The following is a 72089-nucleotide window of genomic DNA, read 5'->3' as shown; positions in this document are numbered from 1 at the left end:
GTTGAGCTTGGTCATGCCTTGGAAGATATGTATGCCATATGTTGCAGTTAAAAATGCTACGGTTGATATAACTATCAAATGTAGTACCCTTACCAAAGCACATATAGTTCTTCATGAGATTTCTGTATAAAAATGCCATAGTAGATATTAAAGAACAATGAGCAAGAAGAGGAGCACGGGAAGACAAAGAAGAAGGTTAGTACATAAACAAAGGGGAAGAGCAAGGCGGTAAGAGGATGTGGACGCCCTCTCTCATGCTCTCAATTGTCAAAGGCATCACTTCTCTTTCTTTCACTCCCAATGTAGAAAAAAAAAAAAAACAAAGCCGAGTTTGCAATTAAATTTTCATTTGATTTCAAAATTCATTAGAAATATGTATGTTGGTTCTAAAGTGTTATTAGTACATAGTTTTCTTGTGTTGTGCATCTTTCTCTCAGTTTTTTCCCAATAGCAAGCAGCTCGGTGCCGACTTTTGGCTCATATCATGAATACAAATCCCTTGACAACGTAGCTCTCCAAACATGTCTATCTGCTCACAATGCATACATATATTCTTGAATCTTAATGGCATGTGCTATTATGCAAGAAGTTAACACAACAAACCAACTCATGATGGTCAAGGGATCTTGAAAAATGACGATTTGCTTTGTAGTGCTCTGGTCAACATGCATGCCAAACATACTATAATTGAGAAAATTTCTAATGTGCTTCCTTGCCAACATGTAATCTCGTGGAATGCACTGATTGTTAGAGGGGAGGTCTAGAAGGAGTATGCCAAGAGAAATACATTGTTTTGAGTGAATGAGGGAAGATGTGCTTTCTCCATACATAGTCATTTGGATTATACTAATAGGAGGTTACCTTTGCAAGGACTGGCCATGAAAGCCTTTGGAATGGTTTTGATGGATGCATAAGGAAGGTGACTCTCTAGATGCAGTCACTTTTGTAACGTTCTCAATGCTTGAAGGTATTGTGTGTGGAATGCATTGATTGTTAGAGTGGAGGTCTAGAAGGAGTAGGCCAAGAGAAATACATTGGTTTGAGTGAATGAGGGGAGAGGTGCTTTCTCCATACGTAGTCATTTGGATTATACTAATAGGAGGTTACCTTTGCAAGGACTAGCCATGGAAGCCTTTGGAATGGTTTTGATGGATGCATAAGAAAGGTGACTCTCTAGATGCAGTCACTTTTGTAACGTGCTCAATGCTTGAAGGTATTTTGTGTGATTTCCCTTCTGAGATGCAATCATGAATGCTTTCATCTTGAAGAGCATTTAGCATTATGCAAGAAGTATAGATTTGTTAACTTATTCATGATGAGGATCATTAGTCATGGACTCTTGAAAAGAGAAGTGGGTTGCAATGCTTAGGTTCACATGTATGCCAAATGTGGTGTACTTTTGAAGGCCCAAAGAGTCTTGAATGAGCTTTGTGCCTCCTAGGCAATCTTATGCAATGCATTTATTGTTGCAGCAAACATCTAGAGCAAATAGTTTTGGGAAGCAATGGAGCAAATGCAAAGTGAGGGTTTGTCTGAAGATAAATTCTTCTGGGCTACTTATATAGGAGAATAGACTTTAAATTGTTTTCAATGAACATAAAATGAGGGCATCTCTACACATGAAATCACTTTTGCAATGGGATCAATGCATTTGTGTGAATTTTGTGATGCATGACATTAATGAAACTAAATGTTCAGTGGATCTATTTGATGTTCCTTCATCCCTCTTCCATTAGGAAAAATATGAACCCTCTAGGGGCCCTTTGGGATTAAGGTTAATTAGAGGCCAGTCAAATAGGAAGAGGGTGGTGGACACTCTATACCCTCAAAAAAGTAGGCGGACAAGGTAGTCTCACACCTCTTAAATGGCCTCTTACCTAGTGAGAAGGTAAGGGAGGTGGCTAGGGGAAAGGGGGGGGGGGGGGGGGGGGGGGGGGGGGGGGGGGGGAATTTGACGTCTTTTCCCTCACTTTTTGGCTCAGATTACAAAATACACAAAAAAATTTGAAACTTTCAAAATTTTCAAAACTCGTATTTTCCCTCATTAAAAGCCCCCCAAACCTATTTTATGGTCAAAGATGCATTTTTTGACTTTTAAAAGTAAAAAAGTGCACTCAAAAACCCAAAAAATAGTTTTTTTTTTTTAAGTTCAAAACGTCACTTTCCATCCTCCAAATTCCCCCCAAACCTATCGTATAGCTAAAAAGTGATTTTCTCTCTCTGCAAACCTTTTCCCAAGCTCTCCATTAATGTAACAACCACATGCACCCTATTGTTACACATTCTCTCTCTACTAGCTTTCTTCCCCCTCCATTGTAGCACCAAGCAAGCTCCTCCCCCTTCTCTTCCCCCTGTCCACCACATATTTTCACACCAAGCTAGCTCCTCCCTCTTCTCTCACCTCCATTGCAACATGAAACAAGATCCTCTCCTACTTTCATTCACTCACACTACATGCAAATCTCTCCTCTTGAAGGCAACAAAAAGATGGGCTCAAAGGACCTGTACGCCACAACAGCAGGAGGTGTAAGTGGTGAGTGGGTGTTTCAAGGGTTCACCTCCAGCATAAGGATAAAATGGTATTGAAACTGTCCTTGTAGCCTACATTCAGAGTTTGATAGCATCTCCATCTCTAACTTTATCATGCTAGAGACAAATAACCTCTTTATGGCTTTAAACACCTGGGGCTTCACACCTATATCAACAAAAGTAAGAAAAGTTCATCATACCGTTAGGTTGTGATATTTTGTTGGTGGCTTTGGTGCACTATCTAGTGTTGCATGACATGTGATCGAGTCTTATAGTGCAAGTAAGACTCATTATGTATGGAGAGTTGTGCAAGCTTATCCTTCTAGTCTCTTCTTTATATAATTGTCACTAGATTATTAGAATGATATCATTTTATACTTTATCCATTTGTGCTCACAAAATTTGGTGTTTACTACAGAGTCAACTTTTTTTGAGGGGAGAGATGCAAGCAACCATGTGCAGAGTTGCAAAACACTCTATTCTTGGTTCATGAGGAACCTTACAATCCCTCCATTGCAATACCAAGCAGTCGCATCCCCTTATTCCATCTCCATTGCAATACCAAGTAGCCGCATCCCCTTATTCCATCTCCATTGCAATACCAAGCAACCGCATCCCCCTTATTCCACCAACATTGTAGTACCCTCAATGCCACAATAGTAAAGGCGTAGATAGTGAGTGGCTACCATAAGAGTACCTTAAAGGTGCTTCAGTTTTCAAGGTGGAGGATGAACAAAACTTTCCAAGAATATCATTTCAATTTTCCTTGTATAACTATCCTTACCTTGCTATCAAACAAGTACCACATGCCTCTAAAGAATGCCTTGTTACTCCTAATGTCCCCCAACCTCTTTAATTGAAGATTTTACATCATGTTGATGATGATCCTATGTAAAATGTGTAGCACTATAATCAATTTCTTATTTCTAAGCCCTTCTTGTCTTTATTGTGAAGATCAATTCTATGTTTGACACTTTATTTGGTTTGTAACAAGGTATCATACACTATTGGTCTAGATCTTTTCAAATACAAAATGCTTCCTTGCTTCAACTTTCAACAATAGACTTTTGGTGGCCAAATTAGAGACATTACAATCATCAGCACTATCTTGGATAATTTTACTTAATACTATAGTATCTTCACTAAGTTCATTAGTGCTTAATAGTTGGGTGTAGCAAACTATACCATTATGGTAGGAAATGGAGCATGGTTCCTTTTCTATCACATGTTTACCTTGTATCCCATCTCTTTACTACTATCGCCCTTGAGGCTAGAAATAGATGCATTTTGGGATATGGTTTGTATGTACTTTTAGTCAAATTGGCTGATATTCACCATATGATTAGGAGTGTCTTGATACTCACTTTTGTATGAAGGATTGACACACATTGAGTCTGTGGTAAAAAATAAGCACTCTACTTTAGCAAGATTTCTCCATGAGCATAGCTTTCTTCTTTAGCACGAAGGATTCTTCTAAAACCACCATGGATCAATTCCAAAACCATTTACTAACTTGTAAGAGATTATAGTATAGCAATAAAAAGAAAATATTCTTTCACACAATAAATTCATGATGGATATGGGAGCCAATTCCATGGATTTAAAAAAAGGGACCTAGGAACATGTTAGGGCGCTAGGAACCCTAAAAAAGAGTGGCCACAAGGGGCACAAAACTGCCAAACAGGGGGTCTTGATTGACAGTTTCACATGCCCTTGTGGAATTACAATATTTTGAAGTCTTTTGGAGGGCCATTAAGTGGAGAGAGAAAAACGTGCATCCAATGAGAACACTTCATCTCTCTCTCTCTCTCTCTCTCTCTCTCTCTCTCTCTCTCTCTCTCTCTCTCTCTCTCTCTCTCTCTCTCTCTCTCTCTCTCTCTCTCTCTTTGAGTCTCTCATGGGATGCATTACACTTGCTACATGATGCGTCAATTGACTCCCAAGTGAATGAAGCTTTTCTACAATGCCAATGTATTACGGCTTGGGAGAAATCCGGTGGGTCACACTTCATGCATTACACCACCCATATTGCCCCCAACTACAAAACCATGTTCTTCATGAAAGAGGAAACCGTACTCACAGTTACATGCTTGATCCTATTCCCTTGTCAGCGATATGCACTATCAGAGAAGCCATTCGGCATAGCTCCCATTCCCTTCGATGTGAGACAGGGCATTGGGGCAATGGAGAAGAGTCAAATTGACTGTGCACATTATGCTCACTGCAAATTCGAGAGTCTTGGTACCACACACTACTAGAGTGCTCAGCTTTTGGTCACATCCGAACTTGCTAGTCTCACATTTTCAGCCATGACTTAGACCTACACACTTTCCTCTCCCAACCACGGTGTGGACTCTCCATTGCAACTCTCATCACCACAATGTTGGAGCACCGAGAGTCACTCATCAGCCATACACATACTACATCACATGTAGCTTTGGTCCCATAGGTCACATTTGACCTCCGAGGACGATAATAAAATCTCTCTCTCTCTCTCTCTCTCTCTCTCTCTCTCTCTCTCTCTCTCTCTCTCTCTCTCTCTCTCTCTCTCTCTCTCCCCACACACACACACACACACACACACATACTTTCCTAAGAAGTAGCACTATGGCATGCGGGCAGCTTCCTGCCATCAATAGTGTTTCCCCGCATGCCATAGTGCTACTTCCCCCCCTTCCCCTAGATTATCCACATCTCTCTCTCTCTCTCGATGAAGGATAGCCTATGTCTCCCTCTTTGATGTGGTACACTAAGCATGCCACCCAAATGTAGTACATGCATTAAAGTAAAAAATTAATTTATCTATTGAAATCGTAAGGCACATTAAATGCCCACTATGCATAATTAGACTTTTCACATGTGTGAAAACCGTATTCATTAGAATACCGTGCATGATGGCAACGGTTACATGATTGTTTATATTATGAGAGAGAGGGAGAGAGAGAGAGAGAGATGCTTATTGGTGGTACTTCCTGCAGGGAAGATATTCAAATACCAGGCTAGAAGTATGCTCCATGTACCATTGAAGTGGTCATCTTTGCAAGATAGCCATGCCTAGCCCACAAAAAGGTAACAAAAACCTATGCTGCACAATTTTGCATGAGGATTATTGCTTATGTGATATATATATATATATATGAGCTTTCTATTTTGTCGCACAGTGCGTGTGGGACCACAATGTCGCTATATTCTCCTACGCGCGCCATGGGACAAAATATTGAGAGAAAGAGGAAGTTCATTTTTTCTTGTCATGGCACGCGTCGATGCGTTTACAAACCTTCGGTTGTCTTGCGCATGCAGTAGAGCATAGTAGAGGGAGAGAAAGAGGTAGAGAGTGACTTAGAAGCTACAAACACACACACACACACACACACACACACACAGAGAGAGATTATGTTTTTGTCAAGATTAAGAACTCACAGAAGGAAGATGCAAAGAAAAGATCCAAAGACTGTGTTTGCCCAACAAGAAACACAAGAGAGATCACCTCTGCTGATCAGTTCCTTAAAGAGAAATATGGACCAATGCTACCACAAAATGCAAACGAGAGAGAGAGAGAGAGAGAGAGAGAGAGAGAGAGAGAGAGAGAGAGATTGTGTTTTTTTCAGGATTAAGAACTCACAGAAGGAAGCGGCAAAGAAAAGATCCAGAGACTTTGTTTGGCCAACAAGAAGCACAAGAGAGACCACCTTAGTTGCTGAGAGGTTCCTTAAAGAGAAATGTAGACCAATGCTACCACAAAATGCAGACAAAAAAAGAAGAAGTCCTAAGACCATACTAGGGCCCAATGCACCCTAAAAAAGAGTGGCCACAAGGGTGCACAAAACTGCCAAACAGGGAGTCATGTTTGGCAGTTTTGCGTCGTCGTGTTGTGACACGTACATAGTGCAAACAAATGCTACAAGATCTATCTTGTGACTTTTTAAATACATAAGTATATTTTCTATAATGTACATATGCATATCTAAGTATAATAATAAGCTTTCTATCTTATCCTATTATTTATCTCAAGGGTAACATATTCTTACTTTACTGTCAAAAAGTACTATGGGAAAAGCGTCAATAGCTCCGCCTCTTTAACTAGGGGCAAAAAGCATTGGTTCTTTCTTTCTACTATCTCATTATCATCTTACATCCTAGCTAGATCCTATATCTAGGGTAACTTCCAATATAAATACATTCTATGTACTTTTCATATATTTCTTGTTAATAGCTACTAGGAAGGAATCATATCCTAGTGGGACGCTAGTGGGTATGATTCTCAAAGATACACCTATTTTAATGCATTATTGCACGCATGATTACAAAACTTTGTCAAGGAGAAATGTCATGCTTTCATGAGGTGTCCACTGGAATCAAATAAAAGTCTAGGCTAAGGGGACCACAATAAGACTTTTGTTGCCAAAACTGTACCCTATTTTGATGATTTTTTTTACACAAGGTTCCAATTCGAATTGGAAAAAGTATATAAAATGGGAGTCGTCGCTAATGAGCTGAATTTTCTGCTCCTATTTTGTTTTCTTTATTTGGAGCCACGGTTGAGGAGATATGATCAAAATACTGGACCCCAGTCTTCCCACATCATGCAGGGACAACTCATTTCAAACTTTGACAGTTCCTGTTCACACTGGCTCTTCTCTTTCTTGTGTAACCCTTGGGGGTTCCCTTCACCTATAAAAGGGGACCTCTTCTTCTTTGAAAACCATTCAAGCCATTCATGAGATGAATTTATGAGGGAGTGAGAGTAGTAACGCCTAATTGTACTTAGCCATAAACATAAGCCTAAACCTACACTTACTCCTCGAGGAAGACTAGCCAATCTTGTAAGCTATCCTTTGAGTATAAGCTCTAATCAAAGAAGAACTTGAACTTGGTGCATCAATCAAGGCTTTCCCCCTTCTTCTGTCTCCATCAAAAACGGTGAATAACTCCCGAAGGGTTTGTCAAGTAAGATGTGTTCCACTTTGATATTTTGTTGATTTCTTGTTGTTTTCTTTTTCATCTCTAATCCAACATATATCTTTAATTTCATCTCCCTCTCTAACTAAACCTATCTCTCTCACTCTAAAAATTCATTCTCTTTACAAATTCTAGGTTCTCCTTGATACAGGTACATCTCTCCCCGCAGTATCTACGGGCAAGAATAAGGCTTGGGAGGAAAAAGTCTCATCTCTTCACTTCTCTCATATCTACATTTCTCACATACTATCCTAGATGAATAATCCAAATGATGTGAATTTTTATTGCTTCCACTTTGTTCGATCTATTAGAATTAATGTATGGATTAGTCGTAAAATACACTTTCAACAACGTATAGTGTTTCTCTTTGGCCCAGAAAGGCTCAATGAAATACTTCTTTCACCGGATCCCATCATACTATCCCTTATAGACTATAACTTTTCTTTTGACGTAAGTGTAGTTATCTTGCTATGAACCAAGAGGATTTTTACACACAATTAATCCCAATCACTAGACAAAACATATATATTATGGTAAGCACAAAATTACAATTCCAAAGAGCAATTCGTAGCCTGTTTGGTCGACAAAGATTGAACGCCATTAGCTCATCTATTAACCCTTTCATATTACCCATGATATGATATGACCATAGCCTTGATGTTTCGATTTTTGTGTTGTTTTGATAATCTCTTTTGTGTTCTTTCTTTGTGTGTGTGAGTAGCTTTTGGATGTGCCTTAATTACGTACTTCGAGTTTGTTTAATGGAGGCTCCCCTCACAACTCCAAATTGTACCCCTTCACTTCCCTTGAAGAGGACCCCATCACCAATGATTTTCCTTCATACTCTTTGATGTTCTAGCTTCCCAAAGCATCCTTCTCTCTACTGCCAACATATCCAATATGCTCACAGGGGAGATTCTTGCAATCTTGGGAGAGAAATGCAAAATACATAAGATTGGGATACTTCAAGTCACCCCTAAGGTCTTTGGAACACCCAAGAATGATAAATTTAGGCATTACTTATCAAAATATTGAATTTTACTTATCATAGCACAAAGTTGTTGCTTCTTGTTTTCAAAGAGTACATAAGTGGGTAGAGCTTCACCTCAAGGTTACTTTTGAGAAGATTAGTTCATTAAAGCTTCTAACTCATTCTATCTTCCTATGTGCCAAATATCAATCCTATTAGAGTCCACCAACTTGTAAGAGGCTACAATATAGACCAGCTTGTAGATCTCTCTCTGAATCTCTAAGAAGGAATCAAGTACTTAGGACCATGCTAGGGCCCTAGGGACCCTAAAAAAATGTGTTGTTATATTCTCCTACACGCGTCGTGGGACAAAATATTGAGAGATAGAGGAAGTTCGTTTTTCCTTGTCATGGCGGGTCTCGATGCGTTTACAAAACTTCAGTTGTCTTGCATGCACCGTAGAGCATAGTAGAGGGAGATAAAGAGGTAGAGAGTGACTACAAAGCTACACACACACACACACAACAAGAGAGATTATGTTTTTGTCAGGATTAAGATCTCACAAAAGGAAGAGGCAAAGAAAAGATCCAGAGAATGTGTTTGGCCAACAAGAAGCACAAGAGAGACCACCTTAGTTGCTGAGAGGTTCCTTAAAGAAAAATGTGGACCAATGCTACCACAAAATGCAGGAAAAAAAAAGAGTCAAAAGACTATACTAGGGCCCTAGGGACCCTCAAAAAAGAGTGGCCACAAGGGCGCGCTGTCATGCAGCTCCGCTACCAAGATGGAAAAAAGAGTGAAAGGATTCAGATAAGGCTTAGTTGAAGACTTTATGTTTATTGAGAAATGATAAGGGCTTGATAACAAGCTAGCTTAATGCTAAATGTATGTCAGATGTGGCTTTAAAGGGCTGAAATTCACATTTCTAATGCTAAAAGTGAGTATTTGTTAAGTGGCCACTAAGGGCATATTATGAAGTAGCATTGCAGTGCTCAAATTTCCCTACACCCCTGTCTTTACAGATCATCAATTGGAGCTACGGTGAGAAAGTTATGGCAATTTGAAGCTGGGATAGTTTGCACATCCATGCCGGATTGGACAGCTGTAGATAAAGGGCTAGGACTAAAGTAAATGCATGGGCCTGAAGTGCTCGTCATATGGTGCACGTCAGTCCTTTTGGATCGGCAATCGGAGTTCTGGTTGCTAAGTTACTATTAGTTGAAGTTGCACCGGGGGCCATTTCTGTGCCAGATTGGTTGCCTCGGTTAGTGTGCCATCTAAAGGTTTTGCCACCTTGCCAGGGTTTATATGTATTTTATGCGGCGTATGAAGGTCCACAGGAAGTGACGGCACGTCAAATAGAGTCTGGAGCGATAAGATATTGGAGTTTGAAATCGGCGACAATTGCCGATAGGGGATGCATCATATAACTTTTCTCGGTATTTGTCACCACGGTTGAAGGGGTTGACAATGTCCAAGAGTGGTGGGATCAGCGATTCAACATGGTATGAAGCCTGCTAGCAGAAGTTTTATTGAAAATTTATGGCTCAAAAATGGGAGATCCGAGCACCAAATAGCAGGTAGTGGAGTTTGGGGAGAAAAACTAAGTTTTTTTTTTGTATATTTATTGTGGCTTGTGGAGGCCTCAAGAGGCTAAAGGATGTCATGCTGCCACGTGGTGTATGGGTAAACCCACATGCGGGGGCAAGATCGAAAGAAGTAGGCTATAAAGCTTGACCCGTGAGCTCATATGCAGTGTATCAGAGGGGCGTGGAGCTCCTTGTGAGGCCGACTATGGCGGAACGCGTAATGGGCGTTGCCTGTGGTAGTGGCGAGCGATCGCTAGCTAGTTTTGACGCACTAAGGTGGCAACGATGTCGATCGTTTGGTGCAGGTGATTGATGATGTGGCGGTCAAATCGGGCTTGTTCACACACCCATAAGGACTAATACTTTTGAAAGCTAAGTGGAGGAGCACCGACGGCACCACCGGTGCCCCACCCAAGAGCTTGTGAATGCATATCTTGAATCTAGTGAGTGCCTAAAATAGGCAGTCTTCGCATGCGGGTCAAGCCGAGAATAGGAGAACTCAAGAAAAATAGGGGCCTTGACCACGCCAAGAAACACACAATCTTTTGGAGAGAAAAGAGAGAGCTTTGGGAGCGTTTTTTTTAAAATAGCGAACAAGGAGAGAAAATGGAGAGCTTTGAGAGCTTCTTTTTTTTTTTTGGGTGAACAAGGAGAGAGCTTCTCGAAGGCAATAAAAGTGCTCAAGCTTTGGCAATCGGAGCAAGGAGAAGAAGCTCTAAAAGGTAGCAGAGAGGAAGAGAGTTGGGAGAATTCTTGCAGAGAGCAATGAGAACAGGAGAAGTTCCTCTCTTGGAGACTAAAGTGGAAAGAAACTTATTGATCACTTGGCAGCTAAAGCGGAGAGAAATTTCTTGATCACGACAAGCTTAGAGAATTTCAACACCGAGCGCTCGATCTCGTTTCCAAGCACTCAAATATAGTGATTTCTAATCTAATTGGGCTTAAACCCTTTGTAAAGGAGCACAAACTCCTTAGTCATCAATTAATCTAATTAACGGTGTCGTTAACGGCATTGCTTTAGCAATCAAGTGTTGTTTCTCGTTCGTAATTTCAAGTTCAATTGCTTTGTGCTCCGTTTGCATTTCCAAGTGGTCAATACACTATTGTGTGGTGTGGTATACCTTTCCTTACATTCTTTTTCCACAGTTAGCAGCCCGGCACTGACCCAGCTCGCCTTTCAAACCCAGTATCCCCCGACAATTTGGTGAACCCGATGCAAAACCGATCCGAGGTGGGAATTTTTTGTTGAAGAAGATGTCTACATCGAGGAGGCAGCCATGCAACAGATGATACAATAGTTTATTGCATATATGCGACAACAACAGGCTACCCAACAACAATATAATCTACAAGAGCGGATTTGTAAAGCTCGACAGACGGTTACAGATAAATTGCAGCGGTTTGAAGACCAAGATATTTCAAAAAAAATTGCAATCTCTACGAGTAATTTATGGAAGATAATGGGATTGACAATCAAAATGCGATTGAAGGGTTTCACATAATTGCACTGCCTGAACTTAGGGCTTGGATTAAAGACATTCAAGCGGTCCATGGACCGGATTGGCAAGAGTTCAAGGAGGCAATGCAAGAGGAATATTTTCTCGAAGATTCTCAGAGGGTAACCAAACAAAGCTTCGTGAAGTGGGTGCAGAAGAAGAACAAAAACTTATTTGCACGAGAGCTGCTACAAAAATTTGAAAAGAAATTTGACCGGTTATCCTCGGTAGAGCAGTGTTCGATGAAGGATCAGAAGGTTGAATTGTTTATTCAGGCTGTTGATCTGCGAATTTAGAAGAGTTTGGTACAGCTGGAGGATTCAATAGGTGAATCGGGATTAACGTCTAATTGGAAGATAGTCACTAAAGCGGTGAATATGATCGTGAAACGACATATGAGGGTTGACAAGCTGATTGTGGCCGATGTCATGGATGTTGTGGAAGAGGAAACTAGGGAAAAATCATTCTCAACAATACCCAAAGTGGAGGAGCCGATTCTCGACGAATTGGTGAAAGGTATTCAAGAGTTAAATTTGAATTTTAAAAATGTTAAATTTGAAGGATTAGCTACAAAGGGGTCTACTTCTGAGCCTAAGCAGCAACCTCCACACAAAAATTGGGATCGATGCATGTGGTGCAATAATGAAGACCACAGATATGTTAAGGAGTGTGATGAGTTTGATGAAGCTTACAAAAGGAATGTGGTTTTTTGGAAAGACAAAAAGATTCACCTTAGGGAAACATGTGAGATGCTCCGCTTGAACTTTGCTAGGGACGGCATGAAAAAGCTAGTAGAAGAAATACAACATAATGTTGCTCTTGTGGAAGCAACTACATATGGACTGCAAGTTTACGGGAAGGGAGATGATGATGGTGCACTTGCAAAGGGCCAACCATGGCCTTATGCTGCCTGGAAGACAGCAAAAGTAGGTAAGGTAACCTATGGGAAACTACGACCAATAGGGAATTCTATTCGAGAAACAACGGGATGGACAGATCCATTGGTTTCTCTATCAGTATATGCATGTATTTCTAAGTCTCAAGCTAATGAGGATATGGTGGAAGAGAAGCGAAAAAGGGATGAAGAAGTTGCAGGAACATAAAAAAGGGCAACGAGATCCAGCAGCAAGAAAGAGGAAGGACTTGCTCCTAAGCCCGCTCCCGAAGTGGTTATGGAAGAGGCACCAAAGGACAAAAAGCAAGGTAAGCCCAGGGGACCCTCATATAAGCTTAAATTTGATATTGAATTGGCTACAGATCTAAAGAAGGTTTTTGAAGAACGCATCCTGAATAATAAAGTGGAGCTCACATTGGGTGATATTCTTGGAATTTCCAAGCGCGAGTTCCATGAGGAGATCATCGATATTATCAAGAGGAAGCAGCAGATACCAAATGAGCAGGAGCCAAATTCATATTTTTCCTAATACATCCTCTTTTGTTGATATGCTATTCTCTCTTAGTATGTCTAGAAAGAGAAGGATGATTTGTGTGTTCATAGTGGATATGAAGCGAGGCCTTCTCTTCGGTGAGGGAAAATAGACTTTGAGCCAACCACATCAAAACCTTAAGGATGTTTTTGTTGATATGTATGACAAATATGGTGTACTTCATATGGTTTACAAAAGTGGATTGAGGAACTTGTTGATCGGAATGGGATCTCCAAGAATGCGATGATTGCAGGAAATGACAAGCATGGCATTAGAAAGAGCGCTTTTGATTATTATTTTTGCTCCATTTCTAGACAAAGGTTATTGGGGAACATTGCTAGACATGGGCTATTGGACATGAATGTTGTGCTTGGAAATTCCTTGAATGATATGCATGCCACGTGTTGTGAATGGCAATGGTTTAGGTTGATATGCAAGCCAAATGTTGTTTACTTCCAAAAGCACAAAGAATGCTTCAAGAGCTTTGAGTCCGGGATGATGCTAATATTGTTAGTTAGGGGACGCTTAGAAAAATGTGTGCTCGATAATGCTTGGTTGATATGTACACCTAATGTGGTGCACTTTTAAAATACCAAGGTGTCCATTGTCCAATATATTGACTACAAAATATGCCCAACAAGGAAGGGGCAAGAAAGCTTTGCCTTGTTGCTTCTCTGGTTGTTTCTTTACCAATGTTATGATTGACAATGCTTTGATTGCTATGCATGCCAAATGTTGGGATTGGCTATGCTTTGTTAACATGTTGTCCAAGGTGTGAAATTAGAGGTGAAGGGAGGCAAAAATGATGAAGAGGCTAATTTTAAAAAAAAAACTACAAGCACACAACAAGGAGGCAAGGCAGCATAGGAGAAAAAAGCAAAGTGTGGGCCACCACAGGCAAGGAGGAGGGTGAGCTACCACATGCAAGAAGTACACGAGAAGTCACAAAGGGAAAAAGACGACATATCAACCAGACATCCTTAAAAACTTGATGTGCTTTTTGAAGTGCACCATATTTGGTATATATATCGAGCCAGGGACCACTAAGCACCACAATGGGCAAACTTATTAGCCAAGGCATTGACAAATACAACATAGCCACTATTGCAATCATATCTACCAGGCATTACCAATCACAACATTTGCCCCTAATAGCCTACACTCAAGTCAATAATAGATGCCAATAATCCACTTGAGCGATGATAATGCCAGAAACTTTGTATCTCATTTGATTTCAAAGACATAGAAGTAAAGATTATAATTGATTTAATATCTGCTATTAATTTTCTCAAATTTGGGAATTGAAAGAAAACAAGGGGTGCTATATGTTCAAGGACTTCAAGGAAATAAGAGTTAGCTCGTCAGCAGATGAATGATTGCCATTGTTTGAAGCTAGAGCCAATCTACATTCATTGAGGGGCTCGAGTGCATGTTGCTATGAGGGCTTGGACATGCATCGAGTGGACTAAAACATTATAATTTGATCGGAAGCAAAGCAGTGGACTATCATTGCTATAGCTAATGACTTTACCCAGAGTTTTTGATCATCTAGGTGATTGTTAGAGGTCGAGTCGACATATCTTAAGAGTACATATTTTTTATTTTAGTTTTGATGATATAGTGCTCATTGGGTTCCTTCTAACATTCATCTATTTGTTTGTGCTCTTTTCTTTGTCTATCATCTCTCACATCCAAAAAACCCTTTGTCCCTCGACATCTTTGGTGAACTCGACGCAAAGCGAGATGGGGTGGGAAAATTGTGCTTGAGAAGATGTCTATGCCATGAAAGAAGATGATGCAATATATGATATTGATATTTATTGCATTCATGTAACATCAATAGAAAGTTACTCATCAGGAGCAATTTGGTGTGCATGAACACGTACAAGCAGAGTTATTGCAAGGATTTAATCCACTAGGTTTGATTGAAGATCCCATGTTTCTAATTACAAAAAAAAAGATAATTTGAATAGTTTAGTGAATATGCAATAAGCAGATGAAGCCAAGATAAAGCAGGCAAAAGCGCACAAAGTGGTGGATGAAGTGTTAGATGAAGTTTATGTTGAAAGAGGTATGTTTGATGGCTACAACAACGATATATACTATAGGTCAAAGATGGAACTTACGGGCATTTCAATTGAGCGAATGATCAAGGAATTTGAGCAATCAATAGCTCCAGAATTGTCTGATCAAATACAAGAACTTATCGACACGTTGTCGTGCTGTGACACGTACATAGTGGGAACGCATGCTACAAGATCTATCTTGTATTTTTTTAGATACATAATTATATTTCCTATAGTGTACATATGCCTTCACAAAGGAGTCTTTTCAAGATTTGCAGATTGGTTGCGAGGAGTTTCTAACACAGGAGGAGACAAAGTGCTTCAAATAAATGCTTTCAAAGCATGGTAAGGCTTTTGCATTTGAGCCACATGAGATAGGATGTGTTGATCCTTATATTGTAGCTCCTATGGTAATTTTCACAATACCTCATGTGCCTTGGAATCTACGGCCTATCCCGGTTCCAAAGGCTCATTTGCCAAAGTTAGTAGAGCTACTGAATGAGAAAATCAAAATGGGAATCTTGGAGCCTTCTTCTACTCCATACTCAAACAGGTGGTTCACAGTTCCAAAGAAGAATGGTTCTCTACGCTTCATCCAAGATATGCAACAAGTGAACAAGGTGACAATTAGAAATGTAGGTACAGGTCCAATTGTGGATGAATTTGCAGAGGCGTTTGCAGGGAGGGCAATCTACTCAATGGGGGATCTCTACTCAGGGTATGATCAATTTCAGCTTGCAATCGAAAGCAGAGACTTGACAACCATGAGGACACCTTTGGGTTTGGTAAGGATGTGTACCTTGCCACAGGGAGCAACCAACTCGGTTGCACATATGATGAATGGGATGAATAAGGTCTTACGTGACTTTATTCCTCAAATCACAATGCCTTTCATTGATGATTTGCCTATCAAAGGATGTGAAGAAAGTAACAAAGATGAAGCTTTGGATCTCAAGGGATGTCGCAGGTTTGTGGTAAATCACATAAATGATTGTGATAAAATTTTGTCTAGGTTGGGAGAAGTGAATCTTACATTGTCAGGGAAAAAGTTTATGTTTGGTGTCAAAGAAGTGCTCATTGTGGGGCACATGTGTGGGCCATATGGTAGAAAACCTTGTCCATCAAAGGTAGATGCCATCCAAAGAATGAAAGAAACATGCACTAGCATCACTGAGGTTAGAAGGTTTCTGGGAGCATGTGTCTTCTATGTTATTTGGATTCCACATTATGCACATGTAGCTGATCCTCTTTATCAGCTGCTTAGAAAGAATCAAAAGTTTAAATGGACAGAAGCACATGTAAAATCCATGAAAAAGCTAAAGGAGTTACTCCAGTCAGCAACGACTTTGAGAAAGGTAGACTATGAGTGTCAAAGGCCAGTGATTGTGACAGTAGATACCAGTCCTACAGGGATTGGATGGGCAATAGGGCAAGATGACAAAGAAGGACACAGGTATGTGGTAAGATTTGGAGCAAAGGTACTAAGTGCTCGCCAAAGAAACTATCCACAGATAGAGAGAGAGTTATGGAGTATGGTTACAGCCTTGAAAAGTGGGAAAGAGTACCTAATTGGTGCATGTGTGGTTGTAGAAACAGATTGTCTACCACTTCTTGGGATGATTACAAGCTGCTCAACACCAGACATTGCTATGTTGCGGTGGATTGCCTACATTAAGTCCTTAAATCCCGAGTTTAAGCACATTGCAGGTAAAGACAATACAATGGCAGATATACTATCAAGGGCAAGGTATGAAGATGAGTCACAAATGATTGATGAGGGAGATGATGTAGGCACAAAATTCTATTCTATCTCTCATGTCAAAGGTAACAATGTCTGCACGACTAATTCACTTGAATTGTTCTTGAAAGATCTTTATGAAGGTGATTGGCTTTCTATTGGAAGGTACTTGAGTACTCTAACAAAACAGGATGATTGGTCTGAACAAGAATTCAAGAGGATACGCAGGAAAGCATATGGGTACTTTTTAAGGGATGGTTACTTGTGGAAGCATCCTAAGAAAAAGGGTGCTACACCACAACGGGTTATATGTAAAAAAGAGACTCCAGTAAAGCTCATGCAAGAGTTTCATGAAAGTCTATGGGCTGGACACAGGGGTGTGTGGGAAACCTTCTCCAAGTTGAAAGAAAAATACTGGTGGAAGGGTATGTATAAAGATGTATCTTAGTTTGTAGAGTCATGTGTAACTTGTCAAATGTATTCAAATGTTCGACATCGTGATGGATTGCACCCTACATATCCACTAGCCATGCACTATAAATGGGTTGTGGATCTAGTCACGATGCCTTTAGGAATCTGGCAGATGAGATACTTGGTTCTTGCACGAGAGGACCTAACTAACCAGGTTGAAGGAAGAGCATTAAGAGCTAAGACCACAGAAGCTGTGTGCAAATTCCTTCTTGATGAGGTGATTTGCCGTTATGGTTGTGTGGGAAAAATCATTGCAGATCGAGGTGAACTGGATGCCGAAGAAGCAAGGGAGTTCTTTTCTAGGTTAGGGATCAAGCTTTCTCTTACTACAGCTTACAACCCTGAAGGCAATGGAAAGAGTGAAAGAGGGCATCCTCCTATCATCAAAGCTTTGGCCAAGGCTTGCGAAGGAAGAGTTGGTGAGTGGCCAAAATTGTTACCATATGCTTTATGGGCTGATCGTACAACACATAGCTCAGTAACTGGCTACATGACTGCGGAGCTAATGCATGGTCAAAAGCCAGTGATGCCTATTGAGGATACAATTCCCACATGGAATGTACTACCTTGGCAAGAGGGGCTTAGTAGGGAAGATCTCCTTGCACTGCGTATATAGGCAGCTAGAGAGAAGACCTGGAGACATTGAAGCTGCAAGAGAACGACTCAAAAATGCAAGGTTGAAAAACAAGGACTATTTTGATAAGCGACATCGACTCAGGAGCAAAGCAATTGACAAAGGTGACTGGGTTTTAGTGTATGATAGTAGCCTTGATAACCAGCACACAGTCATGCGTAAGTTCTCAAAAAGATGGTTTGGACTGTATGTTGTAAAGCATGTGCATGAAAATGCTACTTACAGCTTGTCTGAACTAGATGGTACAGAAGTAAAGATTCCCATTGCAGGAAAAAGGATTAAAATGTTTAAGAGAAGAGGAGACAATGATCTAGAAGATATGGATGAGGAAGAAGAGAAAAACACAGGTGAAGATCAAAGTGAACATGAAGCTCTGGAATCATCCAGTGAAGAAGAAGACAAGGAAGATGTACAAGAGGTCTAATCTTACAAAGAGACAATGTGGCACATACCGGAGGATGTGCAGGTTTAGAGGGGGTGGATGTCGTGCTGTGACACGTACATAGTGGGAACGCATGCTACAAGATCTATCTTGTATTTTTTTAGATACATAATTATATTTCCTATAGTGTACATATGCATATTTAAGTATAATAATAATCCTTCTATCTCATCCTATTATTTTTCTCAAGGGTAACATATCCTTACTTTACCATCAGAAAATACTATGGGAAAAGCATCAATAGCTCCGCCTCTTTAACTTGGGGCAAAAAGCATTGATTATTCATTTCTACTATTTCATTATCATCTCACACCCTAGCTAGATCCTATATCTAGGGTAAACTCCAATATATATATATTCTATGTATTTTTTATACTTTTCTTATATTTCTTTTTAAATAGCTACTAGGAGAGAATCAAATCCTAGTGGGACACTAGGTGGCATGATTTCAAAGATACACTTATTTTAATGCATTATTGCAAGCATGATTACAAAACTTTGTCAAGGAGCAATGTCATGCTTTCATATGGCATGAGGTGTCCTTTGGAATTAAATGAAAGTCTATGCTAAGGAGACCACATGAAGACTTTTGCTGCCATAAATGGACCCTATTTTGATGAATTTTTTACACAAGGTTCCAATCCGAATTGGAAAACGATTTTAAAATGAAAATCGTAGCTAATGAGCTGAAGTTTTTGCCCATATTTTTACTTTTTAATTTGGAGCCACGGTTGAGGAGATATGATCAAAATACTGGACCCCAGTCTGCCCACATCATGCAAGGACAGCTCATTTCCAACTTTTCCAATTCATGTTCACACTGGCTCCTCTCTTCTTGTGTAAACCCTTGGGGGTTCCCTTCACGTATAAAAGGGGACCTCTTCTTCCTTGGAAGAACTCAAGCATTCAAGCCATTGATGAGAGGAATTCTTGAGGGAGTGAGTAGTAATGCCTAATTGTACTTAGCCATTAACATAAGCCAAAGCCTACACTTTCTCCTAGAGGGAGACTAGCCATTCTTGCAACAAGCTAACCTTGGAAGATCAACTCTAATCAAAGAAGTTCTTGCACTTGGTGTATCAATCAAAGTGGAATTATCCACTCTTCTTCTCTCTCCCATCAATAATGGTGCCGAAGGGTTTCAAGTAAGATGTGTTTTACATTGATGTTTTCTTGATTTTTTGTTGTTTTCATTTTCATCTCTAATCCAACATATACATATATATGTATCTAATCTCATCTCCTTAACCAAACCTATCTCTCTCATTCTTAGTAATTCTTCCTCTCTAGGTTCTCTTTGCTACAGGTACATCTCTCCCCGCAGTATCCTTATTGCCTACGGGCAAGAATAGGGCTTGAGAGGAAAACTTCTCATCTCTTCACTTCTCTCATATCTACATTTCTCACATACTATCCTAGATGAATAACCCACATGATGATCATTTCTATCGCTTTCACTCTGTACAATCTATTAGAATTAACGTATGGAATAGCCGTAAAATACACTTTCAACAACGTATAGTGTTTCTCTTTGGCCCTGAAAGGCTCAATGAAATACTTCTATCACCGGATCCCATCATACTACCTCTCATAGACTATAATTTTTCTTTTGATGTAAGCGTAGTTATCTTGCTATGAACCAAGAGGATTTGTACACACAATTAATCCCAATCACTAGACAAAATATATATATTATGGTAAGCACAAAACTACAATTCCAAAGAACAATTCGTAGCCTATTTGGTCAGCCAAGATTGAATGCCATTAACTCATCCATTAACCCTTTCATATTACCCATGATACGATATGACCATAGCCTTGATGTTTTTATCTTCGTATTGTTTTGACATTCTCTTTTGCGTTCTTTCTTTGTGTGTGTGAGTGCAAGAGAGAAAGAGTGAGTCATCTTTGATTGCACTTCTTTCCAAACCCTAGTCTTCATGGCATCTATGGTTTACTTCCTTCATATAGTTTTTGTTGAGTTCTCTCACAAAATCTCACCTAGAAGAAGAATTCCCTCTTTTGGGAAAAAGTTAGGAAAGGCAAGGGGATTATGGAGAGGGAGTTGATGGGTACAACGGTGTCCTTTTCATTGTTGATAGGGACCTAGAGCCGAAGGTGGTTTTCAATCACCCTTCTGGAAGAGCTCTAGGTGTTAAGGTCAAGAGCAACTCAGCAAGTTACCATTATCAACATCTATGGCCCCTACATTGCAAAATAAAGAGCTAGATTGTGGGAGGTGGTTCCTAATCGGAGATTTTAATATGGTGGAGAAGAGTAAGGACAAAATAAGTTCTTCTAACATGGTAGTTGGTTTTGCAAAATCTAAATGGCTTAGCTTGCATGAGAAATGGGCATTTGTAGACCTGTGGGAGGTTGGCCCGTGGAGCATCACGCGAGATTTCACATACACCAACCTTCAATATGTAAGGACAGCCTCCCGACTTGACAAGTGCTACTGCTCCCACCAAGATGACTTGATTCCGGTGCTATTGGACATGAAAGTAGTAAGGAATTAATGTAGTGACCACTTGCCACTCTCCATTAAACTCAAAAAAGTCAAAGAAGCTGGTCTAAAAAGCTGATCCCTTTCAAAGACCCTCTTTTCAGAGGTATTGCCAAAAAAACTTTGAGTAAGCTTGGCAAAGATGTCCATTCAAACAACTCCCTAGCATGGGACTCCTTTACGAGGAATATTCAAAAAGCTGTTAAAATCGCAGGCCCCAAATTGAAGAAATCTCGAGATGAGAAACTCAAGAAATTGGAAGACAAAGTTGAATAGCTTACCATCAAAAAACAGGAAGGAACTCCCTCGGAAGCGGAACACAAAAGGTGGTTGCAGGCCAAAACTAACTTGGCTGAAAAATATAGTTAGAAGAAGTTAGAAAAGCCGACTTTTATCTAGGGAAACCTACCTATAGCCCGAGGTGGCTAACCAAGCTCATTTTTGCAGGGCCCTAAAAATCAAGAAAGGCAGGAGCCTGGTCCAAGTACTAACATACAAGGAGGGGAATGAAGTGAAGGATCTAGAAGAAATGGCAAAGATGATGCTTGATTATTCAAGCCAAGTCGTAGGCAAGTCGTAGGCCAGTCGGAAGGCCTGTTTGCCAAAGTAGAGGAAGCGAGGTGCAAGCGCCTAAGGAGCATCAAGAAAACAATGTCACAATTAGAAGCAAACCCCCTTGAGAATTCCTTCTCAAAGGAGGAATGTGTTGCCACTCTTAAGGCACTAGGCAAAGAAAAATCTCCAGGGTAGGACGGTTTGACTACGGAGTTCTTCTATGAATTCTTGGGAATTTAAAGTCCCCGATCACACTTATGGCCAATCAAGCCCTGATAAATGGAGACCTAGTTCTGAGTATTGTTAGGGGCCTCATCAAACCCATCCTAAAGCAAATCTATTGCTCTCAATTGAAGCACTAACGGCCCATAACCATGATGTCAGGGGCTTACAAAATCATTTGCCAAGTCAATTTCTCTTAGGCTCTCTCCCATTCTAGATAAGGCTATCACTTCCCACCAACACGGCTTCATCAAAGAAAATTCTATCTATGACAATATCCTTGCAGCAATGGTCAAAACAGAATACACATCTCTCACTAGGCAAGATTGTGTCTTGCTTCAGCTTGATCTAGACAAAGCTTATGATAGAATAACTTGGTCATTCATCGAGGAGACCATGAAAGCTTTGGGCTTTGGACGGAGGATATGCTAGCACTCTCAGTGTTGGAAGCCTTTTCAAAACTATTGTTAAATATTATGATCGTGGGGCATTTGAGGTCAAAAGATTGATCAAGCAAGGATACCCACTTGCCCCTTTGTTGTTTGTTGCCATCGATTCGCATCCACTGGTCACAATGCTGGAAGACAGTTCTGCAAGAGGGGAGATCCAAGGCATGTCCCTACCTAACAATGAACAGCTCTTAGCAAATTTGTTTGTAGATAACTCCCTTCTCTTCCTCAAAGCCACCCCCAGGTTGTTAGAAAGGCTCTAGAGATTGTGCAAACACTTACAATAGCCTCAAGGTCAAATGCAATGTCAAAAAATCAAGAATGATATCTCTGTCAAAGAACAATTCCTTTGATCCAGCAGTGTGGACAAGAGAGGTAGTGTCCAAAGGTAGGATTTTTAGGCACCTCGGTGCTCCATTGGGGGTTGGGGTAACACACTAGCAAAGAATCCAATGGGTCTTGGACAAGCTTGTGAACAAGATGAGAAGATGGGAGTATGTACTGCTCTCCTTCTCGAGCAGAGTGAAGGTAATCAACTCATTTATGCTCCCATACATAACCTTCACTTGCCCAATCCTCAAGTTATCCAAGTGCCACTAGAAGGAGTTCTTGAAGCCAATGAAAAAGATTCCTATGGAAAAACAACACCAAAGATGCGACACCTTGGCAGTGGGCATGGTGGGAGAGATTGGGATTATCAATCCCATTGTCCATGCAGAGGAAGAGTGTGCCAAGTTCCTGACGACATTAGTCAAGCAGAGAAAGCTTGGGCGATTATGTTATGGGATATGGTTGGGAATGCTAAGTTATCCTCTGAGGGTGGTCAGTGGAAAGACTTGGAGGTGCATGACAAGCTTTTCACCCCTAAGTGGACCAGTCTCAAACTAGGAGGAATTTTGGGCGAGCTCCTATGGAAGTGCAAGAGAGCAGCAAAGACACTAGAGTGGGGAGAGCCAACCCAATATTTCCATAACTCCATCAATCATTGGTCACCTTGGCTCTCTAAAGTCGGTGATATACCTTTGTACCCACTTTGGAGGGGCACAACCACAGGAAGATGAACAACAAAGGTCTTAGACGCATGGCCCATTTTTGGGACAGTAATGGTGGCAGGAGATGGAAATATTATGATCAATTGGCTCCCAATTCAACTTGAGTGGGACAGAAAGCCTGCTAGCTATCATAGTACTGGAAAGGCTAGACATCATTAGTTTGTAGTTATGTGAATTTGAGTTCAAGTGGAAGGATTGGCAATGGCTCAAGAGCAGGCCATTTGGTAAGCCGAATACTAAGGATGTCTATCTTTCTCTAATGGTCTCGACTAATTGGTTCTCTCCCCTCAACAAACAATGGAGAATGAAGTGGCCGGAGGCAAGATGGAAGACAATAGTGAATAAATTTTTTTCCGCACAATGTTCCATGTCAATGAAGTACTTTGTATGGAAGGTATTGTGGGGGGTGTTGTCAACAAGAGTGAATATCCATGCTAGAGGGATTGGCCTAGATAGATGCAGCGGCTGTAAAATAGCTTGTGAGGACCTCCCTTACCTATTCAAGGATTCCTGGCCATTAGTGGCCTCTCAAGGAAGGTGTGCAAGTGGGTTCAAAGGACATGGAGAATAGGCTTCTATAAGAATGATTTATTCCTCAGAGGGAAGAGGTTGAAAAGCCAAGCGCTACTGGTATGCACTCAAGTCATAAGGTATTGCTTCTTTTAAGAATTTTGGAAGGCTAGGAACCAAAGGGTGTTTGATAATGTTCTTGATACGATGAGCTTCACAGATATAATCTCGAAAGCAAGGAACTGATTGTCTCCATGGGTCATAGAAAGGTCTCAAAAAAATGGAAAGGGGCCATCAATGTCATTCTAGTGGGATAGGATTGACAGGATGAGGGATTGTTGTTTGCCTCTATAAGAAGCTCTATTATCGTTTATTGTTATCTATTTTCCCTCAAGACTCGTCACAAGATTGAGGTACTATTGTACATTATTTTGATGAATACAAAACATACACTCACGATTTGTGAGTTTGGGGGAAAAAACTGGTTGAATTGATCAATTCAACTGCATAGCTACATACATATTTGTGAGATGCACATGACATTTGTTGAATGTATCATTTTCAAGGACAATGTGCACATCTATGCACATTCTAGTAGCCCGTAGGAATGTCAAATAATGTGTGTTATGTATACAATGTGAACACTTGCACATGCACATGGAAGACACAAGAGTATGCTAGGAGCTATGCTTTTGAATGTAGCTCACTCAAAGACCATTGTAGCCAAGATGGCATTTTATGAGATGCACATGACATTTGTTGATTGTATCATTTTCAAGGACAATGTGCACATATATGCGCATTCTAGTATCCAGTAGGAATGTCATATAGAATGTGATATGTATACCATGTGAACACTTGCACATGCACATGGAAGACACAAGAGTATGCTAGGAGCTATGCCTTTGACTTTGTAGCTCACTCAAAGACCATTATAGCCAAGATGGCACTAAAGTGGTGCAAGAAGATTTGTTATGAAAGTTGTAATAAATTTTAACCAATCTCATCTAAGTGTGGTAGGCTTGGTGTTATCCATGGCACCCTCTAGTTGGTTTTGGTTGTATTCTTGTAAGTCTTTATGGTATGTTGGTTTGGTTGTCTCCGGTTTGTCATTGGTTTGCTTGATTTCCTGGCTCGGTTTATGAGCAGGGCTTACCGTGTAATTCTTTTAATGTGATTAATATATTCACTTGCTACTGTGAGTTTTACAAAAAAAAGGAAAGATAGATAAACTAGTCTTGCTTAGTGGGCCTTGCTATATAACATCTATAGAATATAACAGGACATATGCAAACTAACTTTTAGCAGCTAGCACCGAAGGGAACAAGAGCGAGACTAATTTGGGAAGGGCGGTATTGCGTGAACGGAATATACACTCGAAAAATGCTATAATGTTTATGGGAGGAGACAAAGTTAAGTGCATCAATTATTAGAGATTATAGGGGTGGCTACAATCGAGATTATATCCAAGCGAGGTTGCACTACTTTGTTTACAGATGAATGTTTTTTTTTAGTATACATGCTACATGTAAATTCTTGCAAACGGAAAGGATTTCAAAAAGAAAATATTCATTGAATGGTTGGTAGCACAACACGTCGGCCCGCATTTTTGAAGGTGGATTTCGAGTGTGTTTGCCTTTCTTCTTTTATAGTTGTTTGTGTTTTACCTTTTTTCTTTTGTAGTTATTCCAAGTACAATGATACATGTAACTTCACCTTCTATGTTCTGTGTTATGGCATCAACAACGCATGTTGCACCGATTGTCAAGTCAATATTTTCAGTCGGATCATGCAGTGCATGCAAGTTGCGATTGAATTGAGCTTATTGAACTTAGGGTCTAGGAGCCACTACTGAAGGACATTTATGTTACCCGCGTTTGTCTTCATTTCAAGTTTTGTAATGTTAATATGATTGTACAATTAATCAAGGCAAGGTTGTTATGGTGTTGGATGTCCCACATATGTGAGTACAGATTATCGTAGTAGAGTTGTTGATATAGTCATGCATTTGTGCTTCATCTATAGTACATGCAGCCAAGGTACAATTGATCTCATTTACGACTGGTTTTCTTTCACAAAAAATGGTGAAGAATTGAAGCAATTCAGGGTCTGTTGCATGTCTTGTCGAGCATGACATCTTGTACAAAGTTTCATGTAGCCAGTGGACCGAGCTTTTGTGCATGACTACAAACTGGGGGTAGTTTGGCAAGATCACCGAGCACGGGAACACATTTGTTGTTGAAGGGATCTACCAATTTATTGGTTGTTACATTGACATTTTGTCTTACGATAAGGTCAAAAGTCGTTTGAGTTAACATGGATAGCTAATCTATAATTATAATATCTGCCTCTTTTGTATCCAAATATCGCTCATCGATCTCATGAATAGAGAGAGGATACTGTTGATTTGTGGTTGGTATCTTGAACTGGTAATGTATTGTAGATACAATGCTTCTAAGCCTTGTTGTTGCCGCTCCAATGACAAAGTGCCCAACAATAATACATAAGTGAGGGCAACAGGAGTGTCTATTTAATTTATGTGTTGACCTCGGTTATCGCTATATATGTGAGGTATGCCGTCGTGCAGCAGAGACATATTTCTAGATTGTGAGCGAAGATGTCACATTGCATGCTCCAATCTTTATACAATGCAGTGATTTCAAACCATGACCTAGCATATGGACGGTAAGCTAGTTTCAAGTTGGCTGCAATTTTCTCTTGAGCTTATTGACGCTTGGAATGTAATCTTCTAGGTCTTGAGAATTTCGTATCGACACCTAGTACGGGAGAAACGAGGACATATATAGTATGACATCAATTATTTAGACACCTAGTATGGTATAAATTATTTAGAGCTAAAGTAAAGATGCACAAGATGAATTCACTACTGTGATATACCACATGCATTCACTACTTGTCTATTCACTATTGTAATACATCACATACATTTGGCAAGCAGCCGTATGCAAAAAGTTGTGTGGGTAACTCACCTGAAGATGTTGATTGACATTGAGTGTATAGTTCTGAAAACGAGATCCAAATAAACCAAAGCAAAGGAAGTAATGCGGAAAATTCTAAAACAAGTAGATTAATCAAGAATGAACTGCAATAATAAATGAGGTGCTTTATTGACCTACAATGTTGTACTCCTGCTTTTTTATTGTCCAATCTGCAGGCCGATATGTGAGTTAAGCTACAAAAAAGCAATGTGAATAGTTAAACATATCGTCTTGCAAAATGAAACGTCACATTGAAAGTGCAAAGTATATTGTGCATGTCATATAGAGGTGCCATACAAAAGTATGGTGGAGAGCTGGCACTGTGGTCTCTCCAAAAAATATAAGAAACGGAAGACGTGCCCTGCCTCGTAGCGTTTAACTGTTGCGCCAAGCAAACGCATGCGCATGAAAAATTGGATGCAGATAACGGACCTTGCAATGTTGTCGAGCTGGAGTCGCACTTGTGCAATTGGAACGTGCAGTGTTGTGAATATATGTCCTCCCTGCCATACAAAAAACATGCAGATGTAACTTTATGCTCTATGTACTATGATCAATATTACCCTCTCTCTCTCTCTCTCTCTCTCTCTAAGTTGTAAGTTGCTTCGGGCAACAATTATGTCTTCTTGCCTCCTTGTTGCTGACTAACTTGCGTTATGTATCGATACTAAATTGATGTCTGCATTTACAACCATCTGAACTTGATTCGATAGCTGCTACGTACATGGACCTTTGCTCATCGGATCTGCCACCAAATCGTGGTTAATGGCAAGAAGGGAGCTCCAAAGCAATAACTGCTATGTGTTCAAATCCACACCACCAGCATTCCTTGCTTTGTATGCATCTACTGAAGAGCAACATTGCAGTATAATGTTGTTGCTAATCTCAATTGCGATCGCATTGGCTGTCGCCTGCACACGGTTTCGAAAGAGAAGCTCTTTACAAGCTGTAATATTGGCCATATTGTTTGTAAAATTTTTGCTATCCCACCCAGATGTTGAATGGCCAGCAGTGAACTACTGCTAGAGGCTAATATGTGCTTATATATTGGTATGCATGTCTCCAAAAATGACATTACTCCACAGTCCTTGTTCTTCGGCTTCTCCAACATCAAAGCTCTTTGTGTGGAAAAAAGAATTAGCTTCCGCTTCTGCTCTTTGACTATTCTTTTGATCCTGGTCGGCAGCGTAGGCACCTGCATGATTGACTACTTGACTTTCGTTGCAATGTTGCTGCATCTCCTTGGAGCTACACATTAACTAACTCCCATGGACACCATATTCTGCATTGAATTGGTCATGAGAGATGTTTGATCTGTTTATCTGCAGATCCTTATGAAATGCTTGCCTCATCAAATTTTTAGATAAGCTATCAATAGAGTTGGACGAGGAGTGCAACTAAAGTCAACAGCTCATCAGACCATGACTTGCACTAGTGGCAGTATTCCCCAATGCCTTTCCCTCGACATTGAGCTGTCTGCCACTAATCACCTCACACTCTCTGCTAAAAGTGCAAGCAGCTAGCATTGAAGCCGCTGGCTTAATTACTTGAGGATAACCATCATAAGCTTCGGTGTGATCGATCCTGCTAAGCTTTTCTGCCCTCATGTTCACTTCAACATTTATTCTTTCCATTTCTTCGGCCTCTTCCATCTGCATCGCGAACACCCTGATAGCATCAGCACAAAAATGTGTTGAAGGGGCCTGCGAAGGCAATGAGTTTTGGTGGTTTGACTCCAGATTAGGCCAACTGATCATCGATTGAAATCTGATTATCTTCTGTTTCAATAGCACTAGAACAGACCTCTGCCATTGTTTGATCGCACGAAATATCTGATCTTTGAGAATGCTCATCACGTCGGCAAGCATCCAAAGTACCCTCCAGCTTGATGATCTACGAAATATAACCAGGGTTTGAAAGGTCTCTGGTACTCCTTTCTAGTTTTGCACATGCAAACTGCGCGGAAAAGAATTTGTGTGAATCTTGAGAATTAGGCATGGGGACATGCTGCATATAATTTCCATGAACATTGAAGGATGGCCGAGGGCACAGGGTTGTTGAATCTGCATTAGATTATATCCTTGGAGCGGCATAATGCTGTTCATAACTAGTTGCGCCTGCAGAAACGAGCTGAGTTGTAAGGTAGTTGAAGTTGGACATACTGTTCAGCTAGCCATTGGGTCTTGTTGCACACAAAGCTGCTATGATTGAAGGATGGCCGAGGACATAGGGTTGTTGACTCTGCTTCTGCACGAGAGCGATTGAGCAAGGTAAAGTGGTTTTTTTGTTTAATTCACTTGGTAGCTTTTCGCGCGGAGTCTTCTTAAGAGCTTTTCATGGCAGTGATATTTACTTGATGTTTTTTTTTTAAATTTAAGTCTAATGCCACGTGGTGGCTTCTACGTTCATGAACCGCAAAAAGAGCCTTGGGCTCACCAAATAAAGAAGCACACACTTATGTTACTTATATCAATTGATAAATTATAGAAGATAGAAGATAATGACATCATGGTTACCAAAGAAAGGACAACACCAAAATTAGCCAAATAGTGTTGAGGAAGCTGCACAATCATTCATCTTCTTTACAAAGGATTAGACAAGTTTCCATTAGCCATGTAAAGCTATGTAGGAGTTTCTTTTCTTTTTTCTTTTGCTGACCAAACTCACATTTATGAGTGGGTGTATGTGTTAAAATCTTGAAGAACTATACAAAGTAGCCCCAGACTTGTACCGAGCCTTGAGGTCTCTCTTGACCATTCCAAATATTACAAAGAACCAGCCCTAGGCTAATCAACATCCAGGATCACCTACTCAATGAGGCAGAGAGCACACACAGAAGAAGAAGAAGAAGAAGAGAATTTTAACGTCGTAGAAAACTATCCCAAGAGACCTTAAAGATCTATTCGACGAGGAGAGTTGAAAGAGAGAGAGAGAGAGAGAGAGAGAAAGAAAATAAGAAGAAGAAGATAATTTTAACGTCGTAGGAAACTATCCCAAGAGACCTTAAAGATCTATCCGACGAGGAGAGTTGAACTCAATACTTGTTATTCAAGAGGGAAATGGAATAACCAATCTACCACCCTTGGGTGATAGAAAGGTTATACCATTTTTCTCTTTTTAATAGCACACACACACACACACCCGAGATGTGTGTGTGTGTGTGTGTGTGTGTGTGTGAGAGAGAGAGAGAGAGAGAGAGAGAGCCAATGGGACCGAGAGGGCTGCATTGGCCACCTTCCATAGTAATTTAAACCCCCCCCCCCCCCCACACCCCAAACACACCAAATCCCATATCAATTGATAAATTATAGAAGATAGAAGATATTGACATCATGGTTACCAAAAATATTAAAGGATGACACCAAAATTAGCCAAATAGTGTTGAGGAAGCTACACAATCATTCATCTTCTTTACAAAGGATTAGACAAGTTTTCATTAGCCATGTAAAGCTATGTAGGAGTTTCTTTTCTTTTTTCTTTTGCTGGCCAAACTCACATTTGTGAGTTGGTGTATGTGTTAAAATCTTGAAAAACTATACAGAGCAACCTCAGACTTCAACCAAGCCTTGAGGTGTCTCTTGACCATTCCAAATATTACAAAGAGCGAGCCCTAGGCTAACCAACATCCACGATCACCTACTCAATGAGATAGAGAGCACACACAGAAGAAGAAGAAGAAGAAGAGAATTTTAACGTCATAGAAAACTATCCCAAGAGACCTTAAAGATATATCCAACGAGGGGAGTTGGACTCAAGACTTGTTTAGAGAGAGAGAGAGAGAGAGAGAGAGAGAGAGAGAGAGAGAGAAGAAGAGGAGGAGGAGGAGAATTTTAACATCGCAGGAAACTATTCCAAGAGACTTTAAAGATCTATCCGACGAGGAGAGTTGAACTCAAGACCTGTTATTCAAGAGGGAAATGTCATAACCAATCTACCACACTTGGGTGATAGAAGGCTATACCATTTTCCTCTTTTTATTAGCGCACGCACACACACACACCCGAGATGTGTGTGTGTGTGTGTGTGTGTGTGTGAGAGAGAGAGAGAGAGAGAGAGAGAGAGAGAGAGAGAGAGAGAGAGAGAAGAAGAAGAAGAAGAAGAACAACAACAACAAGAAGAAGAGAGTTTTAACCTCGTAGGAAAGTATCCCAAGAGACCTTAAAGATCTAGCCTACGAGGAGTTGAACTCAAGACCTGTTATTCAAGAGGGAAATGACATAACCAATCTACCACACTTGGGTAGATTGGGACCTATTAGCAAGAAGCACGTGGGAGAGTGCCCCATTGGCCACCTTCCATAGTAATTTAAACACTACCCCCCCGCCCCCCCCAACACACACACACACACAAAAGAAGAAGAAGAAACCCAATAACCCAAATGGGGCAATTCTTACCATGAATGAGAGACCTTGGATGGTTCAAAACTATCTTAAGACCCGCTTGGTAACATACGTGCATCGTGGGTTCGGTATGATGTAAGAGCAATCCAAGTTTTGATTGTGTAGGAGGTAAAACACAAACCGGGTGCAATCGCTCAACTTTAGTATGCTTGAATTCACACAACACTAAATGCGAGCATTGAGGATTGGATCTTGTACACAACACAAAAGAAGAAGAAGAAGAGAATTTTAACGTCGTAGGAAACTATCCCAGGAGACCTTAAAGGTCTATAGGACGAGGAGAGTTGAAGTCAAGATTTGTTATTCAAGAGGGAAATGGAATAACCATCTACCACACTTGGGTGATAGAAAGGTTATACCATTTTCCTCTTTTTATTAGCGCGCACACACACACACCCAAGATGAGATGTGTGTGTGTGTGTGTGTGAGAGAGAGAGAGAGAGAGAGAGAGAGAGAGAGCCAATGGGGCTGAGAGGGCTGCATTGGCCACCTTCCATAGTAATTTAAACACCACCCCCCCCCCCCCCCCCCCCCCCCCAAAATATATATATATATATATATATATATAAAATCCCATATCAATCGATAAATTATAGAAGATAGAAGATATTGACATCATCGTTACCAAAGATATTAAAGGATGACACCAAAATTAGCCAAATAGTGTTGAGGAAGCTACACAATCATTCATCTTCTTTACAAAGGATTAGACAAGTTTTCATTAGCCATGTAAAGCTATGTAGGAGTTTCTTTTCTTTTTTCTTTTGCTGGCCAAACTCACATTTGTGAGTTGGTGTATGTGTTAAAATCTTGAAGAACTATACACAACAACCTCAGAGTTCAACCTAGCCTTGAGGTGTCTCTTGACCATTCCAAATATTACAAAGAGCCAGCCCTAGGTTTACTAACATCCACGATCACTTACTCAATGAGACAGAGAGCACACACAGAAGAAGAGGAAGAAGATAATTTTAACGTCATAGAAAACTATCCCAAGAGACCTTAAAGATATATCCAACGAGGAGAGTTGAACTCAATACTTTTTTAGAGAGAGAGAGAGAGAGAAGAAGAAGAAGAAGAAGAAGAGGAGGAGGAGGAGGAGGAGGATAATTTTAACGTCGTAGGAAACTATCCCAAGAGACCTTAAAGATCTATATGACGAGGAGAGTTGAACTCAAGACCTGTTATTCAAGGGGGAAATGACATAACCAATCTACCAAACTTGAGTGATAGAAAGGCTATACCATTTTCCTCTTTTTATTAGCGCGCGCGCACACACACACACACCCGAGATGTGTGTGTGTGTGTGTGAGAGAGAGAGAGAGAGAGAGAGAGAGAGAGAGAGAGAGAGAGAGAGAGAGAGAGAAGAAGAAGAAGAAAAAGAAGAAGAAGAAGAAGAAGAGAGTTTTAACGTCGTAGGAAACTATCCCAAGAGACCTTAAAGATCTAGCCTACGAGGAGTTGGACTCAAGACCTGTTATTCAAGAGGGAAATGGCATAACCAATCTACCACACTTGGGTAGATTGGGACCTATTAGCAAGAAGCACGCGGGAGAGGGCCCCATTGGCCACCTTCCATAGTAATTTAAACACTCCCCCCCCCCAACACACACACACACACAAAAGAAGAAGAAGAAACCAATAACCCAAATGGGGCAATTCTTACCATGAATGAGAGACCTTGGATGGTTTTAAACTATCTTAAGACCTGCTTGGTAACATACGTGCATCGTGGGTTCGGTATGATATAAGAGCAATCCAACTTTTGATTGTGTGGGAGGTAAAACACAAACCGGGTGCAATCGCTCAACTTTAGTATGCTTGAATTCACACAACACTAAATGCCAGCATTGAGGATTGGATCTTGTACACAACACTAAGTGCCACCGTTGACGATTGGGTGTTGTTTTCCTTTGCATTCCTTAACACCTTATAACGGATGCAATCTAAACTAACATAATATGGCGGAAAAAGGAACCCTTTACATGTGTCGAAATCTACGACATGAAGTCTAAACTTCAAAACTGAGAGAAACTCGTGTGCACGCGATAAAGAGGGAGAGAGAAAAAGAGAGAGAGGCCGTCCAAGACAACAGACCGTACTAGTACTTTTAAAGGTGCTGCTTATTATACTTTCCACATTGTTGTACTTGTGAATTCATTTTCGCAACTTAATTCTACAACTTATTTACGTAACATTTAAACGAGCAATTTGCCCGTGTGCGCATTCTATTGAAGAAAACACTTGTTATTAGTTCAAATATATTTGGGTGCTGAAGCGGAAGAGAGTACTTAGTATCAAACACTCTCTAGCTAGGCCTAGAGGTAAGGACCTCTGCGCAGCAGAATCTCTCCAAACGGCTTCCTCTGTTCCACCGAGATAAAGCAGTTTGAAGCCATAACTGAAAGCCAGCCCAAAAATGTTATGGTAATGCTACTTCAGCAGAATGAGGTCCTCTAATTAGTTGTAAGGTCCGAGGGTCCATACCGCATATTTGGTAGAAGACCTTAGCGGCTTGTGATCTGTTTGCACGTCCGACCAGCTCGCTTGATGAAATGGTGCGTTTAGGATGCTGATCAAAGCCTTCCCGCAGGACTCTGTTGTTCATTAGAGGCTTGTGAGTAAGGCGTGCAAGCTGCTCCTCAACTTAATATGTAGCAGAAACGATGGTCACTTCTTATCTTACTGTAGAAAGGAAGATGTCAGTTTATCAATGGGTTGCAGTCTCGGACGGATCGGATCTTGAGAAGGCCATGTCTCCTCCAACACTGCCAGCGCACACAGCAACATCACTACAGGTTCCCCCCTGATTTTGCTCTCTGTCTTCCAATGACTTACTTCATGCTTTGTGGTAAGATAACTACCTTACTTTTATGCAGACCGTTAAATTAATTGATGGCAGCAGACATTGACTAAGGCTGTGGCAGCCCAGAATTGGATTCAAAGTAGCTAGCTACCTTACTTATATGCAGGCAGACTGCTAATTTATTAATGGCAACCGAATATGGATGCGAGCAGAATGTCCTACTGGCCAGCAGGATATGGTTGCAAGATGGCCACCTTACTTATATAATAAATCATTTGCAGCAGAATGTGAGGTTTTAGTCTTTACCAAATTGACTAAGGCTGTTGCCCAGAATATCCCCATCCCCAAGCTCATCGAAATTCGTAGCGATTGTCTCCCTCAGGTATTCGTCAGGTTGGAGCTCCAAACCTGGGGATAGGTCGCCATGGATGCTTCCAGACCTTCCCATCCTGAAGTGTGCATTATATTGTCAAGACATTTCTTCCTCATCCTAACCATTTACACTTGTTAAATGTCTTCTCTGCTACCTTGAGGTGGGCTTTGGGAAGTCCACTTCTCTGTCTAGAGAGAGTCTCCCTGAGCTTGGGGTTGACATCCTAAGAGCTGTTTTTGTCTTTCCACTTTGACCTGTTTGAAGAGAACAGCTCAGTAATAGTGCTTGTGATTCCTGTTGACTTCTCTTGTAAAATTTCACCCTTACCAGAAAATCTAGGTGTAAGTCCTAGCTGGTTTATCAACAGCTCATCACGGTTATTGCCATCTGGCGTGTGAAGGGCAGAACGGAGCTTTTCAATCGATCCATAATTGACAAAATTTGGCTGATCAACTCCCTCTTGGATGTTTTGTAGCTTCATCTCAAACACATGAAAGACAGTTCATTCAATCAGTGGTCTCAAGGCATTTCAAAGGCTTAAAAGTCTTATGAATGCATAAAAGCTACCTCACTTACGATTTCTGCAGCTTCCTGCAAAGACAATTCTCCCTGAGGGGGTCCATCCCTGTCAAGATTTTGTTTTTCATACTCTTGGTGTGTTCCCTCTGTGGTCCTTCTCCTGACACGTCTTTGAACCTCTGCAATGTGCATGACAAGTACTCAAGATTGAAGGTCTTAATAGCGTCCTTCTCAGGCATTGAATGCTTTGATTACCAGGAGACTCAGCAGCTGCAGATGCTGCGTTCTTCCTTGGGAACTTGGTCATATCCCAAAGCTCAAGAATTTGAGGTGCCCAAGTGGACTCAACACCAGTAGTAGCATTCCAGGACAAAGATGAGGATGGGAAGGTGAATTGTCTTTCAATTGTGGAGTTGTAAGCAAGCTTACAACTCTGTTAAGAGGTAGACAAGGTTAAACATAAGTGATGCCATTGTACTTAACATGTAATACGAGGTGTGCTTTTAATTTGTCAAATACCTTTATTCTAGGTTTTTTATTTTTTACAATATCCTCTGGTTGTTTAAGCCATACTCTTAGGACATCAGCTGGTATTTCAGTAAAATCCGTATCCAATACTGCTGCCCTTCTCTTTCTTTTTCGCATTTTGGTCTTTTTATGTTCTGGTGATCCTTCAGACTGCATGCAGCAGCAAACTCAATGTTGCGGCCAAAATTATAATTTAATGTAACAATATTACAGGCTCAACACTTTTGATGTACTTACAGATCTGGCAACTGCAGCTTCTTGGTCATGTTTCCGCCCATGGACAGTGCTTTGCTGCACCTCTTCCTCCAAAGTAATGTTGAGTTCTGGAGGTAAGTTATCTGCTGATATGCAAAGTTGGATGGTTTGATACCAAGTAATTCATCATTGCCGTCTTTTGAGAACTTATTGCGTATAGCTAACCTTGAAGCAGAAGTTCAGGGCATAAATCATCCAAAATCACATCATCAGGTGGTGGGATACGGTCATCTTCGTTCCTGCAAGTTATATATCTTGTAAATCCCTTTTGGACTCCTTGACCTTGCCTGAGCACTGCATTGTTAAGCGAATACTTTCTTACCCGACCACAGCCTCAGTCTGCAGCTGATCTTGGATGGTGATCTTTTCTTGTTCAGCTATGCAAATAAAGTATAATTTTTAAGACATCATTTCAGGCCATGCCTGGTCATCACATGTAAAGCAAAGAAATACCTTGAAATCTACTTATGGAGTCTCTTTTTGTTTCTGGGGCTGCTATGTCTGGAATGTAGAAGAATTTTTCTTCCTGCATTTTGTGAAGATATAAGATAAATTAGTGACAGAGGCAAGGATTTGCAAAATGAAGTGCGTCCTCTTGTGGCACCATTTAAGCATTAAAAATTACTTAAAAACATTTGCTATTATTATGCCATTTCCCCCTTCCCAATACTGTTGTCACTTCCATTTGCATGGTTGTCTTTCTTGGCTGCTGTAGTTATCTGAAGCTCCCTTAAGTCAAATTTTCCCGGTTTCTATTTCCGTTGCCATTTCATATAGGTACCGTTTTCGTTAGAATCTCAAGAGATTCCGCCTAATAAGCCTTTTCCTGTAATCGTTGGGGTTCATAAAAATTAAAGTGGGCTCATGCTTTCAAGGTTATCTCCAACCACAGTTGCGTTAGATTCATAGTCACTGTGCTACGGTAGCTGGCGATACTCATGGGGGGCAATGCCAGCCTTTTGCAATGGTGTGAATTGATGAACATCATGGAATGATATTAAAATGAAAAATTTGCATTTAAGTTTTGAAAGGATCTTTACTCAGAAAGACACAGCATCTAAAAAGCTTAACAGCTGTCATAGAAACTGAGCACTTTCTTTCTGTTCTAGTTCTGGAAGTGAACCTCCAGTTTGACCTTGTGTTTGCAACTCTTTATTATTCTTTTTGATCTTTGGAGCTATGTAGGCATGCTCATGATGTGGGTGTCAAGCTCTCTCAACTTAGGGGTATACATAGGGGGTCTTATGCTCGATTGATGAGTATGGCATTATGGTAGCTGCTCCCTGCTACCATCGTCTCTTGACGTTGGCCATTGGTTTTGGTTTGAAGAATCCAAACAAGCCGTGTTTTGCTGAGTCCCTTGACTGGCAGACTTGGCTAACGCGAGAAGCTACAAGGCTTTGCACAATCTGCCAAAGTGGGGGTGCCCTTCATTTGCTGCTGCCTGATCCAACCAAATACCCCACGACCCAATAAATATGGGAAAATACAGGGTCACATCAGATAAATAGGGTGCCCAACCTAAAAGACCCAAGTGGCCAAATCGGACTAAATTTGGGAATATCCCCTATGATGCCTAGACTCTAGAAAAGCCTCACAAGGCCGGGCATTGCCACAACAAAGCCCCTTCTCACTAATTCTAGATGGAGGAGATGACTTTCAAAATTGTTAACACCCCCTCTCAGATCCTAGATACACAACAAGACTAGGGATCTGGGGTCTTTAAAGTTTATGAGTCAAGAAGGAATTCGACAAGCGTGGTTCACCATTGCATCAAGCACACCACCTGTCTAGAGTCTATGCAGAACTGCAAGGCCGAAGATAGAAAATCTCGTCCACCAACGGTAAACAAATACGCGCAATTGCCATCAGTGTCCACCATGCCGTGCATGTAATGTGTAGCGGAAGTGATTGACGGTGATACTGAACATTGCCAAAGAGCTCTGATACCAATGTAGGGTAGTTGATTTGGTGTGCGCGCTTTGATCACCTCGACATAAAGAGATTCTGGCATGGATATTTGCTGACAAATCGCATCATTGAATACATGCATTGGAAACATGAAGATGTTGATTGCGAGAATCAGGATTTGTTAGTGGCTTATGATGGCAAAGGAAGGCGCCATCCAGTTCAGCCTATTCGCTTTGGAGTTATGCCATTGTTTGAACAACCATCTCTCCCATTAGCTTGGAGAATTCCATCATTCTAGAAGAGGCATTGCATCGTCATTGATCTGTACACATCTTTGGTAGCACATCAGGTCCACACCATGTTGGGGTAAAGGCGCTTCGCCTTTCACCCGCCCGGACGTCCACTGTCCGGCCGCTCGCCCACGTGTGTACATACCCTTATTCTTCATTACATATGAGAATAAGGAGCTCCTCATCTTTAGTCCTGAGAGGTTGCTCCACCCACACCGGCTTGTGCTCTTCCCCCTTCCCTGCACGCACGCACGTACGCATCCGCGCACGCGCGCACTCATCAATTGGTATTAGAGCTACGGCTAGGCGGCGGCGATCTCTCGACGGCGGCGGAGCTCGATCGGAGCTCGACGCTTCATGGCACCGGATCGGGCTGATTTGGGGCGGGGATCCCACACGGATCAGAGAGATCAGGCGAGGTCGACGGCTCCCGGCTACTCGGCGTGCGTAGCCCCTCTCTCGGAGAGGGAGATCTTGGAGATTCCAATAGCATCTTGCAGATTTTGTGGCTTTTGTAGATATAGCAGGGTTTGAGCAGAGGAGATCTAATCTCCACAAGGCATTGAGTGCAGGAAATCATCCTTGAGCATGGGCTTGTGTGCAAAAGGCAAACAGATCGAGGTGCCTTGAAAGACTTGTCTTACCAAGGCTTGAGCCGGGCAAGCCTGCAGTGAAATTCGAGCTTGCAATTCAACCTTGCACTTGATGCAACAAAACGGGCCTTGAAGGCTTGGAAGTAAGGTCGTGAGCACGTAGTCGAAGGCAACAGAATTGACAAGCAATGCAAGCTTGGGCATTGAAGCTGCAGGGTACAGGAGATAGAGCAAGTTGAATACAGAGACTTGATTGAATGCATAGACAGAGCATTCCAAAGGCAAGACGGGCAGAAAGGTCGGGTCAGAGGCAATTTGAGGCAAGCAGCAATAGGTCAAGCAACCAGGAGCACCGAGCTGCAGTAGACTTGAAGAGAAGAATTCAGGCAAGCAGGAGTTTGAAATCGAGATCAAGGGGCAACCAAATTTGGGCAGAGAGGGGCAAATCGAGCAGCCAGGAAAGCCAAGAAATTGGGGGCTTATGGCCAAATTGAAGCAGCGCTGAGTAGTCAGGCAACTTGGAGAACGAGCAGGCAGCACTGCACCAAGCAAGGCAAAGCTCACACACACACACACACACACTCCTCCCATCGAGTCCGACACATTCTGCACACTCGTCAGTTTGATAGTTAATTTAAAATAAAAATAAAAATTTAACTTGCTTACATACACCTTTGTGTGTGCAAGGCCTTGATCCTGCCAAAGGCCCTCGACACCCCCCGCCCCCCGCCCTTGACTCCTCGACACCCCAGCCCTTCAACTCTCACACCCCGGCTACAAGGGAGATTCTGTCAAATTTTTCCCATAGCATTGTACTTGAGGTTTTGCTCAGTTTACAGGGGAGATTCTTTCTCGACTTCAAGCACATGCGGCCATAGCATTGGCACTTCCGCCCGGTTACATAGATAAAGAAACCGGGCGGAAGTTCCATTGCTATGGCCGCATGTGCTCGAAGTCGACCGGTTGCGGAAGATGGCTTCATGTTCTTACATCGACGCATATTCTGAACGTGAGACTACAACATGCTGGTTACAAGTTTTCTTATTGAGCTACTGGTTGGTTTATGCTTGATTAGCGTAGTGGTTGAGTGATCTCCCACTTTGGTGCCATTTTGGCGTTCACTTATGACAACAGACATGTGTGACATTGAGAGACGGCGGTCTCGTACTTGCCGATACTTGCGTTGTTGGCATTGCGGTCACAGAGGGCTCATTAGACGCCGTTGTTTTTGACGTATGAAACAACAACAGAGATGTATGCGAGATGCAAATACGGCTTTGACACATGTTAGAGAGACACTTCCAGTGGCAGTCTATGCTAGTGACGGTGATGTCACGCTTGCCTCCAGTGTACCTCTTGCAAATTTATCTATGGTTAGCACACTTTCTCCACAATGGTTACTAGATAGCGATGTAGTTTTCCACGTCACACCATGTCGTGAGTGGTTTAGCACATTTTCTAGTGGGAGACTTGGCTGTGTGCACTTGGCCGATGGTTCGGCGTATGACATAGAGGGTGCAAAACATGTTTGTTTGTCATTGCCTAGTGATGCGTCATACACGTTATGACATGTGCGCTACGTTCCTCAACGGAGACAGAGCTTGATCTTAGTGAGACAGTTGGCAGCTTTTGGTTGTCAGGTACTGCTTAGAGAACAGTCTTTCCAGATGCATTGCGGTTCACTAGTGATTGCCAGAGGAGCCCACAGCGGCATGGTATATCCTATGCATGTGTTTGAGGTTCGAAACGGCGTAGTCTCGATTTTGTTGCTAGCATGCTTTGAGCGAAGACGAGACGTGTCTTTTTCGCCAGTGATCTCCATCATGCTCAGGAGATAGAGCATTTAGCTGTGCAGGATGTGCTAGTAGACTCTGTAGAGACAGAGATAGAGCGGCAGTGCTCTAGTGAGACACAGCAGGTGTTGTCAGACTTTGTGCAGGCAGAGGTAGAGTAGGTCTGCTCCCTAGAGACACAGACAAAGCTGACAGACATGGAGTTTTTTGACATGCTCATGTTTGAGGCTGATGAGTTGGTGCAAGGATACACAATTCCGCCTATGGATGAGAGGGACGTAGCTACCCCAGTGTCGGTAGTGACACATACATACGCGATGAGTAGTCGTGATAATGCAGTACATGCACATAGTGCAGGAGAGGCTAGGACAGTCATGTTTGCGCTGATTTCTTTAGCGTTCGGGCGTCTCATGTACGACCTACTTGTGTCGAGGCCCGACCTAGTAGCTGCAGTGGGAGCATTTGCAGCGGGGATTGTTAGTCGTACAGTGGCTGACACTAGCATGACGCTTCATGGAGCTTTGCACACCCTACAGAGTTGTCTGCGGGATTTGCATGCAGGCTCTAGCGTGGGTAGGCACACTAGCCTACCACTAGAGCCGATACGACTGCGTGTAGATCGATAGAGTGAGCCAGTGGGCGTAGGTTGAGAGAGTCTCTCACCTAGTTTCTTGTACATACTAGTAGTTTAGCTAGTAAGCCTCACTTATTGGCGCATCGCCTTTAAGTGGGAGATTGTTGGGGTAAAGGCGCTCCGCCTTTCACCCGCCCGGACGTCCACTGTCCGCCCGCCCGCCCATGTGTGTACATACCCTTATTCTTCAGCTCCTCATCTTCAGTCTTCAGAGGTTGCTCCACCCACATCGGCTTGTGCTCTTTCCCCTTCCCCGCACGCACGCACGCCACCATGCACGCACGCATCCACGCACCCGCGCACTCATCACACCATCTGCATCTTCTTAGCAATCAATAGCCATCAAATCTGGAGCCAAAGGGTTTCAATCCGAGGCAATCGAGCTGCCATCATACGGAAATCTCGTCGAAGCCTCAAGAGGAGCCTCTATCTTTGAGGAGTTACTTGGCGGTTTCATGAGACATCATACGGAGGACTTACCATGGTTCGTGGGCATTCCAAAAGACATATCCATCTTCATCTTCCATTAGGCGTTACTCTCACCAATCTTCCCTCATAGGGGCAGCATAGGTTGGCTGGTAACCTTCGTGGATATCGGCGTTAGCATATCCTTCCATTCGCTCGACGAGCATCCAGCCGGTTTGCAATGTGGTTCACACCATTATTGTTGGCCAGCAACCAACAAGGGCATCGGTGATCCAAAAGGTAGTCCATCGTTTGCGAGTAGATGCATCATCCCCATCCTTGTGTTTTGGGCATTTCCACATCACCCAAGGGAGCCTCTCTCAAAAGTCACGGTGGAGGACATCATCTAGAAAGAACTTCATCCAAGACCATCTTATGGTGTGCATGGAGTTCGGTACCAGTACCTCACCTTAAGCAGGAGGGGATGTCACGTGCACATGGCTTTGTGTGCCTCGTGGACATGCCTCATTGACTTCCAGAGCCAGTTTTCCACTTCTTTTCAGATAGGAGTGTCTAGAATCCTAGGAGGATTAGTATTGACGATTTTGTGAGCCTTTTCGTAGGACCTGCATGTCTGGATGAATCCATTAGATTAGGTTTTTCAATTTTGGAACCCTCTTGCATAGATGGTTCGCACACGGGTTTTGATATATTTTATTACACTACGGTGGACATCTGACATGACGTGCGTATAGTTTTAGGCCAGAGGAATCCAACGAGCCATTCCCCGATCGATTGGATTCCCGGGTCGGTAGATGTGCGACCCTAAAACTCCCCCCTTGTCCAATTTATTAATAAATCATTTTTATGATGTATTTGCTGGGTCTTGTGGACAGATTGCTCTAGCTAGGCTTAAGAAGATCTATAAGTCAAAAACATTGCCTATAAAGGGAGGACTTGAGCCACCCATTGGACAAGTTGTAGATAGTGCTAGGAGTTGCAGATCGGCCCCGACGTTTTCCAGCTCCTAGATCAGCCTGGCGTTTTTGCAAAGATCAGCTAGCGTTTTTAGATTTCAGCCCTGGAGGTGCCTCATCAAGAAGGATCCAAAGATGCATCGAATTAGCCTTGGAGGTGCCTCATCTCGAGGAGTTACCGTGGCGACAGTCATCATTTGAGTCAATAGCGTTTGCACTTGAAGTATTGCATGTGTGTACGTTCCATTTATGCAATCTAAAGTAAATATCACATCGGCAAAGGTGTGGGGGGGCTCTTGAGAGGGTTGGTTGGGACCCCATCGGGTGTCTCTCTCTCTCTCTCTCTCTTCACATCTCTACCGCTCTCTCATTCCCTCTCTTCAGGGAAAAGTAAAAGAAACCATTATTCAAGTTAAAAGGAATCACTAACACAAGGAAAAGAAGTAAGGGATTTGTGGAATTGTATGATTCCAAGCGGTTCATTTATCCCGTTCGTACTCCCTAGTTAGGCAAGAAGAAATAAAGAGCCTTGTGAATTTCAACCACTTGACTGGGGCTTCCTTCCTCAAAAGAAGAGTGGACCACCATGTTTGAGCATTGCCTTTAAGAAAAGATGCAACCCTCCTAATCTTGAAGTGCTCTGAGTAGTGCCCTCCGGAGAAGGCTATGTCAAATTGTTGAATGAAGACCAAAGCCCTGGGAGCATCTCGGAACCCAGAAAAGGATTCAAATTTAATCGACTGTCCATCTTCTTTGAATTCTTTTGCTTTCTTGCTTTTGTCTTCGAGGAAGTCATATTGGTTGGCTCTATAAAAATGCTTCTTCTTTGCATAAAACATATGGTCATCGGAGTCCGAACTGTCAGAGGATTGCTCCTCTGTAGAGCTACCTGAAACTGGGTGAAATCTGGGTTTCTTTGCCTTTGTCTTGCCCTTTCCAAAGCTTTGCTTTTTGCTTCGCTTTTTGCCTTTTTTGTCGTCCTCGCTCGAGTCAGAAGAGCTAGAAGAAGAGGAAGAAGAAGAATCGGGTAGTCCTTCAAAGCGTACACGTTGCTTTTGCTTTCTTGCAGATGCAAAAGAAGATTGACGGCCCAAATAACCAGGATAGTCAGTCCCCTTGCGCTTTTTCACGTGCTTTTTGGACTGATTGTTCGTGTTCAAAAGCTGACTGATCTGAGTTTGAACCACCTGCTATAGTTCTTGTTCTGTAAACATTTCGGAGGAGGAGGTTTCTTGATTGCTGGTTTGATGGGTGGTTTTGTGGCTTTCTGCCACTGAGTGTGCACTTCAGCCATGGATTGCTGAGACAAAAATTTTGCAAATTGAGGGTCCTTCGCAAATTTAATCATCTGCTTTGTGCACTCGTCAACCTGCTTTCGACGTTCCATCTCTTGAAGCTTGTACTAAGTAGGCCGAGGTGGCCCGTACTCTTCCTCTGTTAATTCGGTTGAATTTTCTTCGTGATCTCCTCCCGCATCAACAGATGCAGGAGAAGTCGACTGATTCTTGTTGGAATCCATAAGTGTCGCGAGAAAAGGATCGGATTTCCCGGTAGAAGGCTTGCTGCATGGTGTGTGTGTCCAGGGACCTGCCACGTCACCAGTTTGTGACACCGAGGTGGCCCATACTCATCTTCTGCTAAGTCGCTTGAATTTGCCGTATTGCCTCCCCCCGCCTCAACGATTGCAGAAGAGTTCGATTGATTCTTTTCGAAATCCATAGGTGTCGCGAGAAAAGGGATCGGATTTCTCGTTAGAAGAGAAATCGCTGTGCTCTGATACCATTGTAACAAACTTGGACACCCCAAGTCTGGATTTTGTCGCGAACAACAGAGATTCCTTAAAAACAATTCACAAATTAAGAGAGAGAGTCGACACTTCCCTGAGTAGTTCCGTGCCAAGAGAGATTGGCCCCAAAGATTGGTGTCCCTTTCGGTATTTCTTTTATATTAACTCTTTGAGCAAAGTACAACCTCCTGCGGGTCCTCGTTCTCAGACTCTGCGTCGAGATGCTCTGAGAAGTGAGCCCCCTTGGGTGACTTATAAAGATTACAAGGGATGCTAAAAGCAGAGCCCCAAAAGCAATTCAATCTGGTCTTCCAAAAGCTGTCAAAAGCTTGAGCGCCAATTGCGAAAATCCGTACAGCCAAGCCAGGTCAGCAGCCAACGTAAAGCACGGAAGTCGTACATTCTGCCACGTCAACACTGTCAACGCAGAAACCGGAAATTCGTATTGTCTGCCATGTGGCACTCTGCCACGTCAGCATGTTCGTACATTTTGTCCACGTCATCAGGGCTGTCCACGACACGATGCCATGTCATTAGTTTGTGATAGATAACAATCTGCTCACAAAAGTACCAAGGGTGGTCTTGGCATATATCTGACATGCCTCATGGCTAGACCAAAGGTAAGCACAACTGCGACTGCTATGTACACACTGCCAATTGCTCTTGCACAAGAGACCACTGACACGGTCTCCACATGGGCTGCCCTAGCTTGCTGAATAAGTGAGGCTCTGGCGATCTCCTCCTAGAAAGAGAGCAAATCTGGATGGAGAGGGACATGTCTCATGGCAAGAATGCCATCTAGAGAGCATAGGACATCTCTACTCCTCTCCCTACAGCCTCGATGTGCTACTTTGCATCATGATAATCACGACGTCTCTCTCTTAGTGCTCTGTGTCACCAGGAGGTGTATTTTTCCTGTTGCCTTCCGTAAATAAGTATTAGATATATTTATTTTATTTTTTTACTTGTTTGTCCCGGAACCCTTGAAAAGGTGCAAGTGGACATTGCATGGCTAGTGTGAAATGGCTGCAGCCAAATGGGTTTCTCACATCGGGGATCTAGGCCGGTCAGACAGGGACTGTCCGGGCCAGTTAGCACTGAATTCTGATGAGTATGGAAGCTCGTGTGCGCCAAACTGGAATTTGGGCCACTCGTGAAGTCACTGCAACTTTATAAGTTGAAAGGGGCCAGTAAATTAACCCACATTGTAGATGTTGGTCAAATGGTAGTCTTCAATGATGGTCAGGAGACCAATAGCGAAGCCATGGAAGCATCTCCTAAAATTTAGGGAATTGCTATTTTTGACCGGAAAATGTGTTCGTGTCATTAGCTCTGGAATGACAAGGGGAACATTTTATTGCTCTGTTGCCAAGTCAACTGACGCACCAGTTTAGATATTTTTAGTAGGGAAAGCCCAAACTCGGAAACTGGGCGACGTGTCAGCTTGTGAGCGATTCTGCCACTCTGGGAGGCAAAAACGAGCTGCATATCAACAAAGGGGGCGCCATTTTCAGCCTCAGGTGGACTGTAGCAGGTACAGAAGCAATGGAATGCTTACCTTGCCCTCTATGCACAGTATGGTGACGGGAGTGATGCCCCGCACGCTACATACTGCTCTCTTTCTCCCCTATGTACAGTATGTTATGCCCCACTAGTGGGCTTCTCATTTGACCTATGTACAGTTCTGGGGGTTTATGCGCGTTTGCCAAGGCAAGAGCCTTCTGAACAGGAACCGGATCAGCTAATTGCTAATCCCCCACAGGTACGCACAGTTCCATCACGAAAGATTACGAGTTTGGAGAGTTTTCTCGCGTGAAAACTCGTCCAATTCACAAGGGAACTGTCCCATTGCGTACGGGAGCCCTTGGGACACGCGTAGGCGTGTTCGCTCCGCTAAAAACGATCCGAAACAGGGAATTACAGCCTGCTGTGTTTTTCTGCAGGTTTAGGGTTTCGCACCTAAACTGCAAGGGAACATCGGGGGAGCCTCGTGAGAGCCTTGGGATGCGTGTACAGGCTTTTGGGTTCCCGGCAGTGAAAAACAGAGAATTATAGCCCGCTGAATTCCTGTGACAGCTCACCAGAAAGCTTCCAGATATCGAGGGAATCCGTCCTAGACAGGTGTTTTTGACCTACAGGGGTTTTTGTGCCGTTATGTTGTCGAAATCCGGTCGAAAACCTGCGTTTTCAGCCCTCGCCAGGTTTGGACAGCTTTGTGAAAGCTCGTGCTAAGTGGTCGGATCGTCTACCTTAATTTGAATAAAGAAGTACCGAAAGGGGCGCCAGTCTTTGGGGCCTACAGGGTGTCGGTCTCGTGTGCGCAGTGACATTCTAGTCGTTGGACGCAACTGTGTTCTCTTCCCTTCTCAGTGCTCTGTGTAAAGTTAACAGGTAATTGAAATAGTACCGCCCTCTACGTTGTACGGGCCAGTTATATGGTTCCATCAACGGGATAGTCACTTTTTCTTCAAAAAGTGCAGCGTGGATTGTTGTGGGTGAAAGCAACACAGAGCTTGTCGATATGGCAGAGAAGAGAGAGCATGTACCTGAAGAGGGATCTTCCTCACATGGCACAGAGAAAATTCCTTCAACTCTTCAAGAAGAGGACAGGTTGTTTAGGATTCAACTGCGTTGTTGCATGGACATGTTTCAGCAGTTGGCTAACAACCCAAGGATGCAGGAGTTCTTACAAGCTCCGACACAGGGTTTTCAGCCTCCTACACAGGGCATGATTGAGCCGTTGCAGGAAAAGGAGATTTCCAATGTGCAGAGGACTCATGATGCTCGAGGGAAAGCCCATGTGGTTGAGCAACTAGCGGTGTCCAATGATCCAAAGCAACTTGCTTTAGCTGGACAGGAACCGTTTGTGAATGGTCAAGGGAGCAATGAACAGGCTATGCGTCAGACCCTTTCATTACCTAATACTTATCCTGGTTATTTTGGAGGTGGTTCAGTGTTTCAAGCTATGGCTGGACCTTCCACAGGTTATATGCCAGAGAATGTGTTCGGGACAATGCAAACAGGCATGGGTAACCCTATGTACGCGAACATGGGTGTCCAACCAGGTTTTCAGGGTGCCTATGGCTAGTTTCGAGTGCCTGGAACACAATTTGGTATGGCTGGTTTTTCCCAGCCATACGTACAAAATGCAGATATGATAAGGAAAACAGTTGATGCGAGTGCTGGAATGAACACTCATGGAGCACCACTGTTACAGGCACCTGTTTATGATAATGTGGCTCCTTTGAGTCAACCTAAGGATTACAAGGAAGGTCGGCAGGGAGTGAAGTTTGAAACTTTCAGAGGAACTGAGGACCAATTGAAGGCTTTGACCTTCATACAGCATTTCGATGCAACTTATGCTGGAGGAAACTTCACGGAATCTTCAAAGATACGCAAGGCTGCCACTTTCTTGAAAGGGAATGCGCTCCAATGGTGGACCGCATTGTTGAACCAGGGTCAAGCCCCAACAACGTGGGTCCAATTCAAACAACTTTTTGCGCCTGCATGGTTGACAAACACTTTTGAAGTGGATGTGATGACAGAATGGCACGAGTTGAATGCTAAACAGTGTGTGAATTTGGAAGAGTACAATAAACAGTTTTGGGCCGCACTGTTGCCAGTCACCTCTTACAGGTTTGTGCCTTTGTCAGAACAAATTGAGAAGTACTGTTGCGGATTGCCCAAGAAAATCAGGGACTACTGCACAAAGACTACTGTCATGAATATGTTTCAGTTGATAGAGAATGCAAGAGTGGCCAGCAATCTGTCGAAGGGAGATTCCGATGGATTTAATAGCCACAAGAAAGGGTCCCAGGGCAAACAGTTTTCAGCCAAGGGCAATGTTGCAGCAAAGCCTTCTGAGCCTCCCACAAAGAAGCCCTCCACTGAAGAAGCTGATACGTCCAAGAAGCAGTCTAAATCTTCTTCGGAACAAGGACAAGGACAAAAAAGGCATTTTTCTGGCAAAACTTTTCAAGAAAGGAAAGCTCTTAGGGAGGCCAAGAAATGCTACATTTGTGAACAGGAAGGACACTTTGCAAATGAGTGCCCACGGAAGAAGTCACAGGATAAGGATGACAAGTCAGACCATAAAGGGAAGAAGCCAAAGCCGAATGCAGGACTTGTTCCAGATTTGGTTGGAGATCAACCAAACACAGATGCCACGGAGCTGTGCAGAGCTTGGGGCAAAGTTAGAGACCAGACAATGCTGGTTTTCTTTGATCCAGGAGCCCGTGCAAATTTCATATCACCAGAATTGGCATCAAAGTTGGGCATTCGTGCAGAGGAGATAGGTATGACAGGCGAAGCAGGTTTGGCATGCCCAGGACATTCAGAGCCTGTTACTCCCATTCTGGGAAAGCTTCGTCTGCACATTCAGAGCTATGTGGATGCGGAAGAATTTCATATTATGCCGCTTGAGGGCTGTGATGTGTTATTGGGTATCCCATGGTGTTACAGGTTGCATGCTATGGTGGATACTTACAACAAAAAGATTACCCTTGTACATAGAGGAAAGACTCATGTCCTTGATGTAAAGCTTAAAGGCGAGTCTGTTCCAGTTGTTTCTGCTTATGCTATTTCATCTGTAATAAAGAATCATCTTTCTCCGTACTTGATTTTTGCAAAAGAAGTACCTCAAGTTGTATCTAATTTGTCTACCTTAGATAAAGACAGGTCAACTTTTTTGAGTGGTTTCAGTGATTGTTTTTCGGACTCTTTGCCAAGGGAGTTACCTCCTGAGAGACCTGAGGATCATCTATAGATCTTGTTCCAGGTTCTAGTCCACCGAATAGACCACCATACAGGGTCAGTGCAGCCCAGCAGAAAGAGATTATGGGTCGGGTCAACGAGCTTTTAGAGAAGGGGCTGATTCAGCCCAGTTCATCCCCTTTTTGTTCGCCTGTACTCTTAGTGCAGAAGAAGGATGGTTCATGGCGCATGTGCATTGACTATCGCGCCTTGAATAAGAATACCGTCAAGAACAGGTTCCCCATACCGAGGATAGATGACATTCTTGATCAGCTTGAGGGAGCGTCATTGTTTACAAGAATAGACCTAAAGAGCGGGTATCATCAGATACGCATTAGACCAGAAGATGTCCATAAGACTGCGTTCAGGACAACATTTGGTCTCTATGAGTTTCTTGTCATGCCATTTGGTCCATGCACTGCAAGGAAAAGGAGTTACTTTCAAGTGGACAGCCAAGGAAATTTTAGCGTTCAAACACTTGAAAGAGAAGCTGACTTCAGATCCGGTAATTATTTAGCCAGATCTTTCTAAACCTTTTGTGGTTCAATGTGATGCGTGTGGCCATAGTCTTGGTGCAGTTTTAATGCAGAATGGCCGAGTAGTCGCATATGAGAGCAGAATTCTTTTGAAGACTGAAAGGAACTTGCAAGTCTATGAGAAAGAATTGCTGGCAGTAATTCATGCTCTCACTAGTTGGGAACACTATTTGCTAGGGGCTGATTTTGTTGTCCAAACGGATCATCAAACCTTGCGATATTTTCTTACACAGACGAAGTTGTCTGAGAAGCACATGCGATGGGCAAACATCTTGTCAATGTTCCATTTTCAGATTGTGCATGTGCAAGGGAAAAAGAACGTGGTGGCTGATGCGTTGTCACGAAAGCCCCAAATTTCAGCAGTGTCAATTCCGTACCATTGTGAACTAGACGAAATGAAGACACAATATGTTGAAGATTCAGATTTTGCAAGGATCTATGACCAGCTTGTTGATGGGCAACATCATGAGCACTATATGCTTAAGAATGACTTTCTCATGATGCATGGAAAGTTATGTGTTACTAAACAGTTACGGCCAAAGATTTTGATGGAAAGTCATGCTCCACCTTATGCTGGGCATCGTGGAATTGATGCGACAGTGAAAGGGGTTGAGGCATTCTTCTATTGGCCAGCTTTGCGTCAAGATGTTGACACATTTGTAAGATCATGCTTAGTATGCCAAAAAGTCAAATTTGACAGACAAAAGCAACCGGGATTGTTGCAGCCATTGCCGATCCCTGATAGGCCATGGGAAAGTATAGCAATGGACTTTATCTTTGATCTTCCAAGGACGCAAACAGGAAATGATGGGATTTGGACTATCATTTGTAGTTTCAGTAAGCAGGCCCATTTCATTCCTGTTAGGAAGAAGATAAAGCCAGAACACATGGTCAAGATATTCATGAGCAATATCTTTAAATATCATGGGATGCCTCAGTCAATTGTCAGTGACAGGGATCCACGTATGACGAGTCTTTTCTGGAAGGCATTGTTTGAGAACATGGGCACTACGCTCAAGTTCTCTTCTTCGTTTCATCCGCAAACTGATGGTCAGTCAGAAGAGGCAAATTCTACTGTCCTGGACCTGCTCAAATGTTATGTGTCAAAGCACAAGGCAACTTGGGAACACCATCTTCCATTGGTTGAATATGCTTACAATAACACTGTGCATACGTCAACAGGTAAGGCACCATTTGAGATAGTGGAAGGAGGGAAGAAAGTCCCGCCCATTTTGCAGACTAAGGACAAGATATTTGAGGCAGACAAGTATGTGCAAGATATGGATGAAACATACAGGAAGATAAAGATTGCTCTTGAGAAGACTCAGGCTAAGCAAAAGAAAGCTGCTGATCGTCACCGTCGTGAACTTGTATTTTCACTTGGTGATTGGGTCCTTTTGCGCTTTGAAAAGGCCAGGTTAAGGAAAAGGAAAGGCAAGGAACGCTTGTTTCCTAAGCTCAGTATGCGATATTATGGTCCTTTTCAGATTTCAGAAAAGATCAGCGATGTAGCTTACAGGTTAAAGCTACCAGAAGGCTGGAAAATACATAATGCTTTTCATGTCAGCCTTCTAAGGCCCTTTGTTGGTGATGTGCCAGAGAATATGCTTGATGAGGAACAACCCGAAGTGGAAGAATTGGATGAAATCCTTGTTCCTGAACAGATATTGGCACATAAAGAAAGAAAGGTTAGAGGAAAAGTTGCAAGACGCTATTTGGTGAAGTTCAAGAACTATCCATCATTAGATGCCGAATGGATGGAAGAGTCTGAATTGCTTGATTCACCTCAGCTATTGCAATTGTATCTTGAAGCCTTTCAAATGGAACCCACAGTGACTTGATGCAGCCTTTTTGGAGCAAGGCAAGAGCATGGTTCATGATGCTCAAGAGAGTAGTTAAGCAATTGTATCTACTCTTTCCATATAGAATTTAGCTAGAGAAGTTTGTGCTCAAGAGTACACTAGAAGACTTCTATGCTTGATATATGTGTCGTAGCCAGGTTGGTGGGATTGTTTAATTCCCCAACGCTACATTTCCGGAAGCATGTATATCTTGGATTCCCATCATAGAATATATGTGATATCAGGAGATATCCGCATGTATTATTGGCATGCAAGCGAGGTCGCTTGCAGTATTTCAAGGGGTGGGGTGTGTCACCAGGAGGTGTATTTTTCCTGTTGCCTTCCGTAAATAAGTATTAGATATATTTATTTTATTTTTTTACTTGTTTGTCCCAGAACCCTTGAAAAGGTGCAAGTGGACATTGCATGGCTAGTGTGAAACGGCTGCAGCCAAATGGGTTTCTCACATCGGGGATCTAGGCCGGTCAGACAGGGACTGTCCGGGCCAGTTAGCACTTAATTCTGATGAGTATGGAAGCTCATGTGCGCCAAACTGGAATTTGGGCCACTCGTCAAGTCAATGCAACTTTATAAGTTGAAAGGGGCCAGTAAATTAACCCACATTGTAGATGTTGGTCAAATGGTAGTCTTCAATGATGGTCAGGAGACCGATAGGGACGCCATGGAAGCATCTCCTAAAATTTAGGGAACTGCTATTTTTGACCGGAAAATGTGTTCGCGTCATTAGCCCTGGAATGACAAGGGGAACATTTTATTGCTCTGCTGCCGAGTCAACTGACGCACCAGTTTAGATATTTTTAGCAGGGAAAGCCTTAACTCGGAAACTGGGCGACGTGTCAGCCTGTGAGCGATTCTGCCACTATGGGAGGCAAAAACGAGCTGCATATCAACAAAGGGGGCGCCATTTTCAGCCTCAGGTGGATTGTAGTAGGTACAGAAGCTATGGAATGCTTACCTTGCCCTCTATGCACAGTATGGTGACGGGAGTGATGCCCCGCACGCTACATACTGCTCTCTATCTCCCCTACGTACAGTATGTTATGCCCCACTAGTGGGCTTCTCATTTGACCTATGTACAGTTCTGGGGGTTTATGCGTGTTTGCCAAGGCAAGAGCCTTCTGAACAGGAACCGGATTAGCTAATTGCTAATCCCCCACAGGTACGCACAGTTCCATCACGAAAGATTGCGAGTTTGGAGAGTTTTCTCGCGTGAAAACTCGTCCAATTCACAGGGGAACTGTCCCATTGCGTACGGGAGCCCTTGGGACACGCGTAGGCGTGTTCGCTCCGCTAAAAACGATCCGAAACAGGGAATTACAGCCTGCTGTGTTTTTCTGCAGGTTTAGGGTTTCGCACCTAAACTGCAAGGGAACATCGGGGGAGCCTCGTGAGAGCCTTGGGATGCGTGTATAGGCTTTTGGGCTCCCGGCAGTGAAAAACAGAGAATTATAGCCCGCTGAATTCCTGTGACAGCTCACCAGAAAGCTTCCAGATATCGAGGGAATCCGTCCTAGACAGGTGTTTTTGACATACAGGGGTTTTTGCGCCGTTATGTTGTCGAAATCCGGTCGAAAACCTGTGTTTTCAGCCCTCGCCAGGTTTGGACAGCTTTGTGAAAGCTCGTGCTAAGTGGTCGGATCGTCTACCTTAATTTGAATAAAGAAATACCGAAAGGGGCGCCAGTCTTTGGGGCCTACAGGGTGTCGGTCTCGTGTGCGCAGTGACATTCTAGTCGTTGGACGCAACTGTGTTCTCTTCCCTTCTCAGTGCTCTGTGTAAAGTTAACAGGTAATTGAAATAGTACCGCCCTCTACGTTGTACGGGCCGGTTATACTCTGAGAAGAAAACGCAAGGGTGATCCCTTGCTGCCCATCATCGCCATCCGTGTGCTGTCTTGCTGCTGATGACCACGATTGCATGGGCTGCCAAAAACGCTAGATACCAATGTTAACTGCGAATTGAAATGGTGACGATCTAGGTTTTACGCTTCCACAAATCGTTTACTTCTTTCCTTGCGTTAGTGATTGCTTTAGCTTGATTGATGGTTCCTTTTACTTTCCCTGAAGAGAGGAATAAGTAAGAGCAGTAGAGATGTGTAGAGGGAGATAGAGGGAGAGAGAAGAGGAGAACGACACCCGATGGGGTCCCAACCAACCCTCTCAAGCGCCCCCCCTACACCGTTGCCAATGTGGTATTTGTTTTAAGGTTGCATAAATGAAATGTACACACATGAAATACCTCTAATGCAAACTCTACCGACTCGAATGGAGAATGTAGCCTCGGTAACTCTTCAAGATGAAGAAACTCCAGGGCTGATTTGATGCATCTTTGGATCATTTTGGATGTGGGATTGTTGATGGCCACCAAAGGGTAAATCTGGGGCTGATTGGACTCCCAATGTGAGAGGAATGAAGGGCTGAAAAATGCGTGTCTCGACGATGCCAGTGATGGGCAGCAATGGGAGCACTCAACGCGACCAGGGAATTGCCAAAGAGAAGCTCAATGAAACGCCGAAGTACCGGACTGCATCTGAGAGGCTAGCGTTAGCAGATCTGGCCAAGGAGAAGCTCAATGGGATGCCGACATACCGGACGGCATCTGAGAGGCTAGCGTTAGCAGATCTTGCACGTCTTTATCGAGAGAGTGATTGAAAACTGAAAACGCTAGGGCTAACCTGTTGATTTTAGCAAACGCTGGCTGATATGGCAAAAAACGCTAGCTCATCTACTTCCAAAAACATTGGGGCTGATCTCTGCAAAACGTTGGTGATCTGGGGAGCTACTGCAATGTGCTTGAAACGCTGGGAGCTCCCCTCCCTTTGTAGCCCAAATAACTCGTTATGAATCACTTAAGATCTGGATAGGGCAAAACCTCTGTCAAATTCCTTAAAAATAAATCAATAAAATGATTTATCAATAAGTTTGACTGGGGTTAGTTTTTAGGTGAAACTCTTGCATATATACCCACCCGGGAATCCGATCGATGCGGGGAATGGCTCATTGGATTCCTCTAACCTAAAACTATATGCATGTCATGCCAAATGCCCACTGTAGTGTAACAACATCTATCAAAACGCTTCTACAATCCATGTTTGCAAGAAGGTTCCAAAACTAGAAAACCTATTCTGATGGACTCGTCCAGACATGCAAATGCAATCTCACAAAAGTGCTGGTACTAACCCTCCTAGGATTCTAGACACTCCTATCTAGGGATAGGTGGAAAACTGGCTATGGAAGTCGATGAAGCATGTCCACGTGGCACACAGAGCCATGTGCACATGACATGTCCAGATTGAGCCTCAGATCAGCCATCATTTTCAAATCTCAGCCCTAGTCTCATCGCCAGTTTGCAGTTCCATGAATCAGCCCTAGCGTTTTCAGTTTCCAGCCCTTAGCCTCGCAAATCCAAGCATCTTCACAGACTCCCTACAAAGATCCAAGATCAATGCTTGGAACAAAAGTCAAATTTTATTCAAGAATTAATGGGTCATGCAAAACGGTATTTCTCGATACATTCGGGAAATTTGACTTACCCCACTGATGAGATTCTCACTCAAAGTACCCGACAGACCTCCAACAATGAAAGTAGAAAGAAAAAGAGTTCCCAGGACAAGAAGAGATACACGACCCCGACTCACTCTTTCAGAGAGAGCCAATTATATAGAGAGGAGAAGTGTATCTTTGCAAAGTGCCCTAAAAGGCACAGCGAGAACAAACTGAAGATAGACCAGAGAGTTCGAGAGCAATAGAGGAACTGTCACGTGTGCACTTCACTTGCGTCACGTGGACATGCTTCTGTCATAGTCTAGCATAAGTCTTAAGCTTAGGACTTAGCCTGGCACCTTTGTGAGCCTCTAGCAGGACATGCATACCCAGGCTGGTCATAGTTGCACACCCTCTCTTGCACAGTACAATCATTTCAGCATGAGCATTTTCCAAAGCATAGAACCCTTTTTTCCAAAGTACACATTTTTCACTTATTTATTAATAATGACTTTTGTTGGAAAAGTATGTAGGGAAAATTGCTAAGGACCTATAAAGCCCCTTGGGCACCAATAGAAGCCATATAAACTGGGAGCCAGTAGGAACACAAGACATACCAGCTTCAGCCCAACGTTTTCTCATAGGAACCAGTTCATGAAAGCCAGCGTTTTCAAATCAGACCAGTCAGCGTTTTCAGACCGGACCAGTGAGCGTTTTCAGCAAATTGGACCAGTGTTTTGTAGTTTTGAGTCAGATCAGCCTGGCGTTTTTGCATTGCAGAACCGCACCCTCATCAATAGTTGTAGATCAGCCCGTCGTAGTGCGGCAGTAGCAGAATCCCTAGCGTTTTCAGTTTCAGCCTTGACGCCATCATCATTGACACCATCGTCGACGTCGTCATCATCATCTTCGTCGACCTCCCGATCTTCGACACCAAACCGTCGCGAACTCTCGGTCTTCGACACAGAACCGTCGTCGATCTCCCGGTCTTCGGCAACAGAACCGTTGGCGACTTCATCGTCTTCAACATAGACCTCGTCGTCGGCCTCACCGTCCTCGACATAGAACCTGTCGTCTACATCTCCGTCTTCGACATAATCCCTAGCAGGTACCTCGTTGTCGTAGACATCGACGTCCTCGACATAGATCATTAGTACCTCAGTACCGAGCATCAGTAGTATCAGTACCCATTAGCATCAGCATCATTGTAGTCGCATTTGTGCAAGAATAAAGAAAGTACTTGCTCTGGCAACAGAGCAAGGGGGCCCTTGAGGGTTGGGAATATGGAAGGAGTTGGAGATAGGATCCCTAGCCTCTTTCACATTCGCATTCGCATTCGCATGTAGCGTGCATCCACTTCGATCAACAAGAAACCCTTGGATTTTTCTCCGAGCACCCTTACCTTTCATCTTCACCCGCAATGTTTCACGATAGGACTATTCTAGTTGTAGTACTTGCTTGCAGGCAGAGTCAGCATCAAGGCTGGTATTCTGCGAGAGTAGGAAGGCTACCTAGTAACTTGTATGGTCGGTGTTCACAGCGCAATAGTACCTACATCTGTAGTATCCACTGGTTTGGAGGAATTTTCATTGGTGATTCATCCACAAGCATCATAAGCAGTGAGCATCAGAAGTACATATAGAAGTTCGACAGCTATGCCTCACTTTTAATAGGGGGGGATGTCACGTGCGCACTTCACTTGCTCACGTGGACATGCTTCTGCCACAGTCTAGCATGAGTCTTAGCTTAGGACCGAGCCTAGCACCTTTGTGAGCCTCTAGCAGGACGTGCATGTCCAAACCGGTCATAGTTGCATACCCTCTCTTTAGTGTAATAGGGAATGGGCGGAACACAACCCAAACGTTTCGAAACAACGAGTCCCGTTCCCAAAACGGAGTCGAGAACAGAACTCGTTCGAGAACGAGGTGTAACCGGAAAGGTGTTCTGGAGCGGAGGAACATGGGGCGGAACGGGCAAAAGTAGGCATTTGGGGGCAAAAAAGTAGGCTTTCGAGGGCAGATTTGGGGCTATTTGGGGGACATATTTGGTGCAATTTGAGGGCAAGTTTGGGGGCCGATTTGGGGTTGTTTAGGAGTTTATTTTGGACTAAGCTGAATGGAGGTAATTCAAGCCTTACTTTAGTCAACCGTTCTGGCCCCGTTCCCGTTCGCGTTCCCGTTTCGGCCCTCGTCCTCCTCCCCGTTCTCATCCCGTTCCGGACCCTCTCGTTCGCTTTCCCCGTTCCCATTCCGGGTAACTATGCCTCTCTTGCATAGTACAATCATTTCAGCATGAGCATTTTCCAGAGCATAGAACCCTTTTTTCCAAAGTACACATTTTTCACTTATTTATTAATAAGGGACTTTTGTTGGAAAAGTAGGTAGGGCAAATTGCTTACGACCTATAAATGAAGCCCCTTGGGCACCAGTAGAAGGCATATCACTTGGGAGCTAGTAAGAGCACAAGACATACCAACTTCAACCCAGCGTTTTGTCACAGGAACAAGTCCATGAAAGCCAGTGTTTTCAGATTAGACCAGTCAGCGTTTTTAGATTGGACCAGCCCGTCGCGGGGCGACAAGAGTAGAATCCCTATCGTTTTCAGTTTCAGCCTTGATGCCGTCATCATCGACACCATCGTCGTCATCGTCATCATGGTCGACCTCCCGGTCTTCGACACAGAACCGTCGTCGATCTCCCGGTCTTCGGCAACAGAACCGTCGTCGGCCTCACCGTTGTCGACATAGAACCCGTCGTCGACATCTCCGTCCTCGACATAGTCCCTAGCAGTACCTCGTCGTCGTCGACATCGTCGTCCTCAACATAGATCATCAGTACCTCAGTACCCAACATCAATAGTATGAGTACCCATTAGCATCAACATCATTGTAGTAGCATTTGTGCAAGAATAAAGAAAGTACTTGCTCTGGCAATAGAGCAAGGGGACCCTTGAGGGTTGGGACTCGACATCCCTGTGTCATCTCGTGTCTCTCTCTTTCAGTTCAGTTCAGTTCAGTTCTTTCAAGTGAAGTAAAGTGTCCCTTGTGTTTGTGTACAGAGTACTAGATCTGAGCAAAATACTTATTCTCTTCAGTTGCACTTGACAGGAGCGTGGAAAAAAGGCAAGATGAAAGCAGGACTGGTACCATATTGCATGGGCACTGAGCCAAGCCTGATTGATGAAAGTACAGAACTTTGCCGAGCTTGGGGCAAAGTGAAAGATCAAGAAGCCCTGATTTCTTTTGATGGAGGAGCCAAGGCAAACTTCATTTCCCCGGAATTGGCGGCGCGGCTTGAGATTACACCCGACAAGATGGGACCACCAACAAAGGCAGTTCTAGCGGCACCCGGACGGGACATAGCCTGTACACCTATCATTGGCAAACTTCGGCTGCATTGTCAGGGGTATTTAGGATACAAGGACTTTAACATAGTGCCCTTGGAAGGTTGTGACGTCCTCCTAGGAGTCCCTTGGTCCCATAAGAACAACGCCGTGGTTGATAATCGGGCAAAGAAAGCAACTTTGACAAATGAAAAGGGCCAAAAAATTGTACTTGATGTAAAATTGAAGGGCGAGTCCGTCCCTATTGTATCAGCTTCGGCCATTTCCAAATCAATGAAATCCAGTCTTTGTCTATTCGATCTACTCGAAAGAGTTAAATGATGAACACAGAATGAACATGTCTGAACTTGATAGAGAACGCCAAGATTTTCTTTACACTCGTGTCAATTGCTTCTTTGAGGGCTTGACAGGCGAGTTGTCCCCATCTCGTCGTGAGGATCACACCACCAACCTGATTCCTAGAAGCACACCACCAACCTGATTCCTAGAAGCACACCACCAAACTGGCCACCTTACCGTGTTAGCCGAGCCTAGAATGAAGAGATCATGAACCAAGTGAAAGACCTTCTGGAAAAAGGTCTTATCCGGTCGAGTACTTCATTCCACTGCTCTCCGGTGTTTTGGTTTTAAAGAAAGACGGATCTTGGAGAATGTGTGCATTGATCACAGAGCTCTCAATAAAATCACCATCAAGAACAAATTTCCGATTCCAAGGATTGATGATATTCTTGACCGACTTCAGGGATCCTCTTGTTTCAACAGGATTGATTTGAAAAGTGGATATCATCAAATCCTAAACGCACCGAGAGATGTCTACAAGACAGCCTTTCGGACGAGCTTTGGTTTGTATGAATTTTTGGTAATGCCTTTTGGCCTTACCAATGCTCTAGCGACTTTCAACCGAATGATGGATAGGATTTTCAGAGAGTAAAGATCATTTGTCGGCACTTTCTTTGATGACATTATAGTCTTCTCCAAGGATGAAGTATAACATAGACACCATCTGCTACAGGTCTTTTAAGCATTGCGAGATCACAAGTTAGTTATCAATGCCAAAAAGAGTGAATTTTTCTTGCCGGAAATACACTTTTTGGGACACATCGTCTCAGCAGGAGTACAGATGGACCCGGCCAAGATTAAGACTATACGTGATTGGCCCAATTTGAAGAATGTTCATGAAGTTAGAAGCTTCTTGGGTTTGTGTTCTTACTACCGGCGGTTCATTCGGAAGTTTGCAAAGCATTCTCACTAAGAAAGGAGTCCCTTTCTTGTGGGGACCCACAAAGGTGATTGCCTTTCAGACACAGAAAGAGAAATTGACTACTGGACCGGTATTGACTTTGCCAGATTTGCAAAAGTCATTTGAAGTATATTGTGATGCTTGTGGTCGTAGTTTGGGAGCGGTCTTAATGCAAGAAGGCCATGTGATTGCCTATGAAAGCCGATTGTTTTCAAGGCTAGAATCGATAGCACAGATTTATGTGAGAGAGCTTTTGGCGGATATCCATGCTCTTACTCAGTGGCGACATTACCTACTCGGAGCCGATTTTACGGTCTTCACTCTGATCATCAAAGTTTACGCTACTTCTTGTCACAGAAGCAGCTTTCGGAAAAGCAAATGCGATGGGCTAACATCTTGTCACAGTTTCACTTCCAGATTGTCCATGCTCAGGGACAGAAGAACGTAGTGGCAAATGCTTTTTCTCGGAAGCCGCTAGTCTTGGCTATTACCGCGATTCATCATAGAAACTGCGAGGACATGGTTGATGAGTACAACACAAATCCGGATTTTTCGGATGTATTCATTTGAATACAGAATGGGGAGAAAGTGAGGAGGACAGAAAGGGCAAGAAGCGAAGCAAAAAGCAAAGCTTTGGAAAGAACAAGAAAAAGGCAAAGAAGAATAGATTCCTACCAGTTTTTGATAGTTCTACAGAGGAGTCATCCTCTGACAATTCGGACTCTGACGATCACATGTTTTATGTAAAGAAGAAGCACTTTTACAGAGCCAACCAATACGATTTCCTCAAAGATAAGAGCAAGAAGACAAAGAAATTTAAAGAGGGTGGACAATCGATAAAATTTGACTCCTTTTTTGGATTCCGAGATGCTCTGAGGGCTTTGGCCTTCATCCAGCAGTTTGACATAGCCTTCTTTGGAGGGCATTGCTCAGAGCACTCCAAGATTAGGAGGGCTGCATCATTTTTTAAAAGGAAATGCTCGAACATGGTGGTCCTTGAGGAAAGAAGTTCCGGTCAAGTGGTTGAAGTTCAAGCGGCTCTTTATTTCTTCTTGGTTGACTCAGAAGTACGAACGAGATGTAAGAACCGCTTGGAACCATCTTCGGATGACCACGGGCGATTCTTTGGACGCTCATTGCAAGATTTTTTTCTACCGACCTCTTCCTTTAAGAAGGTCACTTTCAAGAAACAGATTGAGCGGTTTTGCTGCGGACTCCCTACAGAGATCCGAGATTACTGCCTTGAACAAAAGTCTGAGTCTATACATCAACTAATGGGACATGCGAAACGGGGATTCTGGATACATTTAGGGAATTTGACTAACCCCACCGATGAAATTTTGACTTGGAGGACGAGACAGACCTCGAAACGGGGATTCTGGATACATTCAGGGAATTTGACTAACCCCATTGATGAAATTTTGACTTAGAGGACGAGACAGTCGAATATTTTTTAGTCTTTTCCGAGAAGAGCGAATGCTTTCCCGTGAGGAATTTGTGTTTGCTTTGCATAGTGCCTACCATGGCCTCCATTCTAGCCGGCTCCGCACCGACTTTTCCTGCCGTGTGCAAGAGCCTATAAAATCAACCCGCTCTCTCTCTCTCTCTCTCTCTCTCTCTCTCTCTCTCTCTCTCTTAGTTTCCCAAATGTGCCAGCGCTAGTAGCAAGAGTCCCTTCACTGAGAATCAGCAAGCGATCGAGAGAAGTCAGTACACGGAGTTCGCTTTCCCGTACTCGAAGCGATAAGTATGAATTGTGAATTCGCCATACAAGTTGTTGTTTCATGTTTGCGTCTTTGCAGGTACTCCATCACGGAGAAGGAGCAAGAAGGTCTCGGCCTATGTTCAGAGATTCCGAGAATGGAATCGGGAACTGTCTGTAGAGCTTCACGCTTTGGGAACAGACGGAAATAGAATTGAGAGCTCATCTCTCGGGAATTTCCTACAAGGGAAGGAATTGACCATCGAGTCTGAAGAATTAGAACGGAGAGCTCACTCCGGTTCTTGTGCTTGTAAAAAGATTCTTCCAAATAAAGATTCTCTTTAAGGGGGGGACAAGCCCATCTTCTAGTCTCAAATCGTCAATCTTCTCCCTCATCTCTTTTGAGTTGAAAGATTATTTATTTTGAGCTTGTTGATTATTCATGTGCGCTCCCGTTTGTAATTGGGTGTCACATCTCGGATTCCTCTCTTTCTCTGCAAAGGAGGACGATTTCGGGAAGGAATGGGAAGAAGCATGAGGAGCCACGAAAGAACCGCTGAAGACGAACTTCAGCAAGTATGAGTTCAACTCGCGGAATTGCAACAGCTTCTTTCGATGCCGGCTGTCCAACAGGTTTTGAACGGAATCAAGAAGCCACAAGGAACAAAGGTTGATGGGAATCAAGAAAATCGTGCCGAAGGTAGCAACCCGCTGAAACTTACGTTTTTCATGAAGATTTCCGACAAGAAAAAGATGCGGAAGTTCGAAGTAGACCTTTAACCACCGCTTAGTAAAATTATGAAGGTGTACCCACACGACACCCTTCAACGGATGATGGAGTTGGCAATCATTGTCGAGGATCTCGAGTCCACCGTTACCCCTACCCCCAGACACATGGAACATAGCACGTACCGTGCAAGGCAAAGAGCAGCGTATGATGACCATGGAGACCAAGGTAAAAAGCGTTCCCCAAAGGACCGGATCGGCCTAAGAAGCCAGAGGGTACCGGCAAATGGCTCCGGTATCTCACATCGAATCAAGTACAAACCTTCAAAGAGCAAGGAAGGTGCTTCTATTGTGGTGAGAAAGGACACATGAAGACCGATTGCCCAGTTCGGCAACATCAGCAGGAACAAGCATCTTTGAAGAAGGAACAATTGAAGAAGGAATCCGTTCCACCGAGAGCTTGAATTCCATTCCTAATGTGTAGGGGAATACGAAAACAGAAAAAGGGAAGCGTCAGCTCTTTAAAGGCTAGGAATCCGTGAATAACCAGAAGGTGTTGATCCTCTACGACCCTGGATCAACGAACAACTTCATCTCACTAGAATCTGTAGAACGCTTGGGCCTCACACCGGCTCAGCTTGGAACTCCAGTCACTTCGGGATCAACATTCGAGGGGTTGACCATCAATGCAACTCCCATGCAAGGACAACTCAATCTTCGGATTGGCGAGTGCAAGGACCGCGAACCATTTTGAATGGCACCCATCGAGGGATCTGATATCATCTTGGGTATGCCATGGCACTACCATATGCAATCTGTCTTTGATTATGTAGAAAAGGCCCTCGCCTTTGAGCATGAGGGTAAGAATATTAAAATTTTTGTTGATGCAAGGAATTGGCTATTCCCTATTGTAAGCCATATCTCCGTTAAAAAATAAATAAAGAAGTGCGTTTTTGCTTACTTAATTTTCGCACGAGAAAAAGATAACACTAATGAGGGTTCGCTCTCTACTTTGGAAATTAAACGTTTTCAATTTCTTGAAAAGTATAAAGATTGTTTCACGGATACTCTGTCGAATAAGCTACCTCCGGAACATCCGGAAGATCATCGCATTGATTTGTATCGCGAACTCTCCTCCAAACCAACGCTCTTATAGGGTTAGTCTTGCTCATCAAGAGGAAACTTTAAAGCAAGTCAACGAGCTTCTAAAAAAAGGTCTAGTACAACCAAGCACTTCGCCTTATTGCTCCCCAGTTCTGTTGGTGCAGAGGAAAGACGGCACGTTTGCTCGCAATGTTTATACTGTCCTGCAATCTGATGTGTGGATTGTGCTGGTCACTCTCCAAGTCATCCTTGTGGTGGCAACATACAGTGTCTAGCATTTGGTAGAGTCATCTACCTCTGAAGGAACATATTTTCTAGTGGCGATGCTTAGTGGGAGCTCTACCTGTTGGCAGCTTATTGCACCTTCGTGTTGCCTAACATGCCATGAAGCTGAGGAAATTATGCCAAGGGTTGTCGCTGCTCTAGATCCTTCATTCGGCAAGTGTCGGCTGCTCTTCAGCTGCGTTTTTCTACCGGCATTTTTCACAGATGGTTTTGCTTTTTGGGGTGCTCCAGTCTCTGCAATCTCAGTTTGTGGTGTTTTTTAATTGGGTCAGATTTTGGATTTTGTGGGCCATCTGGCACCGTAGAAACTCGTTGATGTTTCAAGGCACTGATGTTTACCCCTTTCCCTATTTCAAATTCTCGCTTGGTCAAGCGCTACATTTTGCACATGATGCTGGGGACATCACTCTTGATGCCTATAGGATTTACCTTGGGAGCCTCATGGTGCTCCACTTTTTGTCTCTTATTTTTCGTGAGTTTTCCTCTCTCTGAGGTTTCCCAAATGCAAATTCCATCAACAAGATATACAAAAAAAAAAAAGTGTGTTTGTGAAAACCTCATGCATGCTGCTGATTAGGGGCTAAGCATGGCAGCCTGAGCTGGAGCATCACGTCTGGAGAGGCATGGAGTGTTATGTGTGTGCACGTGTGTGCTGGGAATGTGTGTTGCGAAAAGAACGAGTGTTAGTTGCAGGTGTGCATGATCGGTTTTGGCTTCATCTAAGCCATTTACCAGCAATAGAGCTTCAAAACCTTAGCTGGAGAAGTGCCTTAAGGGTTAGGGTGGATCAGAAGGGTGCATTTGTGTAAGTGGGAACCTCGGGCATGCTGTTGGTCACCAGCAGAGCATGGTGGTCTGAACTGGAGCTCTATGTGATGGGAGGCAAGGAGCAATCTGCATGTAAAAGGGGAAGAAAGCAGCAGTGCAGCAGTACCTCCCTTTTCAGCATTTCATCTATTTTGGCATGTATTGTTCAGTCGCATTATGCATATCACCTTATATGTTCCGTTTTTGGTTGTCTTGGAGCTGGTCTTTGAGCGTGTATTATTTTGTTGCTTATAGGACGTCTCTTCGGGGCATTGTTGGGTGCCTATCACATAAGCCAGCTGGATTCTGTTTCCTGTTTGCTATCCCCGTTAGGTTGCCAAGGCTCTTTTAACTTGGTTTAGGATGTTTTGCCTACTGGCTTTCATTTGTATCAATTTTTTCAGTCTTATCTTGTGCATCGTCTTTTATGCCTTGGTCTTTGTATGTCCATCTATGCTTGTCATGACGTGACAAGCTTTCTAATCATTGTGCAGGCATAGTAACGATTAATAACAGCCAGCAGGTTTGGAGAGAGCCCCTGCACTCTCAGTTCCTTCCTGTCATCTGAAGAATTTTATCATGTTCTTGTGTCTACAATACACACTTGGTATAGGCATTCGTCCAGTCACCACCCTACATCTTTTCTGCAGTTCAGATATTCCTCAAATCACTGCCTACAAGCATTCATCCAGTCACCGCTCCACATCTTTTCTGCAGTTCAGATATTCCTCAAATCACTGCCTAAAATCTTACTCGCAGTGTTGTTCATTGCATGTATGGGCACAAACCATAGTGCAGCACTTCATTTGTTTCTTTGTGGTCAATACCTTAGATAATAATAGCAATGGTGACATTTGGAAGGAAACAAATAGCCTCTAAGAAGTCAGAGACTTGGGACGGCCACTTGTATCATATTCACACCCTAGCACCACCACTACAATGAAAGGATTATGCCTTCGAGTAGGGACTTACCAACCTGACGACAATTTTTGCATAACCAAAGGAGAATCAAGATTGTGCTTGTTCTAGATGCAGAAACTTACCCGTGCTGTCTGTGTGTCATCAATTGTGATTGAGCGTAGCATTTCCTTTTCAAGTTCATTGTGTTCTTCACTAAACCCATATTCTATAGTTATAGCCTCAAATCTGTTGCAAATTTATCACAGTGAGCATCACTCTATGGTACCATTAGCTGTGAAGTCAAGCCTTTACTTTACCTTGCTTGAGATTTTTCTTTTGGCAGTGATGTTGTGTCCAAATTTTTAGTGGCAGTGATAAGCTTAATCTGAATCTGTTATGGTTAGCAGGAAACTTGTGAGTTAAGAAAGGAAATGCTGCAATTTTCTTTTGTAAGGACAGGTGATCTTATCTTGTGTTAACATGGCAGGTTCCTTACCAGTAGATTGTTGACATCTTCTGCAGAAAACCCATTGATTAAAGAGTCTAGGTGAGATCCAGTTTCCTTGAAGTACTTCATTTGCAGCTCATGCATAATACTTTAGAGAAGCAAATGAAGACTCACCTGAGAAAAATTTCACTTTGTGATTGTATATGAGAACTACGCCTCCTGCATAAGCATGCTGGTTGATCAAATTGTTTGCTACTGTAGTTAGTGTAATAAAGCTGTCAGGTTTTTACCCATTAGAATTCCTGATAGACGGAGTGCCAGTGGAACAACAGGATTGAGAATCTGCTCGCTGACATCAACCAGTGTTGTCGTCTTTCAGTACACGTTTCATTGTAAATGCAAAATAGATGCTCTTGGAGATGTTAATTTGTAAAGTCAAATGCCAAAAGTGGTTACCAAATCTCTGCTATGTCAATTTGTTCTGCTTTTCTTCTGTTTATCTTTTTGTGCATGGTTGCTGCAATCCTGAACAACTTAGAAAACGTTTAAAACCAAGCTACTTGTCTCTTTGCTCGGACAAGTAGAATTTTAATTGAGCTTTAATCTGAAAAATTATCAAAGAATATAAGGTTCATCGTGCTGTGTTATGAGTTAAATTATGGCTATCCATTTTCCATATGCAAGCTGAGCAGGTATGCCATCATTTAAAGCATTAGTAATATGAGCTTGGAGCTGCTACTGTGAGTTGCATGTTACCATATTTGGCCAAAAGGTCCCTTTCTAGATAACAGTTGGTTTGAGTAAAACATTCCGAATATCTGCAAGCCCAGCTGCTATCTCGTCTGTGGGAGAAGTCTGCGCAGAAATTCAAGGAAAGTCATAACTTATTTTAAGCTAAGGAAACGTTTTCAAAGTTTCAATGTGATTTGGAACATTTCTGCAACAAGAATCAGCTGTTTTAGAAAAACCTAGCTTCATTGCTTTCCAACAATTCTCCTCTTGCCTAGGCATGAAATGTGTTAAGAGATCTGTCTTGCTAAAGAAACATGAAAAGATACGAAAGCCTTTCTATGTAAGGTATTATAGCTGGAGTTAAACTTTGCAGAATTATATCATGCATGCGTCCAGCTCCTATTACACAGGCAGGGCTGACCAAAGAGGGCTTCACTCATCTCAGAGGAGCAAGCGTTTTTGTTAGTTCTTTGTTTGGACAGTGAAGGCGCACAAGGAGAGAGGCTCCTTTCCATTTCCTCACGAAGCAGAAAGCTGAACCAAATCTCTTTACATATGAAATGCTGTTGATTTTCGACAGTAGGCACGAAGGGCTCTAGATGAGGTGACGAACAAGGCCTAGTAAAGCAGAAAGAAGGCTAACGCAACCTGGTATACAAAGCAGTACACAATTGTTTCTGCATGCAGGAAGCAGCAACACGGAAAATTAGCTTGCAAGTTTTGGAATAGCGCTCTCGGGCTAGGAAAACTTAGTCCTTTAAGGAAATTTTAGCTTTTCAGTGCCCGCCATTGTAATGCGGAACTCTAGCTGTGCTCACGAATTTTGTTCTAAAGCGTGGATGAAGTAAGAAGTAAGCGTGTGCAAGGTAAAAGAAACTGTGGAAATGGAGAAGGCGGGGCCAGAAACTTTACAAGCGTTACAGATTTTGGGGCATGCAAGAGTGGAAAGGCCGACAGTTCCCTCTGGATTTGACGGCACCGCAAGAGAACTTGAAAGCAATTTGTATGGACTTTCCTGCAGATTTTGCAGCAATGCGCTAGGCATCAGAAGGATTACATGGGGAGAAAGACACCAATTTTCTGCACAAATTGCTTTCCTGCAGATTTTGCAGCAATGCGCTAGGCATCAGAAGGATTACATGGGGAGAAAGACACCAATTTTCTGCAGAATTGTTGCGCGATGCAAGAGACGTTGCGCAAGAGACGTTGCGTGCAGTATACTTTTACTGCGGATTGCAAGAGAACTCGGAAGGAGTGTGCTTGAAATGAGAGAATTCACGTACCTGCTTCTCCTAACTGGGTTTCGCTTGCCGAAGGTAGAGATGGCGATAGCCGCCTTTCGAGCTCAGTTAGTACTACTGTATATACTAAGGCGATCCCCGCCTTTCGAGCTTAAGCGTTTGGTGGCGTGCTGAGTTGTTACTACCACCCCTACCGTAAACTTTCTACACCCCTCTCTCCCCCGTCCTCCGGAAGGCTCGTTGTATAAGAGGGAGACATGTGGTAGATGGTGAGCTCCCAGTCGTATATATGAAACTCATCGTCGTTTAGTGTATACGAGTGTGCGACCTGTTCAAGATGGAGCAAAGAGAGAGACCGAGAGAGAGAGGGACGTGGTGGATGGTGAGCTCTTAGCCAAAAAAACGACGCTCATTGTTGTACAGTATACGGAGATGGAGATGGAGATATAGGAAGGAGACGGAGATGGAGATGGAATAGGCTTGGTTAAGCTTAGTTTTTCTCTGTTTGTTGTCTCTATTTCTCTCTAACAAAGAAATAGGCATTATTATTGAAGATGCCTGATTGAAATGCTCATTGAAAGGAGACAATCTATTGCATTGCAACAAAACCAATGGCTTCTTGCTAGTCTCACATACTTACTAATTGAGAGAGTGCCTTATGGACTGAGCCTCACTTTCAATTATGGTATTACATAACGTGTAGAGATGTCACCATAGGATTCAAGTTCATTTTATGATTATGAAATCATTTATGTTACAATAATCTACAAGATGTTGCCCAATGAATAGTGGACCATGTGTGCCCAATGTGACTCAAATTTCAAGATTCAATCCATGTAGTAGTGTTCACTAGTTGAGCTTTAAAGGAGTGTTGGTTTAGTATCTCAATATCAAGGCCCTACAAGTGCATCTCAGGTACTCAAGTGCATAGGCAATAGGAGTTTGAGAAATGAACATTAATCCTATTTTGGGATAGAGAGGGAAAGGTATCTTTAGATTTTTGAAGATAATGCTATCAATTTCAAGTTGGATGAGTGTATTAAGGCCCTCCTTTTTTTTTAATCCTTCGCTCTTTGGAAGCACACTAAAGTCACATTATTTTTTAATGAGATGGAGATGAGGAAGACGATGGTGTTTCTTCTTTTCACCTTATGTCCACATATAAGCATTGCTATTCCTTCTAGGAGGTCAAAAGCTTGGATTATGGCTACATCTTTTTGTCTTCGTGGAGAGGAATGGAGACTATTTTGGATCACATCTTCTTTGGGTGTATTTGATCACGAGGTCCCCATTGGAATGAGCTAGAGCTTGATAGTTGTTCTAGAGCTAGACTCCAAGTAATTGAATAGGGAATCTGAGTATCAAGTCTAGTTGAAGGTTTAGATTTTAGATGTTAGATAATCAGATGGCACAGAATGTGTAAACTAGATTATTGGACATACAGATTTAGATGAACTTGGTACCAAACTTTAGATAGTTGAGTTGAATGAAATGAATAGACAAGTTCACATTATGAGACATTGAATAAGAGGCAACTCATAATGTAATTCAAATTAAACATGGATACAATTGGTTTAGATTTAGATACAAAGTTTAGTGTTGTCAGAGCTAAAAGTCTAAAGTTATAAGAGACAAGAGTCAAGTGTCTCAAGAGGCTCAAAATGAGATTAGTGGGTCAATACTTATAGGTATTGCCATTGGGGTTTTGATTGATTGTTGTTTCGCCAATGTAGAGTGTACAACCGTTGCGACACCTTCATATGGAATAGCTTCCAGAAGCTTCCAAGAGGTCGCTCCCACCATTTAGATTCCTCCTCTCCTTTCTTAGATTTTGGTGCATCAAATTTCCAAACGTGTAAAGCTTCATATTTTTCGTTTGCCCTTCCTCTTGTTTGGGGAGACTTATTTATTGTAGGCCTTTGAACTATATTAGGTGGCATCCGAGTAAACATAGTTAGATGTCTACATGTTTGTTTATTGGTTCTTACTTAACTGGTCGCCATATAGTACTAAGGAGTTTTGGTAATCACATTTTCCTTCATTATTAATCTATAAATGACCTCTTGCTCAAGTTGCTCCTCTGAGACCCAAGGGAACTGCCTTAAGGATTCTCCGCCTTATCACCCTATTATATAGCGCTTGGCCGTCTATATCTAGAATTCCTTGTCCACATTTAGCACTTGGCCCTTGGCTTGGGTCCACCTTGGCCTTACATTACTCCTCCCTTGGAGAACTGTTTTCGTCCTTGAAAACAAAAGTGGGAAAATTCTTCTCAAAAACACTAATATTTTTCATAGTGGCATCCGTCATGGATCTAGGTAACCGTTTGATCGAAACACAGTTCTGTAGGATATTCAATGAAATCAAGAAGAGCATCTTGATTTTTTGCATTGTTGTCCCATTGCAGTCGTTTGGTGTGACCGACCCATATCCGCCCATATAGCATATAGACTCCATTTAGAACTCACTTGAGTATGCTAAACGAGTCATCACAAGTAAGATGTGTCTAAAAGAGTACCTCTTTTCACTTTCCATGAAAGTAACTGGCTGACGTAACATTAGCAAAGTATAAGTCCTTGACTTAATCATTAATAAACAACCCCACCATAACCGATGTTTAGGTTGAGAACCTGATTTAAACATGAAGAGATTGAACTTAGTCTCACAATATGCTTTGCCTCATGGTAAGCAAACTTCGACTAGAGAGATAACATTTTCAATTGGATTACTTGGTGCTAATGTACGCGCTTAGCATATCCTTTAGCACAAGATTGACACTTGTAAGTTGTCTATCCTCTCTGGATAACTGATAGTACTGAGGTGTGTTTCCTTACTGTTTATAGAAAGTCCTCCAAAATAACTGGAAAATAGGGATCACAATTCCTTGCATTATTGCTAAATAATAAAAAATTATAGGAAGAACCATCTTGATTAATTGTAGTGAGCTGATCTACAAGCACTCAAACCGAGCCGTGACCTCTATTGGTGATCGATAGATCTACAATTAATCTCATTAAGAGATTGCACGTATAATGTGAAATCCTTTAAAAGTTACTAATGTCATGAATGTGTATGTCGCTCTCCAAATTATCCTTTGCTACACTAGGATCTATAACACCTAGTGTGCATGTAATCAACAAAAACAAATTCAAATCCGTATATTCATAACCGTACTTGCTAATGCTTATGACTAATGTTATGCACACGGCTCACGTGCAAAGAACTAAATACTTTCCACGTGGAAACTGTGCTAACATATTTGGACCATAACAGAATGTGAAAATCTATCACATTTAGGTACGAAATCAAGTAGTTTATTAGGAGAACATAACTTTGTTGTATGTGTAAACAACCATTCGTTAAACCTTAACAAGTCTGACTAGGTATTCAAATTTTTCTGGCCACTGACATTATTCCTGATACGACGCACTCAAAATGGTCTAATAAACGGATTTGATAAGCACTTGGGGACTTTGTCGAAAAACATAACTGAAATAATGGGCGTCAATGTCAGTCCCAGAGACTCATATTCTCTACATATGGAATATGTCTCAGATAAGGATGTCCGAAAAAAGAACATCCTTCAAGTATGAGATGTACTTGTGTATGGAGGTAATTGTAAACACTCCACGACATGAGTGAGAGGGACTCTTGTTACTCTGTTTCCACACTAGCTAAACCGAACTTAGACCATGTTGCTCCTCTTGTGACAACATGTGCCAAACAAAACTCTACCGTGTAGGTTCGTAACTGCATAATGCAGAAATGTATCTAGGACACTACATCCCAAAGTTCATTGCTCCTGCATGACGTTGTCATGTCTCTGAAGAGACAGGTGGATGAAAACATTGAAGCCTATACATCTTACTTGGAAAAATTAATCGAAGCATATTCAAAAAGGAAAATAAATCAAATGAGATGCGTATCTAGAGGTTGAACATAATGTTCACTTACTCGTAGTCAAATGCCCATGACCAAATCGCCTACCTGAAAAGGCCTAGTAACACTAATTCAAAGATTTGTGTTTTCAATTAGTGAAAATCAAGAAGCATTGTACTGGTAACCTTGGGCGTTGCCTTTGCAATGCAAACCCTGTGTGGTTAAAATCTAGAATGTTAAACCCCTTGGTTAGACTCTGTATAAAAATTGCTCTAGCAGCCAATGGTGTGATCAACACAATCTATCGTGTAAATCGTGATTGAAACCAACTTTGGAAGTTGAACTTTGGTATTGGATGGGTCATACCCTTGGAAATGCTGCTCCCATAACCACAATCATTGCTATGTATTCAACAATAGATCTTTGTAAGTTGAAATCATATTCACAAACTCATGTTGCATTTATTCAACCGAATAATGTAATTTATATCGAATAACTCGTCATTATTTGCGTATTATCATAAAATACGTGGTATTTTTGAATAATTTATAATCTATCTATCAATAAGCTATCGATCGATATTGTATCGATCGATAGTTTATCGATCGATATGCTAGATTTATATAAAAAAATTAAGCCAGTACACACGACTCTTAAAGAAGGAAATTTAATGGGTTAAAAGAAGTCCGACTAGTGACTAAAAATAACATCAAAATCCCATTTTGATAATGTTTAACCATGCATAAGTGATTGTACTATGACTGCACCTCACGCTCCTTGCACACATAGATCTAGTTTTGACCTAGAAGGGTGGAAAGCAGTACACGCATACACATGGACATCCACATCCATCCATGAGGTTCCATACATCATATGACATTACCATATCAATTTAATCATGATGAAAAACAACCTCACCACTTGATCAAACATATGCCACAACTTCACGCATATGCACAAAATAACTTTTTTCTATTTTTGGATGAGTACATGACATGCAAAAGAAAGTATTTGATGCCAAATGAATGCATCAAGCTCAGATCCATAGCATAGAATAACACCTTACCACCTCATATTATCTATATGAGACTCATGCGAACAATCGTGGCCCGAAAAGAAAGCCTCTTTATGAATTTTGCCTATAGGGTTCGGGTTGACTAACCATAT

General features: G+C 42.6%; 1 protein-coding gene and 1 long non-coding RNA gene across 10 annotated transcripts; one reads left to right on the top strand and one right to left on the bottom strand.

Moving 5' to 3' along the window:
- Window positions 1-33122: 33122 nt before the first annotated feature.
- Window positions 33123-67273, bottom strand: SYN1 (Rad21/Rec8-like family protein). 9 transcript variants are annotated; one of them, XM_086517896.1, is made up of 22 exons: window positions 67086-67273; window positions 66715-66899; window positions 65827-65925; window positions 65527-65587; window positions 65361-65419; window positions 65245-65289; window positions 65119-65138; window positions 64940-65013; window positions 64766-64868; window positions 35949-36021; window positions 35818-35872; window positions 35661-35734; window positions 35478-35578; window positions 35232-35390; window positions 34968-35145; window positions 34761-34891; window positions 34521-34668; window positions 34348-34447; window positions 34127-34269; window positions 33701-33782; window positions 33502-33611; window positions 33123-33415 (listed from the first exon to the last, which is right to left on the bottom strand). In XM_086517896.1, exons 2-22 carry the CDS (start codon window positions 66845-66847, stop codon window positions 33333-33335), a joined length of 2031 nt encoding a protein of 676 aa, XP_086374022.1. In that variant the 5' UTR covers window positions 66848-66899; window positions 67086-67273; the 3' UTR covers window positions 33123-33332. The 9 variants fall into 9 exon arrangements, with proteins under 9 accessions (XP_086374022.1, XP_086374024.1, XP_086374025.1 ...); XM_086517898.1 differs by having other exon boundaries at window positions 34521-34674; window positions 34770-34891; XM_086517899.1 differs by having other exon boundaries at window positions 34770-34891.
- On the top strand, window positions 33494-65530 carry LOC147452104 (uncharacterized). Its single transcript, XR_015188865.1, has 4 exons — window positions 33494-33631; window positions 33706-33812; window positions 35480-35569; window positions 65110-65530. It is a non-coding gene; the product is annotated as an uncharacterized LOC147452104 (long non-coding RNA).
- Window positions 67274-72089: the final 4816 nt, after the last annotated feature.

The sequence above is a fragment of the Adiantum capillus-veneris genome, chromosome 8 (assembly GCF_014529385.1).
Source record: "Adiantum capillus-veneris isolate H3 chromosome 8, ASM1452938v2, whole genome shotgun sequence".
Classification (NCBI taxonomy): domain Eukaryota; kingdom Viridiplantae; phylum Streptophyta; class Polypodiopsida; order Polypodiales; family Pteridaceae; genus Adiantum; species Adiantum capillus-veneris.
This window is presented reverse-complemented; position numbering and strand designations above follow the sequence as displayed.

What these genes read in the sequence shown, in the direction of transcription:
- SYN1 (XM_086517896.1), bottom strand. Translation starts at nt 66,847, where the DNA reads ATGCCTAGCGCATTGCTGCAAAATCTGCAGGAAAGTCCATACAAATTG. An exon ending in CAAAGTGAAATTTTTCTCAG is followed by an intron (nt 65,139 to 65,244) that starts GTGAGTCTTCAT and finishes GGTTTTCTGCAG; the next exon opens with AAGATGTCAACAATCTACTG. An exon ending in TGCAGCTGCTGAGTCTCCTG is followed by an intron (nt 34,892 to 34,967) that starts GTAATCAAAGCA and finishes TGCACATTGCAG; the next exon opens with AGGTTCAAAGACGTGTCAGG.